At 29.2% G+C, this 70,328-nt stretch overlaps 9 protein-coding genes across 10 annotated transcripts in view; 3 read left to right on the plus strand and 6 right to left on the minus strand.

The window, feature by feature from the left end:
• Positions 1–495: 495 nt before the first annotated feature.
• LOC149882140 (uncharacterized) lies at positions 496–882 on the minus strand. Its single transcript, XM_090065896.1, has one exon. The coding sequence runs from the start codon at positions 880–882 to the stop codon at positions 496–498; it is 387 nt and encodes a 128-aa protein (XP_089922022.1).
• Positions 883–4,745: 3,863 nt separating this feature from the next.
• Positions 4,746–5,895, minus strand: LOC149882141 (NPC intracellular cholesterol transporter 2-like). Its single transcript, XM_090066271.1, has 3 exons — positions 5,635–5,895; positions 5,181–5,455; positions 4,746–4,868 (listed from the first exon to the last, which is right to left on the minus strand). The coding sequence occupies exons 1-3, from the start codon at positions 5,711–5,713 to the stop codon at positions 4,785–4,787; spliced, it is 438 nt and encodes a 145-aa protein (XP_089922397.1). The 5' UTR covers positions 5,714–5,895; the 3' UTR covers positions 4,746–4,784.
• A 7,196-nt stretch (positions 5,896–13,091) lies between these two features.
• LOC145191063 (serine/threonine-protein kinase mig-15-like) lies at positions 13,092–32,703 on the minus strand. Its single transcript, XM_090066272.1, has 27 exons — positions 32,589–32,703; positions 29,429–29,680; positions 29,081–29,129; positions 28,202–28,263; positions 22,626–22,716; positions 22,431–22,503; positions 22,104–22,161; positions 21,910–21,964; positions 21,607–21,688; positions 21,261–21,342; positions 20,563–20,812; positions 20,026–20,090; positions 19,717–19,883; positions 19,561–19,616; positions 18,689–18,825; positions 18,236–18,433; positions 18,076–18,139; positions 16,366–16,431; positions 16,012–16,089; positions 15,793–15,860; positions 15,425–15,491; positions 15,077–15,177; positions 14,752–14,845; positions 14,507–14,641; positions 13,887–13,967; positions 13,644–13,783; positions 13,092–13,546 (listed from the first exon to the last, which is right to left on the minus strand). Exons 1-27 carry the CDS (start codon positions 32,625–32,627, stop codon positions 13,466–13,468), a joined length of 2,691 nt encoding a protein of 896 aa, XP_089922398.1. The 5' UTR covers positions 32,628–32,703; the 3' UTR covers positions 13,092–13,465.
• Positions 32,704–35,642: 2,939 nt separating this feature from the next.
• Positions 35,643–42,782, plus strand: LOC145191582 (NPC intracellular cholesterol transporter 2-like). Of its 2 annotated transcripts, none has more exons than XM_090066274.1 (4): positions 35,643–35,777; positions 41,380–41,489; positions 42,045–42,319; positions 42,571–42,782. In XM_090066274.1, exons 2-4 carry the CDS (start codon positions 41,399–41,401, stop codon positions 42,652–42,654), a joined length of 450 nt encoding a protein of 149 aa, XP_089922400.1. In that variant the 5' UTR covers positions 35,643–35,777; positions 41,380–41,398; the 3' UTR covers positions 42,655–42,782. The 2 variants fall into 2 exon arrangements, with proteins under 2 accessions (XP_089922400.1, XP_089922399.1); XM_090066273.1 differs by lacking the exon at positions 35,643–35,777 and adding an exon at positions 39,734–40,861.
• Positions 42,783–47,653: 4,871 nt separating this feature from the next.
• LOC149882142 (uncharacterized) lies at positions 47,654–51,436 on the minus strand. The gene is made up of 2 exons (XM_090067242.1): positions 50,421–51,436; positions 47,654–49,418 (listed from the first exon to the last, which is right to left on the minus strand). The coding sequence occupies exons 1-2, from the start codon at positions 51,311–51,313 to the stop codon at positions 49,061–49,063; spliced, it is 1,251 nt and encodes a 416-aa protein (XP_089923368.1). The 5' UTR covers positions 51,314–51,436; the 3' UTR covers positions 47,654–49,060.
• A 3,157-nt stretch (positions 51,437–54,593) lies between these two features.
• On the minus strand, positions 54,594–55,618 carry LOC149882143 (NPC intracellular cholesterol transporter 2 homolog a-like). Its single transcript, XM_090066935.1, has 4 exons — positions 55,462–55,618; positions 55,099–55,364; positions 54,764–54,888; positions 54,594–54,733 (listed from the first exon to the last, which is right to left on the minus strand). Exons 1-3 carry the CDS (start codon positions 55,550–55,552, stop codon positions 54,802–54,804), a joined length of 444 nt encoding a protein of 147 aa, XP_089923061.1. The 5' UTR covers positions 55,553–55,618; the 3' UTR covers positions 54,594–54,733; positions 54,764–54,801.
• A 2,627-nt stretch (positions 55,619–58,245) lies between these two features.
• LOC145191373 (uncharacterized) lies at positions 58,246–61,815 on the plus strand. Its single transcript, XM_090066934.1, has 3 exons — positions 58,246–58,515; positions 60,077–60,577; positions 60,712–61,815. Exons 2-3 carry the CDS (start codon positions 60,095–60,097, stop codon positions 61,735–61,737), a joined length of 1,509 nt encoding a protein of 502 aa, XP_089923060.1. The 5' UTR covers positions 58,246–58,515; positions 60,077–60,094; the 3' UTR covers positions 61,738–61,815.
• A 2,951-nt stretch (positions 61,816–64,766) lies between these two features.
• On the minus strand, positions 64,767–66,754 carry LOC145191222 (DNA-directed RNA polymerases I, II, and III subunit RPABC3-like). The gene is made up of 3 exons (XM_090066281.1): positions 66,572–66,754; positions 65,958–66,222; positions 64,767–65,774 (listed from the first exon to the last, which is right to left on the minus strand). Exons 1-3 carry the CDS (start codon positions 66,642–66,644, stop codon positions 65,657–65,659), a joined length of 456 nt encoding a protein of 151 aa, XP_089922407.1. The 5' UTR covers positions 66,645–66,754; the 3' UTR covers positions 64,767–65,656.
• A 2,343-nt stretch (positions 66,755–69,097) lies between these two features.
• The window catches only part of LOC145191390 (double zinc ribbon and ankyrin repeat-containing protein 1-like), a 3,013-nt gene continuing 1,782 nt past the window's right edge, over positions 69,098–70,328 (plus strand). The window contains exon 1 of the mRNA XM_080068475.2: positions 69,098–70,328. This exon is cut by the window's right edge and continues 1,782 nt beyond it. Coding sequence (XP_079924601.2) covers positions 69,532–70,328 — 797 coding nt within the window. The 5' untranslated portion in view covers positions 69,098–69,531.

Below are 70,328 nucleotides of genomic sequence, written 5' to 3' on the forward strand. Positions count from 1 at the left end.
CGGGAGTTTTAGTGAATTTGCGGTCCAGTACAGTCCATACATTTTCGATTGGATTAAGGTCAGGTGATCTAGCTGGCCACTGAAATACCTTAATGTTGTTTTCTTGAAACTAAATAGTCACCGTTTTTGTCTTGTGACAAGGAGCGTTGTCTTGTTGAAACTGTCACCCCGACTCATTGCTAAAAATGATGTCTCTAGTCGGGATTAAATAATTTTCAAGCGTTTCGATATATTTATGTTGATCCATACGACCATCGTATAAGTAGCAGAGACCTGGGCCGTCATAAGTGATGCAATCCCATATGCCAACCGAACCTCCACCACCTTGTAATTGCGGCACAAAGAAGCGACTACGAAACATCTCATTATAGTGTCTTCGGATAATCACTCTGTTCTTTCGGTCAATAACTGTAAAGTTGGATTCGTCACTAAATATTATTCTCCTTAGTTCATAATCAGTCATTTTCAAAATAGCTCTACAAAATTTGATACGTTTTAACAGATCAGTTGGTTTAAGCAGTGGTTTTCTGGCAGCAACGTAGCAACAAAGTTTTCTATCAATCTTCTATTTACAGTTTGTCTTGAGATATGTTTTTTTAGAGCCAAGTTCACTTCTTGTGCAATCTGTTTGGCTGAGTATTTAGGGTTTTTTCTTGCAATTCTATAGATACTATTATTATCGGTGATACTTGTTATTCTTGTACGTCCAGATCGGTTTTTGTGTGCAGTTGTACCAGTTTTTTCAAATTTCTGAATTGTTCTGAGTACACATGAACGAGATATAGACTTAAGAGTTCGAGCTATTTTAGAACTGTTGAAACCACCAAGATGTAGTCCTACAATATGCTGTTTTATTTCAGAGCTAATTGATTTTGTTCCCATCTTATTGGTCAATTTATGGACAAAATTTAAGCGAAAAATACCAAGTTTATTTCAATTAAGGTAATACATACTATCTATATCTTAGAAACTTTTGTTCAGTTATTATGTAAAAATGGATAGTAAAATTTACTTATTATTAAAAATTTGACGTCAAAAAGTAAAGAGCAGCAGTTAAAAGACAATAGAAGTGCAAGTGTGCTAAACTTATGAGCGGCTTTTTTACACCGCTTTAATTAGTGGTCTCTGTTTAAGTTAAAAGTAGATGGTTAAAATAACGTAATTTTTTTTTTTTTTTTTCTATATAAGGTTTGTTTTAATTAACTGTAAATAAAAAAAATAGAAAAGGCATAAGAAGTTTACCGTTTAAAATTCAATTAAAAGAAGAAAACTGAAACTTAAGTCTAACGTGTGCTAAATTTTTGAGCAGTATTGTATATATATATGTGTGTATGTATATATAATTTCACATGCGCAATTCTCTTGGGGCTGAGAACGCGTGATTCATTGTGGTATGTCATATTTTAGTAAAGGTAAAATATGATTGCATGTTTAGTCGAGTTGAAAAGTGCTATCATTAGCAGATACCGTTAAGTGTCGCAAAAGCAGATTTAAAACGATCTCGGAAGAATTAGAGTCTTTGTGGATCAGAAAATTAAATTTCCCTGTCATAAAATTGAAGTATCTGGTAAGAAGAGTGGAAAATTTAATATCTGAACATTGACACCTTTACAAAGCGCCCTCGTCAGAAAGATGAAAAAGTAACTTTTTCTGGTATATTTGACATCACCTGTACAAATGGAGAGTGGCTTAGCAGGGAAGATAAGCAGCTGTATGAAAAGCAAGTCTGAAGTAGTGGAAAGGTGGGGTAAACCACGTCGAAGAGCGTACCAGTACATCCTTGTAAAACAATAAAGGAGTCCAGTCAGTCCACTATGTCATTCTCTGATTCCTCGGCAAAATCTCTATTGTCTAGCAACTCAGAAAACAACTCAGACACTAACGACGACGAATCCTACGAGCCTCCTGAAAAAAAAAAATTGTCTTTCCGCATCGTTCAACAACAGTAGAAATTAACTTAGTCAGGAATGTTAACATTAGCACCAGGAAGGTTTCTGCCCTGGGTATAAAAGATCTTCTGGATTATTTTGAATTGTGGGCAAAAATGATTGTCACTGATACAACGGCTGTGAATACTGGGAGGAAAAATGGAGTTGTAGTCATTCAACAGCGTCAGCAGAAATTGCTGAACTTACCTCTTGCACAATATGTTGGCTGCCAACATTATTTGGACCTCATTTTAAAACATGTCATGGATGAAACCTTAAGAGGTGCTACTCGTTCTCCAGACATTACGTACAATTTCGTCGATAATATAGTAAGGCAATATGATTCTCTAAAAACAGAATTTGTGCAGAGATCAAGATTGAATCTCCCTACAATTACATGGAGAGATGACATGTTGTTTCTTTTGGAACTGGGATATGCCTTTCGCTATTTCTTCAACAATGGAGCATTCCCGTGCATTAAATTTCGTGAACTGCCAAATTTGAGCAATGTACGCTGGAATTCACGTGGAATCTATGCTATCCTGGCCTTTGTTTTATTGCTTCAAACGAGATATCGGTTGCAGCAGATTTGTTTGTTTATGAATGGAATTTGGCTGGACATTTGGTTTTCAGATCACCATTCTCAATAGTCTTGTGACCAAAAAAAAACCGTAACTAAATTTAGTAGACTAACTTTTTAGTCTAACTAAAATTAGTCGACTACATTTTTAGTATAACTAAAGTTAGTCGACTGACATTTTAGCGTAACTAATATTAGTCTGACTTTGTATTCTAACTGAATTTAGTCAACTAACTTTTTAGCTTAACTAAATTTAGTCGACTAAATTTTTAATTTGCGTAAAATGTATTGTTAATGTTACCCAAAAAATATTTTTTTAAATCTTGTTATGCGTTAGTTGTGAAGTGGTTTGAGCGCCATGTTTAAAATTACAAATTGCTGTAAGTTACAATTTCCATCTGCAGGGCATCTGTTTCAAGGTTTGATTTTCAGAGTTTGTCAGGTTTTTGGAGAAAGGTTTGCGATATATACACTTGGAATTTTGCAATAAAGCTTATCTAATTAGTCTCCCGTTATTATTAAGTACTTATTTTAAATTTCAATGAAAAGCGGTTCAGATCTGGATTTTTTCAATTTCTAATTAAAGTGAATTATAAATTATAAAAAACATGTGAAATCAATTTACAGTCACAACAATAAGATTGAAACAGTTAGGCAATTAATGTTTTTTATTATATCTATATTGTGTAATTGAATATATATCTTGTTTAACTCTTAATTTTGTTTTTCTTTTAAAAATTATTATTAAAATGCTAATAACTAATTATATTTTCGATATAAAATATTAGCTGTTTTTGACGGAGTTGTTCTGCTAATAAACCAATTTTAATTTAATTCAATAAAATAAAATCCAAGCCATACTAGGTACAAACAAAACAATTTTATTACCTAACTGTCACAAATTATATTAAGTACAAAACAATAAATTTTGATGAATGTCTTTAAACTGATTTATTTGTCAAAATTCATATTATGTTCATATAATTTCATGGTATAGGTTACTCAGTTTTTTTTAGCATTAAATCTTGTTTTAGTCAACTAACTTTAGTTAGACTAAAAAGTTAGTCGACTAATTATAGTTAGATTAAAAAGTTAGTTGATTAATTTTAGTTAGACTAAAACTAACCTTGACTCCCACCCCTAATTTTCAAGAAAATTTCTATACTAAGTTAGCAGAAAATGTTCAAAATTATGTAAATGCTAAAAAGTATTTTGATACCCAGTGGAGTATAGAACCCTCGATAATTGCCAGCCAGCGCAGCAATATTTGTGCTGAGTGGGCCGTCACATTTTCTGAAAAAAAAAAGTCAAAAAGTTACCACCCTAATCTACAGTATTTTAACCCTTTCCAGCCCAAATTATTTATATTCGATGAAAAAATTTTTGACGAAATTTCAAAATATTCAGTTAAAAACAAATGAAATTCAAAAATTTTTAAACGAATTTGCAGAGAGCCATCTATGATAGACTAGTAAAACTATATTTTTTGTTTAAAGCGGGAAACTTGCATAGGTGCGAAATTTAAGATACTTTGCATGACTTATCGCCATAATATGGCCATATTATGGCAACGATGTGCTGCAAAGAGTTAAAGGGAGTTAATCGAATGACACAGTTGCGCGATATCTTCAAAGGTTAAAACAATACTATTGAAAGCATGCAACTTTTTACAGCAAATTTTTTAATTGAATTTTATAACTTGTATGTATGAGTGTAAACTATTTTACCTCGATTTACTTTAAAAGGCTGCTGTAGGATTTTTTATTTTATTCGTTTGCCGATCAGGCGAAACTTTTGGTTTCTTTTTCAGTAAACAACGGTAGTAGTTGTTAGCAATATCATGTTAACTTCTTTACCGTATAAGAAAGCCGAAGTAGCAAATGTTTATTGCAATAACTGATTTGAAAAGAATTTAGTGAAAAGTGTACAGCAGGCATAGATTTTTGTTACAAACACTCCATCTCAGGTGCTAGCTCCCATTATGTCATTGCTTTTAGTTGTGCACAGATGAAAAAAGTGAAAACCTATATATTTTTTGAAGATTTAGAGGCTCCTTAAAATGCTTGCTTTTTAAAGGAAAAGTAGAAAACAAAGAAACTCAACTTCCTTAATGCTATTTACAGAGATAATTTTCTACGAAAATCATCCCAGTAAGTAATAAGTCTTCATTATTAGCGTGACGTTGCTGAAACATTGTTTGTATTAGAACTGTTAGTAAATTCAAGATCAAAAAGATATAACGCAAGTATTTTATAATTAATCCAGCTATTACAACATTATGTGAGCTTCACTGGGAATATTATGCAAACAACGTCCTTTCCGTTTTCGTCTACTAACTCCCAACTGACAGGAACAGAGATCTAAATTAATAATTGTTATTATTACTATTTTTATCATAATCAAATTAAAGATAAAACCAGAAATAACAATTTATGGATTCATTTGTTTGTTTTTTTCAAGAGTTTGGTACCACCTGTTTCGAGTTTCATTGCAATATGCAAATATGCAAAGGTTAAATTCAGTAAATGCGTTTTCATCGAACGCTGTTAAAAAGACCGTTGTAGAATTATGTTGAATTAAAACTGATACGTCAAGATAAAATAATTAACGAGATGAAGTAATTTGATATGAAAACAACGAAAGGTTGCGTGGTAAATTTTAAAAGCGTTTACCTTTGGGTAAGCCGATGAAATAGGCAATTCGTATTTAAAAACGTATTCTTGACCGGCTTTGATCGGACATGATAGACCTTCGCTCGTGCACCCATCTGGTTTGCTTAAAGGAAATGGAATCCAAAGCGGACCAATCTTTCCTTTAACTTTGGAAGTTAATGTTTGTGCATCTGTGACTGCTTTAAATTTAATCTCAATGCCAGCGCTTTTTCCTCGTTCAAATGAACAAGGGAGTTGATCGCAAGGGGATATTGCGACATCACCAACACTTGCACCTGAATTTAAAAAAGCAAAGACTGAAAAAAAGTCGAATTTTTTAAAAAATTACTTGAAAAAGTATACTTCATTTCATGTGATGCGTGTATAAATATCTATTTTTCAATATTTACTTAACCCTGCCGTTTACTATATAAATGCTTTATCATAAAATATTTATTGCCAAATTTCCGCTTACTCATTTCACATGCTTTGTACTTTATAATCATACAATGAGACACCGCAATAAAACTAAGCATCACAACCAGAGTCTTCATCCTTGTTGATAAAATTTTTTGTGATTCTAAAACTCAAAAAAAAGAAATTAATAAAATCTTTCAGAACTTAATGAATGCGAAGGTAAATATATTTGTAATAACCACAACGTATATTTCGTCGATCGCTACCCTAGGAGAAGATAGTTGATGTATGTGGCTTGATTTACAAACACAACTAAAGTAGAAATATTAATCCCTTAATGAGTTTATAAGTAACAGTGACTTTTCTTTTATTATTGAAAAAGCCAATCAGAATTATTTTTGATGTTTCAAAGCTCAAGTGTGTTTACACAATGTTGTGTCAAACAACGCAATGTTAAAAAAACACCTTCTGGCGAAATGAGGTCATACAACGTAATGACGTACTCTGAGCTTAGTTACGTTTGAAGCAACCCTATATGGTCTTACAGCAAACTGTGTGTGATTTATTTGATAGCGGAGGTATATACTATTTGATTAGCTTTAGATCTATTTTTAGAATGTCGTCCAATTTTTAATCAAGTATTTGAATATTGCAAGCTGTATTTTAAAGGGTGGAGCGACTTCCGTTTTGATGTTTGATTATAAAAGATAATTATTATTAATTTCATTATTTTTTTTATAAATACAAGATTTTATTTTCGCTCGAAGATCTAGCTTAGTAATTAATTTTACTGCGTTAATCGATTTAAGTAATTTCACTGCCTTTTTTGATTGAGTTAATTTTATAATTTATTTTAATTTTTTTTTATTTTTGATGAAAGACTGGCATTTAATAGCTTCGAAGAATTTTTCGTTTAATATAGAAAAAGTTTGCCATTTGATAGAAATCAAAATTTCTCGAAAAATAAAACTTTTGGGTATTAATAGCCAAATTTATACGCAAACATTTTTTTTTTTTTTTTTACTAGAACCAATAACATTAGTTTGAGAATAATATTTTTTTAAAGATTTTTAAAAGAATTTGTTCAGCAAACAAACAGCTTTGATTTAGGGTAAGATAATTTTTTTTTTTTTCAAAAACAAAATACCAAAATTTTATTTGGGATAATTGTTTTTATAAAAAGAAAAAACTGAAGAAATAATCAGGAAAATTTGCTATGAAAAAAAAAATTGAAGAATTGAAAACTATTTCCACATAAATTGCTTCTCAACGCTTTTCTCCAACTACTGCACCGGGGGGCAACTTCACTGCTCTTAGTTAATAAAGCGAGAGTTTTACCATAAAATATTATTCCCTGCATCAACTGCTTCGAATATTGCATTTTCACTTTTGAGCAGAGAATAATTTTAAGGCATGACAATCTTTATTACAATACCCTTTTTCCAAATGACAGGACTTATTTTATTTTTTCATGAGACATAATTTTTCTGTTTTCTGTTATTTTTTGATATCTTATTTCTTGCTTTTGAGCTAAAGAATATTAATATTATTAAAGAATATAATATTTAATAAATATTTTCCACTTTAAGAAAAATGTTTAAAAAAATTGCTGTTGAAAAAGGTTTAACGCAAATACGTTTAAAACCAAAAGATAACTTTTTTTGTATCAACATCAAGTTGAGAAAAAACTTTACAAAAAGAAAAAAAAAAAAAGTTCGTAAAAAAGTTCGTAAGGTTAACGGAGACTTTTAAGAAAAAACCTGGTGAAATGTAAAAAATTAATCAAGTCAAATGTAATGATAAGCTGATTACATATCTCTACATTAAAAAATTTTATATTAAACTTAAAAGAAAAAAAATTCGAAATCTGTCTAATTCGAAATCTAATTCGAAAAAATTACCTTCTTTGTTAAAAAAATGATTTTCTTGATTTCTTGTCTTTGGGGAAATGTTCATTAAAAAAGATATTTTCTCTTAAAACTCCATTTTATGGTCAAGGGACCATAAAATGGGGTTTTAACAGCGAGTTTTTTGCCATCGTGGGTTTCTTAGAAGTTTTAATTTTTTTATAGGATATCTGAATAACTTCAAGACATCAATAAGCATTGTTACTCTCTAGTTCTCTGATTTGTTGTTAAAGGATTTTTCGGCTTTTGATTGTTATGTAATGTATTTAACTTTATTTTTCATGAGTCAAGTTGCTATAAACCAATAAAAATGTTTTTCATGTTTTCGGAGCTAAAAAACCTGAAACTCTTCAGAAAGACCTGTAAATTTTCAAAACATTAAAACTAAATAAAAACAAGCATATTTTAACTTTTAGCTTAGATAAGGAAGAGAATTCAAAAAATTAAGCAAGTATTTTAAAAAAAAAAACCTTCTGTGATGCACGTTTCACAGCTTATGAATTTTCTATTGATAAAGTAGAGAGAATGTAGTGAAATCTATGAAGTTATTTTTTTACAATCATTTTTTTGATTTCAAAAACTATTTAACCTTTCTGCAAGTGTTGTGTTTAAAGAAGAATTTATTTAAGTACCAGGCCTTTTTTGCTATGCGGTCTTAACAATGAGCAATAAGAGGCGTTATAACTTTACAGGATGATGCTAATGAAAGAATACCTACAAAAAAATAAAATGAAAGAATACCTACAAAAGAATAAAAAAATAGTCTTCTACAAGGGACAAGACTAAAATTCTGTGGACGCACGTTGTGCTTTTTTTTTTCTTTTTTTTTTTTTTTTTTGAATTCGTTATGGAAACAAAACCGTTTTTTCGTTTTCGCAACGAATTTAAATTTAAAGGTGTTTTCAAGGTTTAAAAATCAAAAAATGCTTAAAATGAAATTAAGGTCATTTCATGATGATGCGTTTATAACTTTATAGAAATTTATTTTTTTGGAACATTTTTTTGAACACTTATTTTGTACAACTCACTTGAAGTAAGAAAAAGATATCAGCTACCTTTGATCTACACGACATACGTATAGAGCTGAACAAAAAACTCCTTCAAGATTAAAAACAACTTACTCTAGTGATTCATTGATAGGAGATCAAAGCCACATTCAACCTCCTTTTGGTGAAGTTTGTTAGCAGACCATTCAAAACAAACGAACAAAAATGTTTTCCGCTGAATGGTTATTTTTTAATTAACTATCAAGAGTTAAAAGTAAAAAATTCTTCTCAATTTTTTTCTCTGGTTTATTATCAGGAAAATTACCATTAAACTAATTTCATCTTAAATTGCTACATTATGCAACAAAATCATTCATACTCTTTTTTAGAATATGTTGTAGTAACAAAACAAAAGCCAAATTGATTTAAATAATTTTAACAGATACTAAAACAAAAATTTACTAAAACAACTATTCATAATATAAACTATAATATTTGCGAAACTAAATCTTGTTTCTAAAAAAAATGAAATCTTATTAAAAATCGAGAAGCGTCAAAAGTTTTCGTTTCTTCCAAAACATTTTTAAGTAAACCCGAGTTTTTTTGTTTTATGGTTAACTCATGTTTAGTATGAAGTCCTTGGGCATCGATTACTGTTTGCAACCAACGAGGAACACTACGACTTAGGTTTTGTAGATTGTTTTGAGGAATATTACGTCAAGCTGCCTCCAAAGTTAAAAAAAAAAAATTTGTTTGTTGGTATTGGGCTCGTTCCTATTGTGAAGGCGGGGTTTTATAATAAATAAATGTTTTTAATGTTCTGTTCCTTAGGTGATATATATGTGTGATGTAAGTGGAACGACTAAGATATGGTAAGGTGCGCGGTAGGAGGCATCAGACCTTTCAATACAATTAACAACACATATAGTAAGAATAATAATATTATCTTAATCAAAATGCAAACAAAATTAAAAACACTTACTACTGGTTTTTTTTTCTCTTACTTATTTTTCTTAATAAATATTCTCAATTGTTTCTCAATCAATATATATTCTCTTAATATTAACTTATACAAATAACAATACATTAATACAAATAATAACGCATATTCAAAGTCATTCAAATATCTTTTCTTACCAACTCTTTTTATAAGATTTCCTTTAAAATTTCCATAAAATCTTCTCATGAAATTCTCTTTAAATCTTCAAAATTCTTTTCTCATAAAATTCTCTTTAAATCGTTTAAAACTCTTTTCTCATAAAATCCTTTTTAAAATCTCTTAAAATTCTTTTCTCTTAAAATTTTCTCATAAAGAGAATTACTCAAAATCTCTTAAGATTCTTTCTTAATACATCTTCTAAAACTCTCTTTAAGATACTTCATTAAAGTTTCCTCAAAAAACTCATTCTCAAAAAATTCCGTAAGGTTTTCTCAACCGTTACTTTTCTATCTGTTCTCCATTGTTATTTTTGAAATCTCCAGCAGACAATCGATTTCTTTTTCTTCAAGTTCGTTTATCACTTTTGTTTCAACTTCTGAGTCATGGTATTCTTTAAAACAGGTAATACTAGTTTTCTTTTTGTTAGTCTTTGTCTGAGAATGGCTACAGAACTTTCGAGAACTTTGCTAATTAAACTCATATCATTGTATTTCTTGTCGTGTTTGCGAAAACAGTTTTAAACATTAATGGTGGACTTATTCATTTTTCATGTCATTGAACATGTGTGTGCACCTGGTGTTTTGGTTGACTCGTCCTTTTCTTCGTTCGAATGTTATTTGTTTGTGTCGGGTAAAAAATTAAAGATAATGTTTATAGTTTTCTTATTTTCCCTCCTCTACAATTAATTTTGTTATCCAAATAATACCAAAAGTTTTGAATTGGATTGATACCCAGGCTTTAAGAAGGCCAATCCAACAATTCTATTTCATTTTCGTCGAAATATATTTTGGTAGTCTTACTGGTATGTTTTGTAAAGTTCATATAACATTAATTGGAACCTTTTCAGTAAGTATTCAAATCTCATCACAAGTTTTGTTCGTACTTTCAGATAAGTAAGATTCATCAATGGTTGATATGATGACTGGAACATAGAAGAAAATATTTGAATAATCCTTCTCACTTTTATTTCAAATGTGATTCATATATTTTGCTAAAATGTCGTAATAAAGCTTTAATATATCTTTTTTTGTTGTTTGTCCGTGTTATTGAATGGAGTTTACAACATATTTGAAATAATTAGGGAATCCTTGCGGGCATTTTTTGAACTGAGGATTAATTTTTGCGATTTCTAGTAAGGTAAATGGAAAATTTTGTAGGTACATAATAAACTTGGAGTTGAAAATGTTTTTTCTTTCTGTAATTTTTTTTTTTTTATATATTGCTGTTTCAATATACTATCTATCTTGTATAGAATAGATGCTTATGTTGTATTTTAACTAAATCAATAACTTTTTTGTATTAAAATCAAAATAGTCGGTAGCGTACAACATACAGAAAGAAAAAATATTTAACGATTTTTAACTCCAAAACAAAAAGAATTTTTAAAAGTATACCATCAACAATACATCATGAAAAGCAGATCAGTTAACTGATGGCAAATCTATTGTTTGTAAAAACTTCAGTACATCTATGAGGCATATACTTGATAAGTTTGTCAATTTGAACTTGCTTTGTTTGTGATGAGGCAAAGAGAAATTCCTGATACGTCTCTTCAGCATTTCAGAGCCATGCAACATTTCAGAGCCGTGCAACATTTCAGAGCCATGCAACATTTCAGAGCCGTGCAACATTTCAGAGCCATGCAAACTTTATCATCAAGTTGTTTCCATAAACTATCAATATGATTTAGGGTATGAGATTGCGCTGGCCGTTTCATTATGCTGATTTTATTTTTATCAAACCATGGTTCGATGAGTTTTGATGTGTGTATGGGATCATTGTCCTGTTGGGACGTCCACTGTAGAGGCCATATTTTCATCTACAAAAGTTTATGATTCTCCAGAAACATTTGATTGTCCAGAATTGAGTTATATGTATCTGTTCAATATTTCACGGTTCCAGCAGTGTATACATGTTTCAACCGTTTGCCAACTGGTCTTCTTACATTTTGTGTACCATCTGACACTTTCAAGTTCAACTTCCATTCATCCAACTATATTATTCGTCTTCACTGTTCTACCGTCCGATTTCTGTACGCCTTTGCGAACTCCAAACACGCTTTTCGGTTCTTTGCCAATACGAATGGTAATTTTGCTGCACGATAATTAAGCAATCTCCATCATCCAAACATTACCTTCTGTATTTTCTGAAATACCGAGTTCCAATTTGGGAATTACAAATCTAGCACTAGCAAATGGATTCTTTTTCACGTACCTAAAAACTTTACGATTATTACAAGGAGTAATTTTCATGGGTCGTCCTTCTAAATGATCATTTTCAACAGTTCCTTTGATTTTGTATTTATTAACTAATAGAATTATGGCCGCTTTTGGCATTTTATACTTTTTACGATTCATTTTCTGTTGTTTCAGGGTTAGAACCATTAATATTTTTTGTTTGAAAACATTTTTAAATTTATTGTGTCATTCTGTCATCTATTAGCATTAGTTTTACTTTAATTTTCTTCCAAACTACATTCGTAGTGTTTTACGTAACATAAAAGAGAAATTATAAAACTAATTACGTTCTCCCTAACTGAAATTTAGATTCAAAATGAACAATTTATAATCAAGTTGCTGTTCTACAACTCATTGGTAATAAATTAAAATAAAAGTTTGTTTTGAAGTGTTATTTTTTTTATACTATTTGGTACTCGTGCAAAAACAGCTAAGAGAGAGTCAGTCAAGTGAGAACAAAACAGCATGTTCCTCATTTATTTGCAAGCAAAAAAGGTCTTTCTGTTAGAACTTTCTTAATTCAATTATTTCTGTTTCCTAAAAGTTCTCTTTGTTTTGAAATATTACCATCATACTGTTTACTGTTTTGTATTAATACAAAATAAAAACAGTAAAAAGAGTCATACAAGTGAGAACAAAACAAGAATATATGCCATATTCGTTAGCAAATAGAATATCAAGGAAACGTTTCTGAGTTAAACTGTTTTATAATTACTTTAAATGTTTCTGTTTCCTGGAAAAAGCATTTTACTCTAGAGTTCCCTTAGTTTTGGAGGACAGTGTACTTGTCTAACCTTTTTTTTCTACAATGGGTTTTCAGTGAAGCTAAAAAAGTAGCTGAAAAAAAAAATTTATTGCTAAAATAAAAAACATTTTTAAAAAATGATTCGGTAGGCGAACGTCTTAATCTCAACATCTGTTCGGTCCTAAAGCTTTTTTTTTTACCCTGGAACCAACTTAAAAAAGAAAAGTATCAATAATTGGTAATTTAGGAGCAACGAGCGTGTCTCAGCTCATGCTAGGCCAGAAAGTAGAGTTGGTGTCTAGATTTCATAGCGATTAACTTAGTAATTTTTCTTCTGGAATGTGTGACGTCAGTTTTGTTTAGATCCTACTCTTTCTGTCATTTTGATAAAAGAAAACATTGAAATATTAAACATTTGTAAAAGAAAACACACATTTAAAAATAGGGATGGAGAAGGTTTCAAGCTTTGTACAACTACATATATTTAAATGTATTTTTTTTTTAATTAAAAAAAAAAGAAAAAGACGAAAACTAAAAAACAAACAAATAAAATACGTTTTTTACACATATACATGAATATATAAAAAAAACAAGTGTTCAGAGGAAACAAAGAGGAAGAAACTTGATCGAGAGAAATTATAGAGGATTTTAAGCGAAACAGAATTTCATCGAGCATAAGGTATCAATTAAAAACGCATTTCAATAATTGGGAATGAGCAAACAATAAAAATACCTTAAAAAAACTTAATTGAGAGACAGAATAACTATGAATGATAATTATGTTTATGCAGAATTTAAAATTTCCATGTATAAAAGACGATCTATACAGTGAACCTTGATCTATAGTAGTGGACATTATTTAAAATTCTTAAAAGTGCTGCTCAAAGTCATATGATAAACCTGTCCACCAGATGCTCCAGTTGATGCAAAAAACACCTGGAAAAAATTTAAATTCTCAAATACAAAGAGAAAAAAAAAAGAAAGATACAAACAGCTTTAAAGTGCATCAAAATCTACAAAAAAAAACAACAACCTTTTCGTTGCGTTCGCATAAGAAGCGAAATTGTTGTGCGCGTTTGTGTGTAAAAACTCCGTCTAAAAGCCCTGTCTCTAGACTTCTCACTTCGATTGCCTTCTCACCCCAGCCCATGATCTGCCCGCTACCAACATGAGCTATATAGAAAAAGAAGAATCTTGATGACATAGATTTCAAGAGGGTTTGCTAAAGCAATTCCAAAGATGCTCAAGCTACTTGATTAAATTACAAACAACTAACCAACTGAGTATGGAGGTTCACCCCATCTTATAGTAGCGTCTTTTACCTGGCGACCAGATGTACTGAAGTAAGCGCCCTCATCTGAAAAATAGGAAAATATTTCGTAAAACTAATTTAATTGTAAAGCATTTAAGATATAGTAAATGATATGAGATACTGAAGAAAATTAGAGATTCTCTCTAATATAACTAAGGTATTAACAAGAAATCTCTAAGGATCTTTAAAAATCTTTTAGTATTTAAGTCCACATTTTTGCGTTTTTCAAGCGTTAACCTCTTGCAATTTAGGAACTTCATCGATTAAATCGTTTATTTTTCTCAAACATTCAACGAAGCTATGCACAAGCCTCAACCATTCTATAATTTTTTCAATAATTCATCTTATCATAATGATGCTTGATGTCAAATCTGAGACGTTTCTCTATGATAACACGTAAAGCCCATATCTTTCAAAAAATATAATTTTTGTAGTTTAAAGTTTGTTATATCACAATTTATAAAATAAGGCTAAATATGATTCAAACTTAAAAAGCTCAAATTTAAGAACTACGAAAAAATATGTAAAAAAAAAAAGGAAAATCGCCACGATGCAATAAACTTGATTAAATAACATATTAATACCGTTATAGCATAGGAGAATAACGCGTCCGTTACTACTTGGTAATGGTACAATTGCGTGAGCGTTTATTGGATTGCCGTTTAATGGTACATGAATATCATACACTGAGGCTGAATCCAAATCCACACCATAAAATCCTGAAAAAAAAACTAAGCACTACATTCACTACATTAAATTACATAGCGCATAAATGCAAATCATAAATATATTGTATTGCAAGAGTTTTCAATTGTGGAAGCCACGTTACCTAATTCTGAGGCATATATAACCCTTAGTTTGCTGCTGTCTGCTTGTATCGCCATGTTCACCATAAGTGGCCGGTGAGTTAAATTACGAAACGACTATAAAATGAAAATAAAAAGTAATTTAGTCGAACGAACAGTTTAAATTGTATTTCGTCATATCATTAGCCATTTGAAAATAAAAAATTGCTAGATTTTCTTTTTATAAATTAGGAGATATTTATTATCAATTGTTAGATTTTTTTATTATAAGTTAGTTAAATAAAAAAAAGTAATTTTACAAATAATGTCTTTTACATAACTAATAAAACTTGTAAAAGAAAAAGTAACCTTAAATGCCATAAACTTGTGATACGGTTTCGGAGCCCATGCGTATACTTCAATTGCGTGACCAACCGCAATCGCTAAGAACTTGATGCGGTGAAAGTTGACTAAAATACAAATAGAACACCTTAAAGGTATTTTTAAATTGTTTATAAGAGCGCTATCTTCAATTGCAACCAAGTTAGTGTAGAAATTATAAAACATCGAGTACTTTGATGTAAAAATTAAAATAAATAACAAGCAGCAGGACACAAAATTCTTTTATAAAAAAAAAAAAAAACTCAAAAACTTAATCAAAATTTAATCAAAATTTAGATAAATTTATAAACCATAAAAAATATTGCAGCAGCTTACCGAGTTTATAGTGACTGCATCCTTCAAACTCACCAACTGTTGCATGAAATTGTTTGTTTTTATCAGCCTAAATATATATGATGTTGAATTATATTTTTTTAACATATTTATTTAAAGTATCTTTAAAAAGCAGTTAACAACAAAAAAAAGCAAATAAATAAAAAGAAAGATCTTACTTATGCATATTTTATGAGACAATAAAACTGCGCTTTTTAATCACAATATTCAAGTTTAGAAATGTAACATTCAAAATAGCATTAACTCCCCACCTCATATCTTGGATATATGCATGTTTTTTTTTATATTGTTTTAGATAACAATTCTTTAATACCCTTTTTCATGAGATGAGAGATAAAATAACGACTCACTTCATCTCCCTTTACTATTTTATTCTTCAGCCTTGATAGATAATATATACGTAGCTTGTTATACTTCCCTGTACAAAGAAAATGTGAAATTGTTTAGAAAATCAAGAAGATACGTAACATGTTAAACTACATTCTATTTGTTACCATTTTTTATCAGAACAAAAAATGATTAAAAAAATAAGATTTTTGTGAATAGTAACAACAAAATTAAAAACTCACCACTAACTGAAACTAAAACATTTAAGGTCTCTAAAACATCAATTTGTTGGAACCTTCGCCGCGTTATTAATGGGAACACTAAACAAATATGCAGACTTATTTAAAATTGCTTTGCAATCAAAAACAGGGTTTGTTATTAATGGAGAAATGTCTGCTTGGTTTGCAAACAAATAATTTTTAGGCTAACATTTCACAGGATTGACCTGATATACATTAACCTAACACACAAACATATCACTGGATTGACTTAGTATAAGTTACCCTAACACACAAATTAAATTATTGTAACAAGTATAACAATCATAATCCATTAAAAGCTGAAAAATACAAGAATCACATATCATAGAAGCATACCTTTACCATTACCACTTCTATCTAGTAAATATAATCCATTTTCAGTTCCAATCAAGAGGTTCACCCCTAAAATGAAAGAATTTTATTTTCTATGCTGCAAGACTAAAAAAATAACCATAAAAAAAAAACAAGTTTAGCTACAAAACTGAATAAAAAAAGAAATAATTTGGAGGACTGATTTTCTTATGCAAAGTTAACTTTTAAGACAACTTTTTTATTTTGTATACTTTGATCTGATTATGTTTTAGTTCCCTAATGAGCACATTTAGCATGACTCTGTTGTTTTTTTCCTCCACTAAGTCATAAATGGGGGAAAAGGACTGTCTTCTGTGTAGTTAACTACCAAACATGGTTTAGTGTCCTACCTTTCTCCTGAAATTCATGATAATGATTCTCTTGACTGTTTCATCAGGGATGAACAACACAATGCAAACCTATTAAAGGTACTTGTTCAGAAACAGTCACAAAGTCAGGATTGTACTCCCTTTTTTCTGTAGTCTAAAGTAGTTTATAGACTTCACTAGTAAAACCAGTATCCAGAACTTGAATATACCCAAAAAAAAACACCAATTTCTATTTATTTAATCATACTCCTTAGAAGTAGTTCATTTGTGTGAATCATACAAATGACTAAGAGGCATTTATGGAATAATAAATTTTAACTAGGACAATAGCACCAATGTCAGGGTTTATCACAGTGGAATCAACCCCTAATACAAGACTCAATCCATTAGATAGTTCAGTATTTCTGGTAATCTTTGTTTGCTTGTAAGCTTTAATTCTACAAATCTGGAGATTAGAACAGCTCCTTTCTTGACAGATATAGATTGTTTGGATAAACATTGATATGTCCAACTTAAGGTCTAACATTTACTTGTTTCCAGACTTGCATCTATCATATGCTACTCTTAAAACTCTTTCCCAAAGATTTTTAAATTCGTTTTGCCTTTTTAATCACAGGATGCTTAAACATAGCATTACAATATGAAAATTCTAATTACTAAAGGTTCTAGATATTTAGTAAAACATCCTTGGTTTTATACATGTTTTTTGGAAATCTCCTACTGTCTCAGTTAGATTATCTTTAGATAAGGATATTTTTTTTAACTGATTTGTGAGCAGGGGGTTAATTGAGAATAATATCTTAGGTCCAATCAGTCAATTTATCATGAAATATTTTTCTAATCAGTGACTTAAAATGACAAATGAAAAAATTGACTGTATAATCTTCAGTTTAGTTTATACAAGTGCTCATAGTATAAACTTTCACTTTGACCAAAATTGTACTTAGTACTGTAAAAAACACTTTTACAATGCACCTAAAAAAAAAATGAGATAAATGACTTATTTCCTGACTACAATTGACTTCCATTTAAGACTAAAATGAAATAAAAATACATTTTTAGTCATGTGAGAAATTACAACAATCAATATTGTTTTTTTAAAATTGTTAATAAAAAAAAAAAATGTTAATTTTTTAAAAAGTGAAAAACAAAAAGATCCATAATTACAAAAAAGAAAGTTGCTTTAAAATTAAACTTTACATAAGAAAACCACCCTTATGAAATAAAAATATATAATTTAACTTTAGTAAGGCAATTCACTGACCTCTAATATATATAGTAATTAAAAAACTCTGAAAATATCAAAGTAAATAAAAGTTAATAATTAAAAACTAGTATTAATGAAATGATTAAAAAAATCTTTTACCCCATAATGCACCACATAGAATATCGGACCGAAACTTATGACGATATTTGCGAATTTCAGGAAGCTATAAGAAAAATGTATAAAATGCTCAACGAAAGAGTTTGATATCAATTGATAAGAACAATACAAGAAACTTTAAAATTTGAAACACCACACTTACATCGTTATTTTCTTTATTTTGCATTGTCCTTTCAGGTGTGACATTTACATTACATTCAGAAGCAATAGTTCGTCTACTGCTGTTACTGACATTGCTAGCTACACTATGCTTTTTAGACATCCGATCATCTGCATCAGTTACTGCAGACATGTTTCCTATAGATAACGCACCAATAGAGGAAGCTATGGAGTCTCGAACCTAATAACAATTGAAATAGATTCAATTTAACAGAACTTAAATAATAACAGGATTTTAGTTCCTACAGGACATAAACATTATTATTATTTTTTTTTAATACAGTTCTTAATGCATTTTTATTACTTCATTTCTATATTTTTACTTTGCAAGCAACTAGAAAAAAATTTATGCGATCACACATTCTGCAACTGAATTTCACTCACACTTGCTGAAATCTTTTTTTATATATATAGCTTTATTTTACAGAATTCTTACATGTGGTGAATGATGGTGTTGCTGATGTGGAAGCACATCTGGGAGATTCTGGCGACTAGGTAATATCTCTAAACTCAACTGGGATGACTCTGAACCATCATCTTGTAAACCAGAGTATATGTTAGTTGAATTATGAGCTAAACAAGGTAAAAACTAATTACTAAAACAAATAAATCACTTTATAATTTTAACTTCTTCACACATATTTAAAAACACTTATCCAATAGACCAGAGTCGGAAATATTAAAGCTGAATCTGAAATGTGATTGGCTTAAAAATTATTCTTACAACTTCATAAAATATTAAGTTACTGCTCAATATTGATGAATTTGATACCTAATTACTGACAAGAATTCAGGGAATTTAATAAAGGGAGAACATCCATAATATATTAAAAAAAACAACTACAGATTTCCAGATATGATTATGTTATTCAGAAAATTATGATTTAATACGCCAATAAAATGATACCTGCCTGGCTACAGTACTTGCATAAAGAGCACATATCAAATGGTTCTGAACAAGTTTATGATGGCAAAAAGATAGTTGTCAGTTAAACTAAACTATGCTATTAGGTTTTAACTTATCTTTGTTTACAATAAGTTAATAAAGTTTATCTGAAAAATTTATTTTAAACTTCTTATTTAACTTTTGGATATTTTAAACTGCTTGATATCTTCACCTGTCAGAATAATAATCTGGTATTTAGAGGAAATTTTTTTATAGAGGTTAGTTGTCTTTATACTAATGCTTAAACCATATGTAAACAATCTCAGCTTTATACATAAAATTAAATGATATTATACTTATAATCAGATGATTCAAAGTTGAAAAAGATGGTTTTATAGTTAAACAAAAGGATGAATTTTAACCTTGTAAATCATCAACCAATCTATTCAATGTCTCAAAATGTTCATAAGGCGGCAAGCTAAAACAATAAACTAGAAATTTATAAATGATCTGGAAAGTATAAAAATTTACCAATCAAATAAATTTGTCCTTTTCAAAGAAAAAAGTAAATGTCTGACTTTTTTTTTTGGTGTTTTGGATTCTGTAGTGTTGCATTGTCATAATCATCATCACTATCATCTTCTGTGTTATTACCACTGTTTAAAGAGGCCAACTCTGGTGTCGCATTAAAAGGATGCTGATTAAGAGCAGGAGATGGGGTTAAGCGAGGAGGAGTCTCTTCACCCTTAATTTTTATTTTTGAATACATTAAAAATCATAACCAAATAAAGTATTCTTTGTTTATTATTGCAAAAAACTCTGAACAACTGATAATAATCATCATTATGTTAGATCTAAGAATTATTCAAAAAGCAAAATTGATTTACATATGATCTGCGAATAGTGTTTTGGCCAGCGTCTTCTTCGAACACATTTTTACCAAACTCTTTTTCTGAATTATTAGAACAAAAAATCTACATTTTTATTTACACAAAATCTAAAAAAGTATACATAGTTTAATAAAAAATTTTTTTTTGCACTTAAGAAAACTAAAGACAGTTTGACAAATGTTTACTCTTTAAATATTCTAGGTTAACACCTTTTAATGACATAAATTTGATTTAATAATGATTTACATAAAAATGTAGAAAAAACTTCAGCTTTCTATATAAAATAAAAGTCATACTATAGGTATATGCATGAATTAAGTGAATATAGATAATTAAAGAGATTACATTAGGGTTATTTTATTATCACATTGGAACAGTAAAAAAGTTGAACTAATAAAATTATGAGCACTACAAACACAAATTCATATACAAAAGTATGCTTTCAAATGTATATCATAACAGGAATGTAAATAGTTGCATAACTATAACTATGGAAATAAGTAAACAACAGATGACATAAATAATTATACTAACCAACAGGTGAAGGCTCCCCTCCTTGCATCATTGTGAGATTTCTTCGCAAAGTTGCTCCAGGGGCAACTCCGACCAGAGTATCACCTTGTTGTTCTTCTTCTATAACAGCTGCTAAGTCAAATGCATTGGATTCTCCAAAGTCATCCTCTATATCACTCATACCTTTACGTCGACGAGCTCTGTCAATGAAGTCTTTTATTTCAATTCTAATCTTTCGATCTTGAGAACGAGATCCTCGAATAAAGTCATGCTAAAGGAATTGTTTTTAAAATACACTTTTTTGTTGTAAAATCAATCCTTATATTTGCGAAAAGAAATTTTTTTTTTTTGCTAAACATGTATTTAACTAAAAAATGTCAATACACCTTGACCATAATTAGGTGTTCTATTCTATTGTAACTTTGTATTGAATATTTAAGTCTTTTGAAAATTAGAAATGCAATCTTTTTTTCTTGAGGTCTTAGGAACATTAAGAAGCAAAAATAGCAAAAAATTGATGAACAAGCTGGGAATACTTGCATCCTGAGATCTTTTGGAAAGCCAGAAAAACTTGTAAAAAATACTCTACTTATGTTACATGAACTTTACATTTTTACAAAAATCTTTACAAAAATACATGTCCTTTTAGATGTTCAGTTAGCATGACAACTATACTGTTAATATTAATTTTCCTACCAAAATGTACTAATAATGTATACCTGTAGTAATTGCTCAGCAGTAGGCCGCTGCAAATAATCTTTAATCAAACACACTGTAACAAAATCACGAAATTTTTTTGTCCTAAAAAATATTTACACATCTATAAACTTACAAATATTTTAGAAATAGTGGAATCTATAACAACAATAATTGATTTATTTCATTTGGGTTTCTTTGTGTGCATAAAAATAACATTAGTCAGTCAATTTACATCAATTTTTTAATAAAATATACTGGTATGATTCATAGTATAACATTTATAATTTAAAAATTAGTGAAAAGTGAAAAAATAAAGAAATATTAAAAAGTGTTTATATTTAAAAAACTGTATAAAATTAAACAAACCATAATTTTCTTGATTTAAGACGAGGAGGTTCACTGCGGGGTATGAGAAATAATGCACGCATTGGGTGCATATCGCATAAAGCTTAAATAAATTAAAAAATAGAAAAGGAAAATAACTCAATATACTGATTACAACAAATAAAATCACTACATATTAATTACAGCATAATTTTTTGTAAAATAATTTAGTAATAAATACAATATATGGCTACTACTGGTATAGAATTTTCTTATTTGATACATTATATTGTTAATAAATAAAAACCAAATTACTGAGAACCTAATAAACTTGAAACCACTTACGGGGTTGTGATTCTGCCATTTCTATTGCAGTAATTCCAATACTCCACATATCGCACTAAACACAATAAAAATTTAGTAATAAAGTAATGTAGTATTAGCCTAAAAATTTACTTCGTAGCAATAAATTGATGACGTAGTTAAAGCGTAAAAGTCTATGTAATTTTTGTTAACAATATTAAAAACAAATAACATACTCTGTTATCATAGGTGGCATCTGGTTGCTCATCACAGACTATAACTTCAGGTGCCATCCTTGTAAATTAAACAAGTATTTGGCAGATAAATATACCAATGGCTTTTTAACCATAAAGTTTACAATATTCCTTAAATATATATCCAACAAACTAGAGATACCACTTGTAAACTATTTTTTTAAAAAGATTTGTCTTTAGTGAATCTTTTTAAATTCTTTAGCATGATACAAAGCAAAACCATTTATCATAAAAATGATTTAAAAAAAAGGAGATTAAATTATTTATTAAAAATATCAAGTATACTAAATTAATTTTAAAATTCTGTACCAATATGGAGTACCAATAAATGTGTGTCTTCGTCCAACAGTACGATCTAATTGTGCACTGACCCCAAAATCAACTTTAAAAAAATAATCAAAATTTTAATTAGAAAAAAAAAAGAGCTCAAATACCTATTAATAATATTAAATTATAGTAAAACCGTATAAAAATGACACAACTCATAATTTTCAATATACAAACCTAATTTAACCTCAGCATTCTCTGTAAGAAGTATGTTTTGTCCTTTGATATCTCTATGAATTACATGGTTGTGATGAAGATGATTGACTCCCTAAAAGCATTTTTATTTTTAACATAATTCAACATAAAAATTATATATACCAGTAATTCCTAAAACATTTTATAATTAAAAAAAAACATAACATAAAGCAAATTTTTATAATGACAGCTGAAATAACAATTACTTTTTATTATTTACTTTTAAATAAAAAAAAAAAAAAAAAAAAAAAAAAAAGCAGAAGACAGAACCCTGGTATAGCAGTTGGTAACCATTCCTCAAAGACATTTTATACACTCTTAAAATTACAAAAATATAATTGTGATGCATAGTAATTTACTTTGAGTTGTGTAACCTTTAAAGTGTGCTCCTTAAAATTATTCTAATAGCTTAAAATAAATATGGAAGTACATGAGATTCATAATTGAAAAAAAAAAAATGTAACTCAAATAGTCTGTTTGTGACAGAGATTAGATTGCCACATAGCATCAGGAGAAGTTGATTACAATGCCATGTCATTGACAAAAAATCAATACATAAGAAGCCATACAAATGTAAAAACAATTTCAGGTTCCTTAGTTCATGTATAAAGAGGAGACAAAAAAAGCAGACTTTATTATAAGCACTATTTACAAATGGTCACTACTTTTTTTAAACTTTAAAGCTTAGGTAGAATGTTATTCAAACCTCTTTGAAGAATTCTAAACAAGAGAATATTTTTGTACACTGAATTCCTGCAAAATCAAATACCAATTTTAATTTGGTAGTAAGCAAAAGGTGTCAATTACAAAATGATCTTGAAATCATAAAGTTTTTGTTTTAAACCAATATTCATTCTCCCTGGTTGAAAGGGATGCTTTCAAGGATTTATGGCCCTTTTATAACATCAGTAATGGTCAAAAACTCATTTTACATGTGAAATATTAACTTATTGAACTCTTTTGTATACAAAGTTATACAAAAATTGTATAATTTAATCTTTTTAAGTACTAATTGAATAATGCTGTGTTGGACAAAAAATCTTTAAAAAAAATTCTCTAGTTGGACAAAAAATCTTTAAAAAAAAATTCCCATAGTTAGACAAAAAATCTTTAAAAAAATTTCTCTAACTCTATTCAAACTAAGCTGTCAAAGTTCAAATATTCTTTTCTTTAGGAATGAAAACTGAGTACATAAAACCATCTGGCATTACTATTAGATCTTGATGTTGAATTGTTTAGTAATAAATGTTTAGTAATAAATATAGTAATGATAGTAATAAATGTTTAGTATTGTTTCAGTTGTATGTGTACCACAACTGTACATAATGCACACAAAACAAAAAGACTAAATGGAGGTTTCATTTAAAAAGTGTTGAACCACTTTTATTTGAAGGATATATGATATACTGTGTTTATCATCTCATTATTAGCAATAGGAAATGATTAAAAGTAGCATGTAATTATGTGTCTGAAAAATATGTTCTATAAGGACAAAGGCAAACATTCAAACCAAAGGCAAGCCAAACATCCTTATACAAATTGTGAAGCTGCATGAGAAATATAGAGCAAAGTATAATGAATTGCAAACAAAAGTTGAAACAGGATTTAAAGAAAGTTTGAATGGCTTTTCTGTTATCACTTATACAAATTCCTTGCAAATTTTGTAAGTAGAAGAGTCGAAGAGAAAAAGGCAATGCTACATACATAAAGGCAATGCTACATACAATGGGTAAAGGCTGATCAGTTAATTACCTTACTTGTGCGCTCAAGTTTTTATATTGCTTTTTTTTTTTACTTTGTTGTGGTTCTTAGTTGGCACCTCATTAGTTATTGCTAATTGAAGAAATGGAAACTTGAGATGTTAAGTTTGTGTGCATTTAATTTTAAGCAGTATGCAAATAAGTGAAAAAAACTTTATTTTTGTTAATAGAGAGTAAAGTCATACATACAAAATTTTAGATGACTGTGACATTTCAAATGGTTTACTTGCTTATTAACAAAAAATCATGCTACATTTGAATCTATGTACAATGGGTATTGCTATGTAAAGAAATATCTTAAAAAGGAATGTAATAACCAGCAATGTTCCATTTGAGTTAATTGAATTTCCATCTATCTAATTTTTTGTCATTTTGAAATTAAAAAAAAAAAAAGTCAAAATCTTTTTTTTTTGACTCTCAACTATGACTCTTCCAAAACCTTTGCACTTTTACAGTTTCTTGACAATTTAATACAATTTTCTTGCATTAAAAAGAAAAACCTTTTGACTTCCAAATCTCAGCAAAAGCTTAAAAACTACAAAGATAAAGATATGCAGTTGCCTTAAAAAGTCTCTGTAGCCATTTGTTTTGCCTCAAAAATGAGCTGGTGTCTCTGGCATTCTTTGATAATGGAGTTGGACTTGATTTGAAACAACAAATGGTCAAAATAGAATTCAAGTTGATTTTTAGAACATAGGTTCACTAAAAAAGACCTTGGCAACTTTCATCACAACAAAAGGTGTAATATTCTTTGAAAAAATATTAATTTCAGTGTCATTCTTTATTTGTATCCAACAAAATGGAATGAAATTGAAAACTAGAAGATAGCAAAACAGTAGATTGGCTACATGAATGTTGTTAAAACAGAGAAAAAGCAGTTGCTTTGATCCAATCTTACAACACAAGTCTCACAAAGAATAAAAGAACAATTGCAGCATATCTTAAAAATTGTAGAGAAGCATAGAAATCAGTTTCTAGAGCAAACCAAACATGTAATGATAGACAAGGCCTTGAGTTTTTGTATATATGATAGTTACTGGTGAAGTTTGTGTGGACTAAGCCTAATGAAAACACCTTGTTAAAAAAATGCTCCAAACCCAGTTACATCTTGGTTGGTGTGGAAATTATGCATTCTCTGCAAACTCTTCTAAACTTCAATCATCTGGCAGCAGCGTAAAATACTATTTAATTTTACTGAATTTTTGTGTATGAGTTTCCTTTGTGATTTGCAACAATATTACAGGGTATGTGTTGCAAAAATACAAATATAAAAATTTGCCTTATGAGTTTGGGGCAGTCTAATACTGATGTATGCCTTAAATGATGAATGAAATGTTTTGAGACTAAAAAAAACATTATGTAAGAAGGCTCACTAAGCCTATTTCTGAGGTTAGCAAGATTTTCACAATACTTTTTCCTTACTTAAATATTGGTCTCACTACTCCTGATTTTTTTATGAAAAGAACACATTTTTTAACCATTTTTGCTTTTTTGTGATTTCTTTTAATATGATAACAGATTTACTGACAAAAAATAACCAAATCATAAATTTTTTTATTGTAACAACAAGATAATAAAAGTATAACAAGACATTCTCATACTACTGTTGATACTTTAATACTATTTTGCACTGAGTCTAAGTTTGGTTGAAATGACATCTCCTGACAGTTTTTGGAGTTTATCAATCTTGTCAATTGTGACAAGTTTTAGGCGGTGAGCTTCAACTTTGTCATAATTTTACTGAATAATTAAATAACAGTTAATAAATGATAACAATCAGTTTAATCAAAAAATAAAAAACAATAATTTTCAACTGGATTTCTTAGATCATTCTTCATTTTGTTAACTTGTTTTAAGTTATTAGTTATCAAGTGATGATAAGTTAGTTAAACTATTAATTTTAACAAAGTGGAAAAAAAATCAAATCTACCAATTTCAAGTCACAATCACAGAGTAGCTGTACTTTGAAATCAAATTGAAAATAAGATTGAGGTTTTATTATTATTTATTTACCACAACAAAATTCCTTGATAATTAGTAATATTTACAAACAAGATTTCACCAGTTATGGAAGACACCATTCACAACAATCATTAAATATAATATCCATCAAACTGTTGATTGAAGATAGTAAATCATTTTAATATTGAAAATGATACTGAAATGTTCTTAGATTATGTATCTTTATTTATTTGATAAATCACTCCAAGACTACTCTCATTTTAAAGCATATCAAGACTCATTACTTATTTAAATCATAATCTTGTTAGCTTAAGTCTCATTCATAATTTGATAATAGAGGACAAGGTTAATTCTGTCTTATATAGTCTTATTTCATCTTGTCTTTCTAAAAAGTAGCGTAATGGTACAATTTTTTTCCAAATTCTAAACCTTAGCATAAACAATTTTTTTCAAGAGTGAAACACATTAAATCAAATATTTAACCAAGATAACTAATAAAAAGCCAGACATATTTCATCTTTAAAAGCAATTTTTAACTATACCATTCAGCAAATATATCAAATGTTGTTGATTTGTAATTTTGCAAAAAGATCACTGTATTTTAATACATAAAATTTTAGCTAACTACCCCAAGCAGTGGCAACTGTTGTGATACTTGGATAGTTTGATTTTTGCCTACAACTCAGAAGAAAAATGACCCCAGACAAGAAAAGGTTTCCTATGCCTATATTTACATTAACGAAGAAAAATAATCGCTAGAATTAAACAAACTGTTGATTTAAGCTTGAACTGAGCTAAGCTAAATGCCTTTTATTGCAACTCAGCCTTTTGAAACTCAACAATATGTTTTTTAAAAATTGTTTATGAATATTAAATTTCAATGATTTGTGAATATTAATGAAAATTTAATTTCAGCTCCTATTGTGAATATCATCACTCTAGTCAAGACTTGCTGGAGGTCCAATACAATTCTAGTGTCTTCAAATCTGTAAAAATCACTCAGATATCAGTATTGTCATACCATTCAGAGAAAGTTCATATTATTCTTAATAAGATTGTGCAAACTCTTATTAACCTTATGTTAGCTGATCTCAATTTCTAGGGTACCAACCTTCCACCTAATAGATTGTAAACTTGCATGTTTGCTGAAGAAGGATTCTGAAATTGGTCTAATTAATTCAATTAGTTTTTTGTCATCATATTATATTAAAAAATTTAAAAAAACTTGATCTCTGGGTTGGCTTTTTTTTTTATAAGAATATTTTATTGTGTGAGATTGTAAAAAAAAAAACAATAAGGAATGATTATAAATTACAAATTTTTATATCAGTCTTTTACAGTAAATTGAATTTTGCAAAGTTTATTAAAATAGAACTCTTTATATATTTAAAACAGCAATTGTTAAAATGTAACATGTTTATATTCATGCAAACTTTGTTATTTTTTAAAAATAAGTTTAATTGATTTAATTGAATAGAAACTTTGTGTAGTGACTTGAAAGATTAAAACAAAATAATGCAACGCATGTGAGGTATCAAAAAGTTCTTTATGGAATCTTAACTTTGTATGATTAAATATGTAATATATTTTAAATTCGATTTATTTCAAATGATTGACATAGAAGTATGTACTTTATTCATTATTATTCATTAACCGATATACTAAATGTAGATGCTTAATAAAAAATGATCGGCAAAATCTAAGACTTTACTAAAGTTCTTGTTACAAGTAGCAGATTACTAATTTAAGATACTTATTTATAAAAATGTTTGTTATAAAAATGTTTCTTATAAAATGTTTTGTTGCTATAAAATGTTTGTTATAAAAGCTTCTTACATTCAAAACCTCTCTGCATATATATCCTATCCAGTCTTCTTTTAGAGACCTTGCTTTTGTAGCTATGAAAAATATGTAATAATGAAACACAGTTAGACAAATAAAAAGTAAAACAAAACAGTTTAGAAAATCAACATATTATCATGCAAATTATCAGATATATAAAACATTGACAGATGACAGCTGATGATAATGATAAAGATGCACCACTACTGTTACACTATAACACTATCCATAACAAGTGTTTCTATGACTAGTATCTATAGGTGTAAGTCTTACATGCTAAGATATTATATAGAGAGATATCAATTAAAGCTAAAAAGCAGAATTTTTTAAATTTAGGATTTGAATCTTGTAATTTAAAAATTCTGAAAGTTCACTTATTGGTAAAATTAAATGCTGAAACTATTGTCAAAACAGGCTAGTTTTTTGTATCTTCTCTAGAAAGGGAGCAATCAATAAGACATGTTAAAATCTAGAGATACATTTTAAGGAGATTTCAGAGGAAAATATTTGGTAATGAATTTTAGTTAACAGACTTAGTAATGAATTTTAGTTAACAGACTTAGCAAGTAAAGTTTCAAAATTAAGCCAGTTAAAAGAGCTCCACTTTCTCTAACTTTAGTATTTAAATTGTTCATAAAAATTCCTATAAAATTTCACCTAGAGATATCTATGCAAAGTACAGACCAAAATGCTTAAGCAGGAGTCATACACAAAAAGATCTCCTAATCTCAATTTGTTACCAGTCTAAAGCATGATGACTTAATTGTGTTTTGTTTAGTTGGTTTACGTTCTTTGCTGAAACTCTGACTATAGGTAAAAATTGAAAAAAAAAAAAAATTCTATAAATTTAAAAAGGAGCAGTAGGAAGGATACCTTTAACAAGATCTGTCACTGATCCAGCTCCACAAAACTCCATAACTAACTATAAAGTAATCAAAATGATAAAGATAATTTTGCTTGTTTTAATAGCAGACATAATGGTGCTGAAGAAAAACTAAATGTCATAAGAGAATATACACCACTTTGCAGCACAAGAAGTGATAAATTAACACTTTTTAAATCTTTATCAAATAATTAAAAAAACAAAAAATAAGTTCTCAGCTTTTCAAAACAAATTTAATACATAACATGTAACACTATACTTAATGTGTATCTTATTTAAATAGTTTATTTAAATTTAAGTATAAAATTAATTCTTTGAATTAATAAAAATAAATATACCCATAGTTGATCTTCTTGTGCATTCGGTGACCCTTTTTTAATAAAAGCACCATAATACCGTGCAATATTAACATGATTTGAATATTTTCGTAAAACATTGATTTCAAGTTTTATATCTTCCTCTTCTTCTTCATTAACACTCATTATTTTTATGGCTGCTAACTGCCCTGTTCTTCGATGACGGCCTTTGTGGACTTGTCCATATGTACCATTTCCAACTACTTCAATTAAATCAAAATATGCAGCAGGTTCCTATAAAGGAATTAAAAGCTTCTTTTTAAATGAAATATATGAACCTTTTTGTTCAAGTAAATGCTGGTGCAATTTTAAAGATAAGTGTTATAGATTATATATTGTTAATAGACCTGGTTTCCTCAAACAATGCCAAACATAATCTTAAACATAAGTTACCTAAAGACCAGAGAAGATTTCCTAAGAGATTATGGTGTAAATAGCAAATGTCACATATTTGCATTTATAAAAATGCTTTGCTTACTCTTTGAACATTCAGTGGATCTCAAAACATTAACAATTCAGAAATTGAAGAAACTGAAGCACCACAAAATGAGGTGACTTTGACCAAGATTGGTGACTTCATCCATGGACAGTATGTTTTGTATTTTTACCAAATATTCATTTAAAAAACTTTTGGTCATACAGCATAGATGGACCCTACGGATCAAAAAGCTATCGATTTTAAAAAATCTAAAACATAAGTCAACACCTATGGACAGAGTCATCTCATTTTATGGTACTAGATTTTGATTAACTGCAAGTAAGGAATACCGTGTTATACCAAAACTGCATTGGTAACTGAACAGGAGCCAAATATAAACACTATAACTTAATCAGTTTTAAGTAACCACACAAGTCTAAAAACTTTGAATATTCAAATTGCTACAGAAATATTTGTTTTTAAAATGTTGATATATGAAGACTAACTCCAAAAGAAACAAATTTAAAATCTATAAAATTTTTTAACAATGTTTTTCATATCAGACATAATAGTTATTTTTTCATAAAACCTTTCTGTTGTTAAATGCATTTATAATATCAATACCTAAATAATTCATGATACCCATATAAAAATTAACCAAAGGTTTTAAAGAAAGAAATAATGTTTCCCATAATATTAACTCACTAAAAATTCTATAAAATAAAAGCCTTAATAAATCAATTCAAATTGTTTCCATGTAACTACTAAATATTAAAAATGCCAAACAATTCTAAACATTTAAAAATGATTTATACTCTTAATGGTTTTACTTTATGTACATTCAGATATAAGTCCCAAAATCTATTTTAAAGTCCTAAATCTGTTTTCCAAATTTGTTTGAAATTTGGGATAAATAGGAATAAGTAAGTATATATTACTAAAATAATTGGAATAAAAATGTGTTTTTATACATGCAATTTCTTCAGATATCTGTGCTTGCTGAGAATAGGGAAATGAATGTTGAAATTAAATAAAGAAGTGTCTACTTATATAAATGATTAAATAATTTGATATAAATATTATCTGCTATTATTTATAAGTCCATATCAGTGAAAACTATATAATTATAAGCCCATGTCAGTAACTATGCTAAATCAAGTAGAAAGTTACAAGGAAAACAAATATAGCTTGTTTCTTTTGCTTGAAAAACCAGAAAAAAATCTTGTTAAGCTTTTACAAGCTTCTTTATTGAAAAGGATTCAAATTATCACAAAACATCAAATTGATTTTAAAATCCCAAGGGTTTTTACCTACTGGATTATGTGAGCAGTCCCTGTCTAGTGTAAGATAGCACCAAAAAAAAACAGCAATTTCTATATTGTATAACTTCTTAACTATCAAAGTCTGACTTATCAGAATAAGTAAATGTGATTTATAAAATTGCCAGGTTGATACATAATTTACAACGCATACTTTTCTCTATTAAAAACAATTAATACTTTTGTTACTAAAAGAATATATTCACAACACTATTTAATAGTTGGCAAGAGTCTTGCACACAACTGCACCAAAGCTTCCTGTTAAATATTTTAGCAATTATCATGCTGAAGGATTCCATCACTACTGAGAGAATTCCAGCTTCTGCCATTTCAAGTAAAAAAGCATTGCTGGAAGAACAACTTTAGTAAGCCAAATGAACTAAAAGCTATTCTTCTTAAAGATTTCCCAGGCAAGATTTAAAATATTCCAGACTGTTTTTCAGGCTTAAAATTAACAACTTGTTATTAGTCCTCAGGCTCCTCTTTAAATCAAAACAGGACAAAAAATTTATTTTGTCTTGTGATTTAAAGCTAGTAAATAATAATTTTGGTCTCCAGCGCACATAAATGCATATGGTGTTAAATGAAGAATTTAATACACTGATAAGAGGCAACATTTCACAACACACTGATAAGAGGCAAAGGTTCACAACACACTGTTAAGAGGCAAAGGTTCTATCATATAAAACACCATTCCATAGCTGCCACATGGCTGGAAATAAGTGTAGAAAGTTTCAGAAAAACATAAACATTCTCAAAAGAATAATTCAGAATCATTCATTTTATCAAGATATTGAGAAAACTTGATGCTGTTGTGAATAGATACTTTGGCAATATCCTTTATAAAAGTTATGTGGACTGAAAAAAATTCTGAAAAAACTATTGGATTTTTTTTCATGAAACATTTATCCAGTGCCACAATTCTTCCCTTGGAATTTATTTTCTAAACAAGCTATGGAGGCCCTACATTATCTCATCACCATCTCATGCTGATTTACAAGAGATACAAAAGGATAAGTAACCATCTAGAACATGGTGAGAAACTACAAATATGTTTGAGAGACATTAATAACAAAAGTTTGGATTAAGCAGAGTTTTGGCAGTCCATAAGAAAACACTCATGAACAATCTTTTAATCATTCAAATGAATTTTTTGAAACTATTTTACTTTCTGCACTTTTCAATAAATTGGAAGTTAAACATTTAAATGATAAACCATTTAAATTTTTTATTTTAAAAAATCTTACTTTTATAAACACATTTATTAAAATTATATAATTGAATGATTGTCAGAAAATGTTTTTGCTTAAAAAATAGAACATAAGAAATTTTATTATGAAAGGTTTTTTTGATAAATTTAAATTGTATAAATTTATCAGATTTATCAAAAAAATATATAATTTACCCTAAGATTAGAAAGATCAATATCTTCAAGCGAGCCCATATTGAAATTTTACATGATAAAGTCCATCTGTTTTTTGTTATTACCATTCATGTTTGTATCTAAAAAAATAAGTCTTTAACAATGTATGTATGTATGTATGTATGTATGTATGTATGTATGTATGTATGTATGTATGTATGTGTGTGTGTGTGTGTGTGTGTGTGTGTGTGTGTGTGTGTGTGTGTGTGTGTGTGTTTATATATATATATATATATATATATATATATATATATATATATATATATATATATATATATATATATATATATATATATATATATATATATATATATGTGTTTTGAATAAAAGAAAAACAAACAACAATAAATACAGATTAGTAGTGGTAAAAACCACTTTAAAATATAACAATTTACTATTACACAAAACTAAGCTTCGTGGGATATCTTTTTCTAAACATTTTAAATTTAAATTGAATTAATTTCCTTCTTTAGGATAATAAGTCTTACTTTTTTTTCACTAAACTTGCAGCAAAATTTTAAATCACTTGGAATGATGATTCTAATATTTACACAACAAATCTCTTTTAAACAAATAATAGTTATTTGAACAATAATTTTGTTAGCTTGCTTTACTTAAGTTTGATTGGTATCAGCTACATTTCAAGTTTTTTTTCCCTCAAAACGAAAGAATTATTTAACAAATTTTGGTAAGGTAATTATTAAAAGATATAAAATCGACAAAACAAAAAGTCATATTAACGTCAAATAAAGAATACCAGTATAGTACAGTAAACTAGAATGATAAGGAGCATCAGTTCAATTTATATTGAACAGCTGCTCGATACTATACTACCCTAATTAATCTTTTAGCGTAATTGCTAATAATTTTCTTCACAAATTTGACGAACTTTTTAAAATACTCCGAGTTTGACGTGATCATTTCAATACAAACAAGATTCTGAAAGTGCTTCAGCAAGTGTTTACCGGACGCGTTTCCTCTAAAACGTCTCTTAATTTGTGCTCCTTTAAATTTTACATTTAAAATAGAAAATAAAAACTTCATTCTTTCGCAATTTGAAAATAAGCTTTTTTTAAAAAAAAATTTTTTTTATTACTATACCTTACTAAATATTTTTCTGATTTTATTCTTTCATGAAAGAAAAATTCCGGGTGGAGGGGGAGGAATGAGAAGGGAATGGGAGGATGTTTAGCGAGCAATATGTTGGCAACCATGGTGGGTACTTTTTTAAATTTGAAATTTATAGTTTATAAATTATGCACTTATATTAAAAGTTAAAGTGGAGGAGGTAAGAGTTGAGTGAGCTACATAAAGAAATTTGTTTGTAATTGTTTATCCGAAATCCTCAATACTACAAGTTTTAACAAACTAAACGTAATAGTATTTCAGGCCCCTCTAAATATACTAACCAAGTCAATCGATAAAAATTAATACCCATGTTTGTAAAAATGACAGAAAACACAGGTGACTGCAAAAAGTAATTTATTAATACATGTACAAAAAATAAATCACTTATAAAAAAAAGATATTTTAAAAAAGATGCTAACGATAAAGTGCACTGGTAAAATAATAAATTTTTTTTCATATATATCAAAAAATTATAAGATTAAAAGTTAAGAATGAAATAAACCGTAACAGTTTAGTTATAAATGATGAAGTGACTTTAGCAGTATATCCTTGGATCTAAGAATCTCTTTTTAGGGTGTTCGGGAACGTATTCGAAGAAAGCATATACTGGTATGCTATAGTTATAATTGCAAATTTCATTATTTATTTCTGCTTGATTGTTAAGTTGCTTTAAGTGACTGATTTTTAGGCAATTTGTATCTAAAATTGAATTTTTGGTTACTTTATTATAAAACTGGATTTTTCTAAATTTAAGCATTGCAAAATCTTGTGGTATGTTCTATTGTCATCATTAAGGCTACAAACTCTGAAATTGTCATTATTTACCGCTTTACTTCTTTTAAATTTTACTTTTTTAAATCGCTTTCATTGAAGTTTGCTTCCTCAATCATATTTTCGACAATCAGAGCAAAGCAAAAGCCCATGTTATATTATTTCAAGAAATTGCGCAAAAATAAATTTTAACTTATTTACTATTATATTTTAACTTATATACTATTTTACTTATGAATGTAAACATGCCACGTCGCAAATCTGGCTTTTTTAAACGCATAAAGAGTTCTGTTTTAATAAACTTCGGAAAATTAGATTTACTTTAAATAACTTTTACAAAAAATTTTATTTTAATCGTTATTAATCGTAAAGAATTGAAAATTCAAAGTCCGGTGTCTAGAAATCGAAACCTGAAATATCCGAAATGCGGAATCCTAATTAACCTCAAGTATTAGTTGCCAACTTGGAGCAATACGGAGTTTCATTACGTTTTTTTTGTTTGTTTTTTTTTTTATCAGAAATCAACTAAACGGGCTAGTACTAGAAAGTTTTTTATTTTAAGGATGCTTTTTTACAACTCTAGTACTAAAAGTTTCTTAAGATTTTTTTAAGTTTCAGATTATCAAACGAGAAAAAAAGTAAATAAGATACAATTTGAAAACATGTTAACAATTAACATAAAATGTTTTACAGTTAGTCAACTAAAATTATTTGAATTCCATCAATATCATTCAATGTAATATAATCCTCAAATTTGTCCCTTAACAGAACACAAATTAGTAAATATTCCTCGAACTCTTAATGAAATAATTTTCTTATCGTAAAGTAACTTAGTACTAACAGTGTCTTAAGATTTTGGGGCTTCTAATACTAGTTTCTTATAAAAAACGTTTCTTATTAAAATAAATAGATAAAAAAAAACGTTTAAATATTTTTGGTTTCACGACTTTATTAGGTTGCGCATATTATTAGACTCTTTATATTAAATGGTTCGATCTCATCCGTGAGCAGTGAAGCAAAGTCATGTGAACGGTAAGAATAATATCAAGGTTGAAGTATTTTTATTTTAGTTGGTGATTTGGCTACGTGAAGTATTTTTATTCGGTTAATATTTGTCAAAATAATAGAGCGTTAAGTTTAGATTAAAAGTTTTCTGTGTATACCGAATCGTTTAGAAAATGTGAGTAATATGCGAAACTCTTTACAGTAAACTTGAGCCATTATATTTAATTATTGAACGAATAATTAAAGATGAAAAATTAAAGTGTTAACGTAAGTTACATATATTAATTTGTATCTTTAACTAATTGTATAACTTAGTTTATTATCTTAGTTCATATTTAAAAATAAGCAATGAGTAAATAAGTCTTTAGAGTTGGTTTTTATACTCTTTTTTTAATGCTTTTGGATGCTTATTATTGTTTAATATATCATTTACAATTCACACTGTTCTTAAATTCGAAGAATATTACAAAAAATCGAATGTATTCGAAGGTTAGCTTGATATTTTCCGCGTAATTTCTCTCTTCGTAACTATACCGACACCGAAGAAATACTATTGGTTAACTTTGTTTACTTTATTATCAGCTATACATAATATAAAAAAAAGATTGGAATAATTAGTATCATACCGAACGCAATCAAAAACAAAGACCAGAATATTTCCTAAAAAAAGAGACCAGAGAAATATTGCTGGGTTATAGAAATATTTTACCATGAAAAAAACTATGCAAGACGACTGAAAAACTTCCAACCTATTACACAAGGATGTGAAGTGCAGCATCGACGTAGCACACGAGGTTGCACACAAATTTAATTTTAACAATTGCTAAAAACAATAGTTTCTTGTTTTATTATATTATGTTCTATTTTAATTCTATTTTAACCCTGCATATATAATGGCAGCCTTAACAACACGCGGCTTTTTATCGGAACTGGCTACAGATTTTAAAAGAATATTGTTTTTTTTAAAATCAGAATATTTTTTTATTCAAATTTAGCACATGGCGTTTACACGTTTCTCAAAAGCTAGTTTGTTAATGACGCTAAATAATGCTACTTCGCACCGATAAAAATAGCGATGAGTATTGATTCAGTAGTTTTTATTACAATCGATTGTTTGCATTTGGATTATTTTGGATTTATGTTAAATTCTCATCGTAAATTCTCGTCGAAGTGCTGGACTGAATTTTTTGTAAAAAATGAAAAAGCTTTTGAGTAGAAAATGCTCAGAATTTACTTACACTTGCTAAAATTGTTGCGAATGCCCTGATAAATGTCACAGATATAATGATCCTTTTAATTATCAGTACACAACTTATCATGCCGACTGCTCTCATCTTAGGCACTGATCCTAAATTTCACCTCTGATTTAATTTCGCAGGCAACTTGGTCACAAAAATTACCAAAACGTCAGTTTTTTATGACGATTTAAACGTCAGTTTTGAATGACGATTCACTATATTTCTCTCATTTTGATTGGAACAATCATAGCCATTGATGCTTTTCATCTATTTAACCAGTCACGAAGACCTTGTTAGCATGAGTACAGAAAACGTCAAATGTCCAAGCCTGATCCTGATTGCTGAAATTCATATTAAAAAAAAAAAAAAAAAGTTAAACTTCGATCAGTTGCTGTGCTCTTCTACGTGATGATTTTGTAAATAAACCACAAACGTAGTAGAAATATCAGGACGATTTTTTAGCTCTTAATAAATTCTTAAAAAATCAACAAGTTTATAATATATATGTTACTATAATGCTGAAAACATACAAGTAGTAGTTGGCTCTGTTGGTTTACACATCTTTAAATAATATTTGAAAACAGAATCAACTGATAAACATAATAGTGTTAGCTTGGACATTTTTCAATATCGATGCCCAATGTAATGAATGTGGAAAAATCCTTTTAAACAAATTGGGATACACCTTAGGTTTAAGGGCCATTCATGTTACAAATTTAAATGCTTATGAGAAATTGATTAACGAAGAGAACATTTTACATGATATTTAAATAGAAAATAAATTTGACATGTTGATAATTTTTATCGCTTTATATATTTTCAGAAGTGCTGTGCGACGCCCGATTAAAGTCGTTATTTTCAAGACTCCTTAAAGATGTCTTTAAAAGTTTTTTTTGTAACAAAATAATATAAGGCAGCGTAGGGATCCAGACTTTTTTAAAAAAATCGAGATTGAAAGCTCGAAAGATGGTTATGACTTAAAGACTTTCAAAGTCCTATTTTAAAAAAGCCACATGTTGTGACTACTCCAGAATCTCCGAGAAGTAAAAGAACCAAAACTAAAGTAGTGATTTTAGTCAAACGCATCCATGGCCAAAACTTTACATGCAAAAAGTTACTTCGATGAATTTGATTAAAAAATAAGCTGTCCAACAAAACTTACCATTTAAAATTGCTGAAAGTCATGACTTCCATGAAATCATTCAATATGTGACAAAGGGAAGATGTAATCCTATTTCTTCATTCAAATTGTCTCACTCATTAATGTCAAGGATGAATGAAGCAATATCAGAGGCTATGATGAGTTATGGTGTGTTGACCATCAAGTTAACTTGGTTGTCACACAATCACTGGAGGAAATTCCCGAAGTGACGAATTTTTATGTGAGAAGCTGAAAAGTTTAGTTAGAACTTTAACCATTCTGCAAAAGCTACAAGTTCTACAGCCTATTTCAGTGTTTTTATGATTTGTTAGTTCAGAAAAACGTTTTACCAAAACTAGTTGCACTAAAACTTTGCACTCAGTAGGGAAAGTTGCGAAGGCTTCAATAACTCTTTTTGGAAATTCTAGTGGTTATTGATGTGACAACCCAAATACTTAATATCTATTTTCTGAGGCTAAGTGTGAAGTGGAATGTGAGTTTTTTCAAAGAATTTTTTAAGAACGGAAAAATTCTTGTTTATTCGGATATTTTCTCAAGATTTCAATCTCGATTTCTTTAAAAGTCGGGATCCCAACGCTGTCTAATAAAAGTTTGTTATAAGAAAAGTTTTTGAAGACTTCTTTAAGGAGTCTTAAAAATAACGGCTTTTAACGGGCGTCGCATAGCACCTCAAAACATATAAAAAGACGACAAAAATTATCAAATCATTAAATGTTAACATGCTATACAGCAAAATAAGGGCTTTTGGGCCAGTAACATTTAAAGAGTATTTTATCTTTTGTATCATCACAGATGGCTTGGATTTGAATCTAGGTCATTTACTAAACAAACTGCTCTAAAGAGCGTTCTCAGCCTATCAATCATATCGAAAATTACATTAGTTATCTCAAAAAATGTTTCTTAATATGCTCGGCCCATTATGGTAATGCTGTCATTTTTAGTATTTCCAAACTATGTTCTGACATCAACTTACACGTGTTTTAAATTTGAATAGGTTTACTTAAAAATATTTGGAAGAGGCGCATTATACAAACAACCTTAACTACATCGACTTCTTCCTTGATGCATGTCCAGACTCATTAAACTAGCTGTTTGTGGCAATATTTGTTCTAAAAAAAAAGCAAATAAGCTAATAGACCACACATCATGCTCTTGATAAACCACACGTTATGCTCTTTTATTTCATCTATCTTAAAGCTATTCTAGGCGCTCTGCGACGTCCGATAAAAGTCGTTTTTTTTCAAGACTCCTTGAGGACGTTTTTAAAAACTTTTTTTATAACTAATCTATATTAGTCAGAGTCCAGACTTTTGAAAGGATCGAGATCGAAAGCTCGAAATATCATCCCAATAAACAAGAATTTTTCTGTTCTTAAAAAATGTTTGAAAAAAAACCGAAAAACGAGAGTATATGTGGAAAAACGAGGGTATACGGAGAAAAAAAATCATATTTACTTCACATTAAACACGTTCTCCTTACTTACTATATAACTTATTTGTTAGAGGTAAAAACTTTTTTTTAAAAAATATTTCGCTTCACTCACAAAACGTCTAAATACCCTCATAATATAAAACGGAGTTAAAGTCTTTTATTTTAAATCATCATATATGAATAAATGTTTATAGTTTTTTTTTCGTAACCTATTTAGTTGTCCCTTAGGAACGCGCTTCAAGGCATTTCATATGACTGTTGAAGAGTCGGTAATAAAAAAAAAAAAAAAACAGTTTCCAAAAATAACTATATCGTTCCACTAATTTTTGTGTATTTTGATTGGTTTTCGATGTTTTGTTTAAAAACGTGCCTCGAAAGTCCATTTGTATGGTTTAATGATTTCTTAGTTTAAAAATGATTGTCACTATACGAGTTTTATAGTTGCTAGTTTTTTTAGTCGTGTTGTTTAAACAACTGTCTTGAATTTTATTGAATTTTTTTTATCACGTTTTGGGCTATTTTGTTTTTTTAATATTTTTACGTTAATTATACTGTACAACAAAGTTTTTGCTTCTTGAACACTTTTAGGTGTTTCTTATAAATTTTTGGGTGCTGATCACGAATATCATCAAAATTTACGTGTCACGTACAGTTTTTAAGAAATCTTCAGTTTTATCATAGTTTTTGCTTACATTTAAGTTAGTTCCAAGACAGAAAAATGTTGCTCACAAACCGCTTTTCGAGCCTGCAAGAAGAAAGCACTGAACAAGGAAGGCGAAGGTTTTCGCTATTTAAGACAGGTGTTTCCAATGATATATATTAACTAGATGTCTAACTTCACAAAATTCCGTAAGAGAAAGTGAAGCAAGTTTTTCAAGTTTTTAATGCCGGTAGCCGTTTTATTCAAACTGACAATAGTTCCATTTACTTTGCTTTGATTTATGATTGCGTCATTTCAGGCTGGCAAAACAAACCTGGCCGGTAAAAAATTTGCTTCACGATGGAAGCGCGAGTTAGATATCTAGTTAATATATATCGTTGGATATTTCCAAGAATAAGTGACGCGAAGATCAAAGAAGGCATTTTTTTTGGTCCCCAGATCAGACATGTTATGAGTGACAAGCGGTTTAAAGAGCTGTTAGTTGGCCAGGAAAAAATTGCCTGGACAGCCTTCGAAGACGTTGTGGATAATTTTCGGGGCAATTACAGAGCATCAAACTACGTTGAAGTCGTAGACAAACTTCTCCGCACCAGAAAATGAAGTGCAACATGTCTTCTACTTGGATTTCTTCCCCATGAATCTCGGACACTCAGTGACGAACACGGTTAGCGGTTATACCAGGAAATTTCCACAATTGAGAAACGATACCAGGGCAACTGGAATCCGTCAATGCTTGCTGGCCACTGTTGGACACCGCAACATGAGTCACCAGAAGTTGAATACAAAAGAAAATCAGGAGCAAAACTTTTTTAATTCTGTTGAACTTGGGCTCATGCGGAACATAAAGGTGATTAAATAGGTAAACATATAAATGTCAATTTCTTAGAGTACCTACGTGATGTAGTAAAACAAAAGCTAAATTTGTGCATACCCTTAAAAGTACCTGTCACAATCACCTAAAACTTTTCAGAAAGCAAGGCTTTTAAAAAAATTTGTTGTGCAGTATTACTTTTATATTATTGTTATGTTATTACCATTATTATTTTTATTATGTGTTTTAAGTTGTTGCCATATATTTAATGTATTTCCAATTGTGTATTCAAATTATACAAAGCACACAAGATAACTTTTGTCTTTATTTACTTTTTCATTCTGGTTTTATACTTTAAATATACTTCCTATTTATTTCAATAATAGTTATTTATATATTGCATTGAGTTATTCACTCACGCATACACACACGTACACAAACGCACACACACACAGATTGTAATTATTTATATTTATACCTATTGCAATTATAATTACATTTATGAGTAAATAAAAACACAATATTAATTAGTTAATGCAGTTAATATCTAAACTTTATATTTTAAGGAAAAATTGTAGTTGTACCATGAATTCCCAACTTCTGACTTTGTTTGCTCTTGTTGCTGCCTCTCAATGTATGATCATAAAATACATTAAGTGCCCATCTCCATCCTCAAGTAAGTATGTCATTTGTTTTGGTAGTGTAAAGGTTAGCTTTAGCAATGTAAATTTTGTAAGAAAAAAAAGTCACAAGTATACTGCAAATGTCATGCTAACATGTAGGCATAAATATCTAAAAAATTGTAAGAGGAAAATATTGCAGTGAAAGAAATTATCAAACTAGGTTATTGGTTTAATTAAAAGTTATTACTCAGATAATAATTTGTTAAATAATTTTTAAATATCATGTAAAATGATTATAATAAGCTTAATAAGCTTAATAATTATTAAATATCTTAATAACTACAATAAACAGATATTTAAAATGATAACCTAGAATATCATAAATAAAAAAACTTTTTTTTTTTTTAGATTATTCTAGTTTATTTTTTTTTGCAAGAAACTTTAATTTTTTCTCCATTAGACGTTGTTTCTTTCCAAAGATTGTTTTTTTTTCTTCTTTTACTAATTTCTAATACTGATTGCAATGTTTGGATGATTTTTGCGGTGGAAGCTGTGATTTTTCTTTTTCTTTATGATGCTAAAGTGAAACTATACTATAATTTATCTAGCTGCAATTGTTGGCGACGTTGTAATAACACCATGTGATCAGCTTCCGTGTACATTTAAGCGAGGTGGGAGTGCTGGTATTGAGATTCATTTCAAAGCGGTCAAAGATCATGCCAAACTTACCTCCATTGTTAAGGGAAAAATTGGTCCGCTCTGGGTTCCATTCCCTTTATCCCAACCAGACGGTTGCAACAATGAAGGAATTAATTGTCCTGTAAAAGCCAACAATGATTACACTTTTAAATATGATCTACCCATTTCTTCAACTTATCCAGCGGTTAGTATATCTGTTTTGTTTTTTTTTTCTCACATTTAAGGTCAGGGCCATAAAAAGGAGTTAATTCTTTTAAAATAAACATGCATTTACATTTTGTTGAATTCTTTGCAGTAACATGTTTTAATCATATAAATAGTGTATTTTACATTTTTTGTCAACAAATAAAATTGGTGGTAATGCACTTTAGCACCACCCCCTCCACCTTTTTTAAATTTTATTTATTTTTAAATGTGATTTTTTATTGTTTTTAGATTTCAGTGATTGTCAGCTGGGAGTTACAAGACGAAAATGGAAACGATTTGGTTTGCATAGAGTTCCCAGTAAAACTTGCATAAACTTTTAAACAAAAAAAATGTCTTTGTTTTTTTTTTTTGTTTTTTTTCGTTTAAATGTTTATTTCATTAAAGTTTTGACTTACGTAAAATTATAACTTTTGTTAAATATAAGCAGTCCAATTTTATGACGCATGCGTAAATGAATTGGCAGCGAGTCTTGAGAATCCTCTGATAGTTTTAAGTTAATATTAGGGAACCTCTCTGCTGTTAGAATTGTTCCCCAGCTTGAGATCTCATTATTGATTAAACAGAAAATCTAAGAATTTAAATAATTCACGTCATTTTCCACCTTGGAATGAGGTTACCAGATTCAAAGACACATTTTTCAATACCAAGGTGTTACTTGGTAGTGTCATTTGAATAACGTTTTTGTGACAAATTACAATAAATTTAAACACTTTTTTTTCAGTAAGTTTTTTTCAACTTTCTACTTCCAAATTTTAAATTTAAAAAAAATGAAAAATAAAAAGAAAAAAAATCCTTTACATTATACGAACAATAACTCTGCTAAGCAAATATACAAAACAGCAACGCCAAAGTTTACTTACAAAATGGTACCATTTACTTTGATGAAACATAAAATTGATCGTTAATTTTAACAGATAATCATTTTTGAAAAGTGCAAAAATGCTAAAACGACTCCCAAACTCACAATCGTTGTTTAGATTGTTGCTCGTGACGTTTTCTCACCCAACTTTTATGTCTCTTGAAGAAAAGACCAACAATCACCTGCTATAATAATGATAATATTAATGATATTATTATTTATTATTATTAATATTAATGTTATTATTTTTATTATTATTGTTTCTTTATTATGATTATTGTTATTTTATTATTACTATTATTATTATCATTACTATTATTATTATTGTTATTATTATTAATACTATTATTATAATAATAATTTTTATTATTGTATTATTATTATTATTACTATTATTATCATTATTATTATTCTAGTTCTTATCATTCTTATTATTATTATAGCATGTGATTGCTGGTCTTTTCTTCAAGAGACAGAAGTTGGGGAAGACGTGTTTCTTGAGCCTAGCTCTAGGCTTGGGCTTGAAACCCTTCCTAACCACATTGGGGAAAGTGTGCTTGCTCACCGCTTTTAAGCCATTTTCCTCGTTGATTTTACCCACTCCTAGGTATCTTTTTTACTTAACCAGTCATTTGGAAACGTGAAAGTGTAAGCAACGCTTAAATTCTTGTTAAATATCTTTGGAATAACTTTTAGCGCGTTCCACTTTTTCTAAGTTTTTTGTGCTAAATCTTATTTTAAACGTTTTTTAAATAGCAATAAAAAATTACGCACGTAAAAATCTTTTCCGAAATTTGCGCTCACAAAAATCTTTCCGAAATTTGCGCTAGCCTGATGAATGAAAACCGAAAATTGGAGCAAGCTTGAGGATTAAGTTGCGCACTTAATGTTTTCCAGAAACTTTTGCGAATATAATCGGTGAACAAGGAGAACGAATCAAGACAATTGAATAAACAAAAGTCTTTAAATGATGATTATTGCTTTGAAAATGTCCATCGTTGTATAGTCTCATAAACGCAAAAGTTCTAAAGAAATTTCATGATTTAATGATGCGCAGCCAACTTTCCATGTATTGGAAAAAAACAAACGTGATGTGAGAATTGGAAGCGATAACATTTTTGAATTAGAAATACATATCGTTATTCTTTTTCTTGTTAGGGTCGGTTTTTCCAACGCTCGAAAAAATTCCAATTCAGCTCTAAATTATCAGCTTCTTATTTAATCTAGAAATCTTTCAGGCGTGATTGGGTACGCACGGAAAATAGAAATCAACATTCGAAGAAATGGGAGTGGATGTGTACGGAGTATACTAAGGTTTGTATTTAACTTCACCTTTTTACAAGCGCACGATTGGTGTACTAACAACTGAGCTTTCTAAACAGTCTAGATGCACTAACAACTGAGCGTTCTAAATAATCTAGATAAATAATCAGATTGAAAAGTCTAGTTGAATTATTTATTAATAATAAAACTACATTATAGTAAAAATGTTTCATGCACATATGGCGATTTAAATTACTGCAACAACCCTTCAGGAATGTCATTCGGGTGATCATAGGGGAATTGAGACAAAGTTGCTGTTTCGCCAAGCAACACAGAACAGTTGACAGTTTTGCCACCAGTTGCTAGAAACCATTCATCATTTATTACACCAGCATTAACATTACGGTGTGGATTCGAATCGCAACTGAATTTAGCTACTTGACATGCTTTCCATTTACCTTTACCCAAATAAGCCCAATAATTTTTAAAGTCTGCATGTCGATTATCGTGAAAACTGTCAAAGTCCCGTCGAAAGTCTTCGACAAAACTACCCACATCTTCAAGTGCAGCCACTTTTATTGGTGTTGAAAACTTTACCAGATGAAGCCATTGTTTTTCGTACGGATCAAAAAAATATCCGCTAAACGAAACACGCTCTGGTAAATGACAAGAATATTTTACAATAAATCGATAAGGCACGTCTATTTGCCAGTCAAAGTCTAAAAAGCTCTGACCTCCCGTACCTTCTCCACCGAATTGCCCTACTCGTACGCTTTGATGTTTATGTTCTAAGTGCACTTGCAATTCTGGCGCAACACTATTCGGATCATCAGTATTGCTTGAGTCCCACACAGAGAAAATTATCGTTTTTTCTCCAGGTTCAACTAATTCTTGAAGACCAAAATAGCCACCTCTAAAACCAACGGCCATAAAGAAGCTGCCTGGACTAGATTTTCTAACAGTCATTTCACCATAAACAAGACTACACGCAGGCAATTCGTATGTGAGATGTACTGAGGGGGCCATTTTCAACCCTTTCAAGTATTCTAGAGTCATCTGCTCAAGTAAATGATCACATTGCTCTGTAATTATGGCGAACCGTGCGGCAGAAAAACAATTACCCTGAGTTGTTTTTGCAATTAGTTTCAAGTACTGACACTTGACAGGTGTTCCGAACAAAATTGGTCTAAAAAGTTCTTCTTTATCCGGCCAAGAATCATTAAAGGTGCGCTCGAATGAGCCGGAGTTTATTGACTCAAAGTAATCTGAAGAATAACTTGTAAAAATTTCCCAGTCAACAATACGACCTTCAGCATTATAAGGAGGTGGTTGATAATATAAACCATAGACGGTTTTTTGCTCTAAAAGATTAAAAACTAATTCGTAACTTTGAGCAGTACTTTCAGTATTAGTGCGCCAAAATGTTCGCCAATCAGAATCGAAAAGGTTCTCGAACGGATTCTGAGGATCATCATCATCAGGTCGTATCACCAACATATCTGAAGACAGAAACTCAATACCAGGAGAACTTTCGGCAAACATATTTTTGAGTTATACAAACTATCACAGAGATGAAAGCAGTTTTGCTTTACTTATCTATTCCTATCGATGCGTAGCTTACTGCCAACAAAAAACAACACCAGAAATACTAAATCGTAATATATAAGGACGATATTGAAGCAAGGTCAATATTTATAATGATTAAAGCGTTTATAATCTTCTCTATTTATAAATACAATCTGGATTTTTCTTTTTGCATTGAAAACTAATTGTCTCAATCATGATCTAAAAAATAGTTTACATCGCAGACATTTCAAATGACATTTTTATAAGCAGTAACTAAATGCTGCTATACAGTGCTAATACATAAGTAAAATTGTGAAGAAAAAAAGACACAAGAAAAAGAAAATCGAGCTCTTAAGCTAAAAATGTTTATTGTTCCATATAGTTTTTTAAGCATATCTATTTATATAAGCATTTTTTCTATTTAACTAATTTAGTTTTTAAATATATACTATTTTCAGTACTTAATACTTACAGTTATCTTCAGTATATTCGTTGACTTATCTTCCTAAAAAATCAATATCTATTCTCTTATCTAATACAGATTTATAGTGTTGATCACGAAGTTCTTTATCTCGTCCCTTATTTAGAGCAAGGAAATTTCTGGAAGTACTTAGAGACAATCCAAAGAATATATTTATTGCATAAACGAAATACTTTATAGTCAAACGTTAACAATAGGAAGTTTTAACAAGCTCTTGATTGCTGTTAATCATGTCATGTTTTTATTTGATTTACAATTACATAGAACCATTCAAAAAACCAATGGAGACGTTGGTTTCATTGGTGTTTTCATAATCAGTGTGAAAAGAGGCTGCTTAGGATCCTCTGTTGTTATGTATAAAGCTATTTAGACTACAGTTGGTAGCTACATCAGTAGCAGAAGTTACCTAGCAGTAGGTAACAGCAGAGCATTGTTCATAAGCTGGCCTAATATAAAACAAAACAACACAATACAGAAATACATGCAAATAATGTTTTGTCGAAGACTTTCGATGGGACTTTGACAGTTTTCACGATAATCGACATGCAGACTTTAAAAATTATTGGGCTTATTTGGGTAAAGGTAAATGGAAAGCATGTCAAGTAGCTAAATTTAGTTGCGATTCGAATCCACACCGTAATGTTAATGCTGGTGTAATAAATGATGAATAATTTCTAGCAACTGGTGGCAAAACTGTCAACTGTTCTGTGTTGCTTGGCGAAACAGCAACTTTGTCTCAATTCCCCTATGATCACCCGAATGACATTCCTGAAGGGTTGTTGCAGTAATTTAAATCGCCATATGTGCATGAAACATTTTTACTATAATGTAGTTTTATTATTAATAAATAATTCAACTAGACTTTTCAATCTGATTATTTATCTAGATTATTTAGAACGCTCAGTTGTTAGTGCATCTAGACTGTTTAGAAAGCTCAGTTGTTAGTACACCAATCGTGCGCTTGTAAAAAGGTGAAGTTAAATACAAACCTTAGTATACTCCATACACATCCACTCCCATTTCTTCGAATGTTGATTTCTATTTTCCGTGCGTACCCAATCACGCCTGAAAGATTTCTAGATAAAATAAGAAACTGTGTTATGTTAAATTGGCTTTAGCTTCTCTAGTTTATATCATAATCACAAAAACACAAGCTCTGACTTTACATTTACAAGATTAGATGATTCTAATGGATTGATAAAACAACTTTTATCGGTTTCCAAATTAAGTTTATTTTGATCAAAAAGCGATTTTTTGTTTAAAGATATTACCCTCACAAAGCTTTAGTTGCTCAACTACGTAATTGGTTTAAAATGAAGTTTGTAAGTTTTTTTTCTTTTTTATTTCCAAAAACAAAAAGCTTGGTCTGGAGACAAAACCTTTAAAACTGTTTGCTTTGGTATTTTAAAACCCTAAAATTCTAGGTTCGGTCAAAACATTTTGCGTTCGGTCCGGAACCTTATCAAAAATGAACTGTGATCATATACGGAGGCTGTTGACTCTACGATTTGTTAAAAGCAAGAAAGGAGAAAATAAAGCTGTGTTGTTCATTGCTTTGTAGTTGTCGCTGAAGGTTTTATAAATAAAGAGTTGAAACAATTTAAATGCTTCGGAAACGCACAGAGTACGGTAAATATAATGATTTTATTTACTCGTGCTTTTAATGTAACTGACGCTGCTCCGTAATTTGTAATTTTGGGACCTTAACATTAACAACGCATCTATTTGAGTGGTGATAACTGCATCAAATGGGTTATGATAATAACAAGTAATATAAAAATCCCAGGTAAGCGTTCGTGAGACATTTTACGTTTTTCACACTTTTTATTAAGTTTTTTATTTCTTTTTCGTAGACTAAAACTTGCTTTCTAGAAAGAAGTTATTTCGAATCAAATACTCTATTGTTTTAAAACAAAAACATAATGCTTTATTACTTTGTTTTACCAAACAACCTCCTCTTTTTTTCTATGAATGCCTGTATATCCTAAAAATTCTTTCAAGCATTATTAAACGCGGTCTTAACACTTAAAATGCCTAGCTTTGCTAAACTACTCGAAAAGTGCATGAAATCTGTTTCATCTGCATGAAGAAAGGTGATCAATAGTTTTCATTATGTTATAAAATGAAAAGGCATCAATTCATTCAAAATGATGTGAGCTTTAAAGATGACAGAGTTCCACTGGAAGGCTGCAACGTTTCCCCTTTCTATATATTAAAAGATAGATGAAATACCATGTACCCAGCCTTTACAACTTCAGTTAGGCTTTTCACACATAAACCAACCACTTGTTATTTCCTATACCTTTTTTGTAATGTTTATGTTTTGTAATTCTAAGATTGCTCCAAATACCGCAAGTTTCAATTAAATCTAGTCAAGAAGACGGCTTGTTCTGGAATCACTACTCTTAAATTGTTAGGCAGAGAAATTTGATAAGGTTTAATTTTGTTAAGCAATCAAAAATATTAAAAATGATGAAAATGATTTTATATCATATTCATTATATATTATTGTCAAAAATAAAAATAACCTTCAAAATACACTCATCTCATTAGCAAGTGAATCTTCCGACATGAAAATCATCTTCATCCATTAATCTGTAAAATTTTGCTCTGCATAATTTTCCAATTAAGAAAAACAACACATAAATAAGCTGCAACAGCCCCAATAACAGCCAAGTATATAATATGAACAAAGCTGGGTTAATCGAATTTAAGTGAAGAATAATTCTATTGTAAAACAAAGATGACGGAATGTAGTTTTCAGGAATATTTTCAGCCGGAAAGAAAATTGAAGAAAAGGAAATAATGATAGCGTTCTCAACAAACATGTGAACTGAAAAAAATAATGTACACCCGGTGCTAGTAGGTATCCAGATGTTATGCCAGCGTCGCAATATAAAAACGAATCTACGAGAGACAAATGAGAATAAAAAACAAACAAGCATTAACAACTTAATTTTTAGTTGTATATAGTTTTAGATATAAAATAAGGTTTTATAAAAAATATGATCGATAGTTAAAAGAGACTAATTAAATAGAAGTGATCCTTTTTTGTTTTGTTTTGTTAAACTTTTTAAGCTAAATAAATTTAGCCTGGATTGAATTAACTTACATTTTGTCTAAAAATAACTCATCATATAAAAGCATTTTATAAAAAAAGACTTTTTATATCTAATTTAAAAGATAAAAGTAGTTTAGTTTCATTATATGGATATTGTATAACCCATTAAACATGTTTGTTAAACATTATTTGGAAATCCAATATTATTACTTTGAAATCCTGTCGAAACATGTAGCCAATTAAACGTCAGTAAATACTTAAAATCCCTATTCACTAAAACTTTCATGGATTGCTGATTTTTTAAACTCCTCATTTAACCTTTTGAAGTAAACTATGTGTTCATTTCTCGTACGCAGAGTTTACTCCAAAACGTAGTTTTATTTTTTTGAGCTTTTTTTCACCAGGTCTTTTTTAATTCTTCATTTTCTTAGAGAAGCAAGAATCTAATCTAATTGGTCTTGATTTGTAAAAAAAAAAATCCTCTCTGAACGGCCCTAAATCAAATTTTTGTTTATTTTGAAATAAAATCGTTTTAACCTCTATCAGCCAACGTTAACTAAGTTACCTGAATAATGCTACAGGTGAAAAGTTTATAAGCACTATATGTGAGCCTTTTTTGAATAAATATACGTATTTTTATTATGAATACTGGAATATTCATTTTGGAGTCCAATTCAAGAAAATATCTCTTTATTAGCTTTAATGAGTCTTAAGTATTTGGAATTTCTTCTTGAAATAATAAGCAATATCTATAACTTTATTAAGAACCTAAATAATATCAACTATGTTAAAGCATCATCACATGTTTTATAAAGAATTGTGAAATAATCTGTAAAACATTACGTTACCTATTGTAATTTCGTTTATTGTCGCCACCGCATTTACCACAAAAACAACAGTGGAAGAACCTCATCATCAAGGCCACGGTTATCAAGTGCAATGTAACAACAAATAACGGCATCCACCTCCATAAACTTGTTGAAAGTACTAATGTGTTAATTCTTGTAAAAAATAAAAGAAAAGACAAGAAAAAAATTATTCCTTTTGTGGATGGTTCAGCTTGAAATCGAGAAGAAAATGAAAAGGTTGCACCGCATATGGAACCCAGCATACTAATAAATTGCAATACTGTAACTACACGTTTGACCTGAGTTACTATATACATTTGAACAATGAACTGCGGTAGAGCTCCAATAAAGGTTTCGGTTAGGGCAACGTCCACTTTCAAGTCGTTTATAGAAACTTCTTCAGAAGTCTGTTGATTACTACTGCTTCCATTCTCATCGTAGGCTTTCACACCTATACCGTTGTTTCTGTCATTTGAAGCTTTGTTTAATGTATCTTTTTCTTTTCCGCTACTCGGCGTTGTGCTGTCAGGAGAGGATTTTTGTGAGTCAACTTTATTCCAAATATTAGCGACTTGGTAACTGCCGATTGATATTAATAAAGCCAATCTAGCTTGTAAGAGAATGCAACTTCCTATACAAAACCATTTTGGCAGGTATTTCCTTAAAACAATGCATTTCTTGCGATTTGCGAGAACTTTTATACCGTTCAATATTGCTGGAAAAACCGCAAAAAGTAGTGTTAGAAATCCAAAAGCGTAATCTCTTTTATCTTGTGCTTTGAGAAAGTAAGTTATGCCCAGTAAATAATCAGAATAAACATCAAACACATGAAGAAACATCGATACGATTGTTAAAAGCAAATCTTTTGGCTGTGGTTTTGAGTCAGGATTCATGTTACAAAAAATGATTTTGGAGTTCGATTAGGACTTCATTCTCATATACGTTAGCCCTCATAGTTTTACAAAATTAACATCTTTTTGTTTGTTGTTAAATATACCTTAAGCGTGGTTTCTATATCGACGTATTGCGATAATAAAAAAATAAGCAGAGATTGGATTCGTATTTCAGTGGAATGCAAATGTTTAAAGAGTACCAATTTTGGGATGTATAGTTTATTACAAATAAAAAAATTGTTTGAACTTTTCTGTTAATGAATCTTCATATCTAACTTTATTTAATTTTTTATATATATATATATACATTTTTTTTTTTTCAACTTTTCATTTTTAAACCTTTGCTTAATTTCCTTTTAATTCTAAAAATTTAGGTAACGACCTGATAAAGAAGATTATAAAAGACTTGGTAAAGACCTGTTGCTAGATGTTAATTTGTCTGAGATTCTTTAGAAAATAACTCAAAAGAAATGACACTCAACTTTTTGAAAGAAAAACTTTCAAATTTTCTTCGTAGCTGTGATGTACCTAATTTTTTTTTTTTCCTAAATGGCCATTAGTATTTTAAAAATCAAGTTCAGTTAGACTAAGGTGAATCTTAGATAAAGTTTTAAATATGCAGTCGCTTCGAACGATATCCAGTTTATAAGAGAAATCTTGATTGTATTTATTCTGGCGAACTTTTAAAGAGTAAAATTTTAACAATGAATTTCTATGGAATTATTTCATAGATTTCGAAACATGAACTACAACTTTTTTCAACACTTACCTCCGTAGTTACCTTTTTCCATTTCATCTTTAGGTAAGCTACTCTATTCTTTGCAAATATATTTATTTTGAAACATGAACGTTAAACTTTATTTACATCAAAAGTTTTGAAGATTGTAAGACGTAGAGTAAAATGGGGTCAAATGGAATAGTTAAGAATTTTAATTAATCTTTTTTTAAGGGGAAAAGGTTTTTAATTTTTTTTTTTTTAAAGTTTTAGAGAAATTTGAGCTGTATTTAAATATATATAAATCAAATAAAAAAAGTTTTTAGTTTTTTAAGAAACTTTATTTAATTGAAAAAAAAGTTATTTCATTCTACCCCACATTCGGGGAGAATGAAATACGCGAACCTATGCGTAATTAAAACAACACTTAAATGAAAAATAAAAAAAAAGCAACCAATAATAACAATTTAAAAAACAACCAAATAAAAAAAGCTTTATTTTTGTGATGATGTTGAGTTGTTGAGAGGTTGTGCTGAGTTGTCATTTTTGCGGCACTTTTTGGTGCAATAAAACTCAGCGCCTTTTACATATCGCTTTGGTACGCATGCTTGACAAAGCCAAAGCTTGCATTTTGAATTTTCACACTGTTACCATTCCATATTTTGACTTGTTGAAGCTTCGCCTAAAACTTTACAACACTTTTTACACTTGACTTGGTTTGCAGCTGTTGTTGGTGTTGGAGTCGTTGTTGTTGCTTGGTTTATTTGTTACTCGTCATTAAAGCTAAGCTTGCATAGTTTTTTAGCTTGCTTTGCTGCTTTTTTGCTTTCAATCTCTCGAGTATTTCAGATTTATTGAGACACTCCCCTTCGAACCTTGGTACGTCTACATTTTTTCGTTTTTTTGTGTCAACGTGTTGAATGCGAAACATTTGTCTGGACCACTTAAGCACCAATCTCTGTACAGAAGTTTTTTTGATTTTTTGGAGCAAAAAATCAAAAAAACTTCTTGAGGCATATTTTATATTAGAATAGATTTAATAATAATCAATTTAAAATTTATACAAAAAATTTATAGAGATTGATTGGTCACTTGAGGTTTAATTAATAAAAGCCCCATTTAACAAGTGATCAATTCGCGTATTTCATTCAACCCCACAGTTCTCCGTTTCCGTTTTTTTAACTCATAACTTTTTTCCCTGAATAGCAAATATAATTTTGAAAAAAGATTCTTGACCAGCGTAAAATTTTTACCAGAATACTTATTAAGTTCGATGATATCAAATTTAATTTCCGAGAGTTTTATGCCCATTTTTCAAAAAAAGAAAAAAAATATCATTACGCATTCGAAAACTTAACAAATTATAAAAAAAACTTTTCTTTTATAATTAAAATTTGATATCATCTTATTCTGAAAAAAATCCTCTAAAACATGATCAAAAAATATTTGCAAAAAGTTTATTCAATAATTAATTAAGAACAAAAGAATAAGCATAATCATAACTATTTCATTCTTCCCTGTTTTACTATATATATGATGTCAAGAGATCTTGACATCATATATACTGTTATGAATGTATGATGTCAAGATGTCTTGACATCATATATAGTATAGATTTATATATGACGCCAAGATATTTTATCATAATGGCTATGAAGTCATTTCTCTTGGCTTCAAATCTCTTATAGTCAACGGAAAGTGCATCGCAATTTTGTTAGCAAGTATTAAACAAATTACACTATAAATAATTTATACAAGTTCGGTAACTCGTCGTATCTTTAAAACAATTAGATTCAAAAATGGTGTTGAAATCAAGCAGTGCTCTTTATCTCCTTGTTCTGGTATCTGTAAGTATTTGTTCAATGGTTACCATTTAGTATTTTCCTTAAGATGAAACTTTGGGTTTAGAATATCCGTACTTAAATTTTTTTTCGCTTTGAACATGGACTGCATGATAGTGAGTAAAATATCTTTTGCTTGCAAAAAACTTGCTGTTGCTTGATTTGAAAGGGTAAATAGTTTTTTTACCACACGTATGAAATTAACCTGCACTAGGATTACATAAATAATCTCAAATCAGTAACAAAATTGAATAAACAATGAAAACGAGATATTTATTAGATGTGTAGGAGAATGTGGCTCAGTAAATTACTATCAGAATGGTTCCAAAAGATGATGGTTTGGTGATGAGAAATTTTTGAAAAGAAATTGTTTGAATTTATTTTGTTTTATTTGAAAAAAACAAAAACATAACAAACATGTGAACCACGGAGCCATTTTTTAGTTAATGTATTTTTTTAAACAACGTCTTGTAGAGCTAAAGATTTTTCCTTTATAAAAACCCAGCAATATTTCAAATAAAAGCTAAATTCTAGTTAGGGAAAGAACTGTGTGTGTGTGATTATACGACCCAAACAACAATATTTGTAAAAACTGGGATTCCCTGCTTTCTCTTGCAATCTTATATATAATTCATTCAACCGGTTTATTTCTCAACTAAGCTTTGCAACTTAATAGATTTCTAAAAAACTCAAAGTAACATAAGAATTCAACTAGACAACAAAATTTCTTTAAGCTAAATCTAATAAATCTTACTATATGTATTATATCCACCTACAGGTAAATACGTTACTATTAACATGTTTTAAAGATGACGCAAGTATTTAACATTCACATTTATAAAATTTGAAACTGTTCATATTCTCATATATATATATATATATATATATATATATATATATATATATATATATATATATATTACAACTGTTTATTATTGAAGCGACAATGGTAATATTACACAAACCAAATCTTCTTCATTCTCCTTGTCTTGAATTCGCCATCTGACCGGTAGCGAAATCTAAAATATTTCTCAAAAGTTTACTTATATTGCAACGACAGTTAAATGCTGGACAGAAATACCAGAAAATGCATGAAGTTCTTTCAATATAAATCTTCCTCTTCTCTAATATAGTTCTGATATTAAACTTTAAAGAAAAATGCTATGAAAACAAAGTTCACTCAAAGCGAAAAAAGAACTTTCAATAAAAACGGTATGGTGCATAAATACCTTTGGGTAGAATTTTGAAATATGCAAATTGTATTTGTACACATACTCTTGACCTTCGTTCACGGGACAGATTATTCCACTATCTTTGCACGCATCTGTATTGCCATGGGTAGGGTATGGGAGCCAAAAAACAATTTTGCCATGGATTATCGATCTAAGTTCCGTAATTCTTTTGTGAGCTTTAAACTTAATCTCAATGGAGGCATTAGTACCGCGTTGCAGCTCACAAGGTTCTTTATTACAAGGTGCTATGTAAACAACAGCGTCTACGTACAAAAAGAAAATAATAAAAGCTCTTACAACACCGTTTTTTTTTAATTTCATTTAGAAAAATAATAAAATAAAAAGTGATATAATAGTTACTCTCATTAGGTCCGCAATTTTTGAATCTTATCTCACGTTTGCATTCTAAGGTAGCAACGAGGCAAAATAATATTACCAGTTGAACTTTCATGTTAGCCTGAAGACTAAAGAATGCTTATTATATATGTGTATATATACAAATATATACATACATTCATTTATGTGTGTATATGTATATATACATATATGCGTATATATATACATATATATTTGCATGAATATATATACATATGAAGACTACAGGGAAGATCCACAGTTGTTCACTCTTTCTACTTTTGTGAAAAATGGAACTTTGTGTTTGAAGATTTCAATACAATGGTGGTTTTTCGTTTGTATATTGTCAGAAGTGACAGGTAAATACCAGTCACTTCTGACAATATACAAACGAAAATTGCGAAGAATTTATGACATTGAACAACTGCGGTTTTTTCACTCAAGTCTTCATACGTCAGCTTCCAATATAGCTTTTTATGATAATATTTATAAGTATAAATTGTCTTTTTTGCGGTATTACTGGTAAATAAAGCATAAATTGTCTTTATTTTGGCTAACTAAAAATAATAAAAGAAATCTGTAACAAACAAGTTTCAATATTATATTCTTTCCTTTTTTTTTTTGTCAAATCTCAATATCATTCCAAGATTTGAGCAGCGAAATGATTTTTAACTTTTATAAGTGTCAGAGCAAAAACCTTCATCCAAGAAACATATTGACACGAGCATCAGTGAAACTTGGCTTGCTGACTGCTTATAAATGGAATTGCGTGTATACACAGACTTTATTTTCTTATTGTCTTTTATTTTCTTATTATCTTACTATATTTTCATTGAGCATTCCTGAGCTTTACTTATTTACCAAAGCAAATCAAAACTCTTGTTCAAAAAAACAAAACTATTGTTCATAATCAAAAATCTTTTTTATTGACGAGGAACAAACAGTAAAGAAACCGAATGATGTAATACTACTCAAATAACTGGTCTCCAACGATAACTCTGGTAAAAAAATGAATTTCGTGTTTAAGTTTTTCTTGCTGAATAAGCACAATTTTGATCAACATTGATTTAGATCAATCAGGTCAGTGTTTTGATATACTGCCACGCGCACTTATCCTGAATAAGTTTTATGTTTATGTTATGATGTAAACAGTAGGAGAGAACAGCCCTATGTAGCTTTATTAAAATGAAATGTTTGACATGATATCTGTGCGTGACAATTTTTTATAAGTTGTATATACTATTTACTTTAGTATAAATATTGCTATTACCCGTGTTGTGATGAACTTTCTTGGTTCATCACAACACTAACAAAAAAAGCCTCGGATACAACATGAGCATCAGAATACACAACTTGTTCTCTCACTTGAATAGTTTACCTGAGAATCTTGTGTGAATTAGTGACAACCAGGAGAAGAGACGCCATCAAGACACTTCAGCAACAACAGGAACGTTTCTCTTTAGAAACAAGCAGCAATCAAGCATTATGACTGTTTGATTCTGAAGATAGACGTTCCTACTGCTGAAATGAGACGTTTCTACTGCTAAAAATAAAAACTCTGTGTTTAAAACCTGTTCAGTGATTTTCTGATGAAATTGTAAGATAAATCAACTTATAACGTCAAAAATGTTATTGACTTTATTTTTAAAAAGTTGATTTTCTAAAGTTGAGCACAAAAATATGACCTAATACTTTATTTTTAGGCCTGCGCAGTTAGTAAAATAATGTAAAACAGAATTTATGTAAAGCAGGGTCATTAACTAATAAATTTATGAAAGACTAGTAAAATTAAATTTGTTTTTTTGACAAACTATGCTTTTAAATTTAAATAGAGATCCGCTAGCCTTTACAAAAAAAAACCCCTCAGAAATATTAAGTTAGTGGATGGTTCATATACTGTCTACATTCGCTGAATTTTCATAAGGAGGCAAAAAATTTAAGAACCGTATTTTTGTTATATTTGAATTTTGTAAAGTAACATGACATTTTTTTAAACTTATTGTTGTATACTTTTATTAAATCTACAATTTTATTATCAAAAATCATAAAAAAAAGAAATCCTAATTACTACTTTTGAAAATCATAATTTTCCTTAAAAAATCTTTATTCATCTCATTTTTCATTTTCATATCTCTCAAACACCCATCATACAAAGCTCATATAGTCTCTCAAACACCCATCATACAAAGCTCATATAGTCTATCATTAGATAGACAATATGGGTCTTAATGTTTTAAGCACTATGTATTAAGTATTAAATCATTAATGCATTGCAAGACCTTTCAACTGTCTTTTGTTCAAATTTTATACATCAATTTATGTTTGCAAGGTTAAAGTATGCTTGTAGCATTTGAGAAGCATTTAAAATTTCAAAAGTAAACCCAACTTTGACCACAAGCTGAATTAACTTTTTAGATTAAAACTAAAGTTGATCTATTTTTTTTCTTGCTTATTTGCATGAAGTGATTTTGTCTCATCTCAAAATATTCTTTAACACTTTTTCTGCTTTATTTCAATTCTATTTGTACATCTGGCTTAATTTGATGATAAATTCGCTAATCAGTTGCGATTTAGTTAGTCAAATCAATTTGAGGAAATTTTTTTTCTAATCATAACTTTTCCCTTCTAATGGAAACCGGTCTTTATTGATATTTCAATGAAGCTTAAGTTTATCTTCTTTTATTTTGCAATATTTACTAAAAATCATGAAAAATTTATTTCAGCAAACAATTTCTGTAAATTTACTTCCTAAACTTTGACAAAAAAAACCTTTCATATAGAAATTCTTTCAGAAGATTAACATTTTCTGCTTAAAATGAGGAAGTAAATGTTTTAAGATGAATATATTTTTATTATTCGGCAATAAATTGATACCTTTTCTGACTAAAACAGTGATGCGATCAAAAGGGTTTGTTTTTGTTAAAACACTTTTAATTTGCAAGTCCCATACCTCTTTTTCAAATATTATTCTAAAGTTAGCTTTAAGATTTCACTAAAAAGCCAGTATCGCTTCACACGGCAACAGACATGAACCAATCAAATCTTAAAGATATATGTAATGTAAGCTTTTATATTTTTGTACCTCACTTTACGTTTTGTCTACTTAGATATTAGTTTTATAATTCTGTATAGACTTAAGGTAAAACGAATGAAACAGGAATATAATTTTAAGTTATTATATATATCTTAAGAATAAGCTCGGATTAAAAACTCTGCTTCTAACTTTTGATAAACATTTGATAAAGATTTCTAGTATGTTAAGTGGTAGAAATTATTTTCCTAAATAAAAAATTCTCTGGTTAAAGCTATGGAGATGAATGCAATAAACTCTGCATAAAAAAGTACAACAAAAAAATGTTGAAATTTGTTGACCGTCCGATTTGATGTTTACTAAAGGTGTATTTATTGATTTAAGTTTTAATGTTTTAGTATCAACAGCAATTAATAGGTTTTTAACATTGTAGATTAAGTAACTCTGCGCACAGAATTTTGTAAATCAAAAAATTGGATTATCTGCAATGAGCAATTAACCTAATAATTTAATCGCGATGTTCTTACATCAATTTTACTTTTAAATAATTTTTCAAAAAATTTTTTCGTTTTTACTTTCAAATAATTTCGGTTGGTTAAATAAAAGGAATTTTTTTTTAAAAATATATATATATATATATATATATATATATATATATATATATATATATATATATATATATATATATATATATATATATATATATATATATATATATATATATATATATATTGGAAAAAGGAATCTGCTAACAAGTCTTACTTAAATTTACTGATATTTACATCACAATTTTAAATCATTTAGCTTTGGCTTAGTAAACCATAAAACCCTTAAGGAATATTCTATTTAAAAAGATAAACAATTACTTTAATATAGTTACATTAAAGTAATAAAATGATTTTTCAGACCGATAGATTAATAAAAATATCAAGAAAGTTGAATAAAAATTTAAAAAAGAAGTTTCAATGAATTTAACAGAAGAATTAATGCAAAGTTTTACAAAAATACAAGACCTGTTTATTTAATCACCCTGACTGAGGGAAGAAAAAATAATACTGTTGTTTTCAGTTCATCGAGTTGTAGGAAAAATTCTGGTAAAAATGGCATGATTAGAACAAAACTTATTATGCGCGTTCATTTAAGAGTTTTTTTGTCATTAAAAATGTTGCTAATAGATTCTGACATTACATTCTTTCGACGTCACTTTTTCACATTGTTTTTGACGTTAATTTTAACTTTAGTTTTAACGCTAATAACTTAAATATTTGTTTAATTGCAATATTAAAAACCATAAAGCTTTAAAAAATGTTTTAAAAATAAATTTAGTTTTCTTCATGCGAACTATGATTTTTTTCCTTTTTTTGTTTAATAATTCTAACAAAGCAATTTTAGTAATTTTGATAGTGGACTGTTTTTATACTTAATTAAAAAGTTCTTAACAATTTCAAGATTTCCTAACTTAATATTTAAAATCAAAAAAACTTTAATAATTACGTTACAAATATACACTACTTTTTAAATACCTTTTATCATAATATATTTATTGTTAAATATTTTTTTTACAGTGGAACTTGTACTTCTTTCTTTTAGTAAACAATATTGAATTCAATGGATGTAAAAATACGCTACATTACTTTGGAACTTGCCACGCGTGAGAACTTGATGTCATTTGCACAAATTATTGATGATGATTTTCAAAATGCTGGTAGGGTTGGATTGAAAATACCATTTTATGATACCGTGCTCGAAGGCAAAAACTTCGAAGATGTAACTTGGAAAGATCAAGCCTGTGTGCGTCAGGCTCAAATTAAGTGGAGAGAAGATAACTCTGTAAAATGGTTGGAACGGCACATGGAAATGACCCAAGCATTTTTAATTGTTGGAAAAAACCCAGGACTATTTGTGCTCGGTGAGCCAACACACAACAGAAAAGATTTGGATGAAACGCAACGTACTTTACCAGATTGGGAAAAAATCAAATCTTTTATTGTGCCGGCTGGTATGGGTTTAATTCTTCATAAAGGAACATGGCATGACTTTCCCGTATCTTGCGGTCCACCTGTTACTTCTTTCATCATTAACACAGAAGAGGTATGGTTTTATTTTGTAATGTTCAGCTTTTCAATCAGAAATCTTCAACTTGGAGAATAATTCAAGCTCAAAATCTATGATTGAAAAAATGAAATTAAAGCTCTGATAAGTTTTGTAATTAAACTTTGTTTTAGGTGGTAAAAGCACTTTCTAGTATGAAAGAAGCGCAACCAATGAATCATGGAGATTGCTTAAAATTGCGTTTATCCGACCACTACAATTACACCATAAAATTTCCTGATCCTAGACCGTTTGTAAATAACCTTGGGCTTGTTCCTGCTCCTGCCGCACACAAAGATATGGGTGAAAATGGATACGGAAAAGGAATGTATCGCAGAGAAGTTCAAAAGGGTTGGGGAAACGGTGCGAAAGTGTATGTTATTCCTGTAGTTAACGTTGAAGTTTTCACACCGGGATGCGGAGGACCATGCATTCAACCGCACTTAAAATCTATTCCCGAATTAGCCAATTCTGGGTGGCGAGACTATGGAAACAGAAATGGTCTTCAAAGACTGTCAAATATGTTTAAATCGCTACAAATTTCGGCTACTGCTGTAATCAATAGTGAAGCTGCTCTGGATCCACAAGTGGCAGAAGTTCTTAAATTTTCCGGCTGGGAACTCGGAGCACATGGAATTAATAACTCTCAGGGAAATTCAAAAATGAATCGCCTCGAAGAAGTTTCAACGTTTAATAAATGCCTCGAAGATTTAACAGCAGTATTTAATGTGAGACCAACGACATGGCTAACTCCTGGATTCTCAGTGACTGAACGAACCCCTGAAATTGCAGCTCTTTCTGGAATAAAAGTCTTACTTGATTTTGTTGATGATGACGTACCTTACGTGCTGCAACATTGTGATAATGAGAAATGTGAAGTGATCTGTTTGCCTTACTGCATGGAAACAAACGATTTTTCTCTGGTTTTGACTAAGAACTATGACTCGCGTCAATATGCTCAAACAATTGAGGATCATGTCAGGCAGTTGGTTAAAGAAACTGACAAAGGAGAGAAGGTTGTCTGCCTTGGTATGCACACTTTTGTAGCAGGAACACCTGCTAGAGTCTATGCGCTAGAAGAAATGTTTAAGCGGCTTTTACTTTGTGAAGGAGTGCGTTTTGCGTCTGCATCTCAGGTGTATCAGTTGATAAAAAAGTAAATAAAACACTTAACAAATATTAACCCATCTGAACAATTTGAATAGCCTTTTTAACATAATAACGTAATTTGATTACAACTACTTTCGTTATCTTTATATCATTTCGAAGTTCATTTGACTCATTTATTTCTGTCGTTTTTGTATGGTTATTCCTCTGCCGTTTTTAACATAGCTAGATTTTTTAATGCGCTGTTCCAAATAATACAATTATTTAGACCAATGTGTAAAAAAAAGATGATAAACTTTGATGTTGGCAAACTTTTAAAGTCTAAAATAACTTCAGTTTTTTTTAAACAAATAAAATCAGGTGGTATGAGAACAAAAAAGGTTGTAAAATCAAAATGGAAACCGTTTCCATAAATATTTCCATGAATAGCATCTTTTACTTTATGAAACATTCAGTGTACAAACCGATTAACCTTTTTGAAAATGTCAAACCGCTTAGTATTGTCATAACTTTTTACATTTATAATAAAACTTTTCTAGATAATAAAAATCAGCATTATTAATTGACAAAAAATGTAAGAAACAATGTAACTTTTCAATATTAAATCGCATTTCTCAATTTTTTTTTATGGAGTTTTTTAAATGCCGACTTTATAAATTGAAGATTTTGAGGATTTGGGAAGCGAGGGGCTAGATGAAGTCCTCCAGCTATGATTGATTTACATTTAGGGGAGAACCTTAATGAATGGGACGATTATTGAATGGGACAAACTCAGATTCTTATACAAACATCGATTTAAGGATATTCAAATTCCTGTAACAAAGAGTGATAGAAATAAGAACTCAACTGACCGACTCATCCATCCTATTGCTCTATGACCGTAATGACAATGGATGTTATTGTATTTTCGAATGTAAAAAGTAATTTTTAAAAATGTTTTTTTTTTTCTGATTTTGCAGCAATTTTCGAAGTTATGGAAAATAAAATTCCATGCTTAAATAGATAGCAGTCTCTAGTACTACAGTGAGTAGAATATTCAAGCTTTATTAATGGTGTTTTTGGTGTGACTAATCATTTTTGGATAAAGTGATGCGCATATTGAATGGGACAAAGTACTACCTATTGAATGAATTTAATAAAGTATTATTTACAGCTCAGCAGAGGGATGCTGCTGTCCCTTACTATTATCCCCATGGGTAATTGGTATTATTTGCACACTTTTATACTGCAATATTTTACTTAAATAAAAATAACTAAATATAATATTCTAAAATGAGAAAGTTCTATTTTGATTGAAATTTAATTAGAGTTAAAATATTTAAAGTTAAAAATATTTTTTGTGTGGTCTTTATGTAAGTATCTATATATTTAACTACATTTACAGTTAATAAACTAATTTGAAAAATGATTGAATTAAATACGTTTATTTTTAATTTTATGTTTGTCCCATTCAATGAGACATACTTAATGAATGGGACAAATACCATGCTCCAATAAGACTTTCTTTTTACCAATAGCCAAATGCAAATCCAATTTTTTTGTTTTACTATATCACTGAGCAAGAGTCGGTGTTTATCAAACACATTTAAATATATATATTAAACAATTTTATCTACGTTAAAAAAGCATTTTGCAAAAACTGTCCCATTCATTGAGGTTTTCCCCTACATTGAAGTTTTGCTGCGTTTTGAAGTAGCAACAGAAGACTTCAGGATTGTATTTCAAATTTTTGTGTGATTGAAAATGATTTGAAATGGTAACCAAAAATGTAAATATCTTAATTACAGTGTATAAATAATAATGCACAGGTTCATATATAAGCAGATATCTACTTGGCTGGATTGAGATCCAGCCAAGTAGATATCTGCTTATATATGAACCTGTGCATTATTATTTATACACGTTTTCACATTTAGAACTTTCTAATTTTAACCTACCATTCTGCAGTAAGGCTTAAAAACTTTACAGTCGTAAGCCCTACAGCGCCATGTAGTTGGTCAATGTTTATCAAGGCGAAAAATAAAAAGCACCAAAAATCACCTGAAATTTTATTGAGTATTTGAACGATAGTTTTTTAGATTCTCTAGAATTTTGATGGATCAATTTAGTTCAGTTAAAAACTGATGTAAATACGAAATTTTTGATCGAAAAGATGATTCGAGATAAATTGGTGTTTAAACTTTAAATTGGTATTTTATGCCCATTATGAAGTATTTCGAATTTTATTATCGCTATTTTCTATTTTATTTGTTGAATTAAGTAATCGCAGTATATATAACATATAATCGCATTGGGGTTCCATATATGGCTTATATTTGCTTACACAGTATGGTTACACAATTTAGAAAAAACTTCAAACCGCTTTTCCCGATAAAATCCTTTGAAGGGATGAAAGTAGGGGAGACCAGGGCTAGCTGGCTACAGTTTTAGTTTTTCAGCTTTGTGCATTTCTGGTTGAATTTTTTTGGAAAATATGAAACTGCAGTTGAAACGAGTTTGATTTTGGCAAACAAGTTTAAATGTTAAACATCATTAAAGAAATTATTGCCAAAAATAGAATAGAATGTACCAGCTCACCTCGTCCCGGTGTAAGTTACCTATACACTCGGGGTGAGTCGACACACCATATAAAAAAGACAAGTTTAAGAACATTAAGTATTTATTTCTTGTGCATCTTTTTTATAAAAATTGTTGATAATTTTCATTAAACAACGTTTTTCCCCATAACTTTTTTTTGCTCTTAAACCAATGTAATATTAAGAAGTAAAGAGCAAATATCAATCAACTTCATTGTTACATTATGAGAATAGTAACAATCGTACTACTAATTGTCATTACATTTGTCACAACTGAACAATGTGTTTCCATATATGCAGGACTCGTAAGCCCAAAGATGAACTCAGACCTTCCTACACAAACCAAACAGAATCATTCCTCACCATCGAAGTTATGGATCAGAATTTTTACCATTAGGTATATGCTTCTCTTACAAGTTGGTTTTTTACTCATCTCAGTTTCAAAAAATAAAAAAAATTAAACTGTTTTTCTTATTCATATCTTATTTTTTCTTCTTTGCAGATTCTTTTTCTTTTTTTAAAAAACTCTATTTGGTGAATCTATTATTAATAATGTGCTTCCTTTTTTCTTGTCCTTTTAAAATAAAACTTTCCAGAATTTCAATTAGAGGTGTTTACAAAGCATTATGGGATTTTAGCATTTTATTGGTGAATTTGAGTCAAATAAATTTAAACTAAAATAATTTATCTAAATTTTGTAACGGAGCCGGTTACGCTATTTTTTTTTTATTCCAAAAGCATTCGAAACTTCCTAATAATTTTCACTAATCAAAATGTAAAAATGGTAAACAGTTTTAAATGGTACAGCATTACTAATTAGCCCTTTTTACCCTAATAATTTGTCAAACTTCATTTTAAAGTGATTTCTGTAAGTTTTTTTGTATATTGTTTATAAGGTTAGTGTTTTTGTTCACAAATCTCAATCTTTTTAACTGAAACTCGTATTTTACTAGTCGTGTATTGCTTCTTATGCTAATTATTTAATTGACAATTATATATTAGATCTAGTTACTTGTAATTATCAAAATTTTAACAGTTATAAATAAAAAAAGGAGAAATAAACACATTAAAAAATACTACCCATCAAATTCTACTTCATATCTTTGGAATCAAGCAGTATTTCATATCCAAATGTCATGGAAAAACATCAATTATTTAAAAAATTACTTTTTGAAAATATTGAATGCGTAAGATTCTGATTGAATTTAGTCATATATTAACATTGTAATGATCTAAGTCACTACAAGAGTCTTGCGTTAATTAATTTTGTCAGTACAATGACAGTATGGCATGACTGATAAGAGAGGACTTTCTATGCTTGTTTTTAAACTTGAATTCACTTGAACTCATAGAGGCTTTAATTCAATGCTTTTATCCCAGAGTGGAACATTTTTTTTTAAAAGGCAATTTTTTTCATGAGCAAATAAACATGTTGATCTATCTCCATCCCATGTAGATTATTTGCATCCCCTTGCAATCTCATTAACAAGCCACCATAAGACACATAAGCAGATCTAAAAATACAAACAAATGTATTGTAGGAAAAGTTAAAAAAAGAAATGAAAAAAGTTGCATATGAATGAATTAATTTTAACATTATATATTTATATTATTTACACAAATTTATATTACTTATACAGCATATTTATATTTTTTACACAAATTTTTCTTTCAAAGAGTTATTGGAATTCACTCACAGTCTGTTTGTGAAGTGATCACTGCCAACATTTTCATCATCTATGCGATAAACTTTCCCATACATTACATATTCAAATTGATCAGCTCTGGATGGTTCATTGTCAGCCAAATTAAACTCACCATCATCTGGAGTCCCATCTTCCTTAAGAGTAGTTACAAGAACTAGACGAAACTTTTCTCCAAGATCAACAGGATAGATCTGTGTGTTAACATCCAATATCAGATCCATCTTAAAACTTTCACTTTCACAGTGAAGCCTTGATACTGAAAAAAATAATTTCAAAATTACTTACATATAGCAGTAAATACTTAAGTTAGATATTTCTAATAACAACATCAAAGAAAATAATAAAATATTAATAGAGTTTTTCAAAAAATATTTTAATATGATTATTTCAATTTGAAAATGGGTATTTAAATTTGAAATAATTCATATTCAAAAATTTAAATATGAAAGCAAAATTCTATTTTCTTTTAAGTATTTTTTTTTTTTTTTTTTTTTTTTATATGATTCTGTTGAAAGAAAAAAAACAAGCCTTGTTGCAAAAAAATCAAGCTGGGTTATAAACAATTTAAAAACTACTCAAATACAGTCTGAATTATGCCTTTATACCTCGATCAAACTTCTTTCCTCCTGGATCAATATCTTTAATATCAAATATATCTTCAAAAACAACACCAGCCATTTTTTAATGATAAAAAGAAGAGCAAAAGTTGTAAGAACAAAAATGCAAACTGTCTTCAAGAAGGAAAGTTTATCCGTCCTTAAGGTTAGAAAGCAAGTTTGGAGCGCCGTTTATTTCTAAAATTTATGATTTTATTTAAACTTACGGGACTCGAATTAACAGTCAAAAAAAACTTCCGCGTGAAATAATAATAGCTGTGACAAATTTCCACTTTTTAGATATTTTATTTTTTAAGTTCAAAATAAAAGATACGCTTTACTAAATGCATCATAATAATATAAAATTCCCTAAAAAATCAAAACTAGATGGTAAGAAATAGCTTATATTTTTGGTTTTACTATCTTGTAATGAAGGAAAGGCCTTTTTAAACTGCTTTTTCCCCTGTATCATGGGCTCTGCTTGTTTATCTATAGAGTTTTTACAGTTTTTCAATCAGTCCTTTACATTTTTAGTGAAAAACGGAACATTCTTTTTTGATTGTATAAAGACCAACTTATTCAGTAGTAAAACTTTTGTTGGACAGAGAGATCTTTTTTATTTTATCTTGTAATTTTGTAGTTTTTTTAGGTTGTCCGGTGCGTTTTTTACTTTTATAAAGGCTTGTTTCTTTAAATCTTTGATGGTTCTTTTGCACAAACCATCTTTAAATCTCCTTTTTTTAGAAATATGTATTTTAGAATAACTTTCAGATTACATAAAATTCCTTTCTCGTTCACCAAAACTGAGTTCTTTTTCTTTTGTAGAGACGGACAAAGTTTCAGCTGAAAAATGTCATACTTTTTTTATCCTCTCTTAAAATTAAATTTAACTTTGAGAATGGATAGAAAGCTCTCGGAATTTTAACTAGAACTTTTGGTGTAACTAAAGTTTCGAGAGCTTTAGAAAATATAGACATGTCTTCCCAAAGCTTGTCTGTTTTACTCCATTGAATATTTCAAGTTTTGAATAATTCTTCTACAAGGCAAAAGTTGTTTCCATTAAGTTCTCCTCAATGAATTGGTGTCCTTTAGGTGCTAGATTTTCATGACCAGTTGGCATCTTTCAAATAACAAAAATTGCTTTGACTAAGGATGGTTACTAAATCATCAAGTGCAGCCCCGTGATTGGCAAAATATCGAGAAACTTTGATTTACCAGGAAGATCTGGCAGAAGGAGGTTTGCACAATTTTTGTAACTTGTTTTGATTTCTTAACATGATCACTGATACTTTATGATTTTGGATCTAATCATCTTAAGTATCCTTAAACTTCCTGGTTTCCAAAATCATTTTTAGAGGTTTTGCACCAAGGACAGGGAAGAAAAATATTTGCAAGTTTCATGTTCACTGCTGGAGTGAAAGCAATGCTTTCAAGACAAATTAACTCAAAAAATTTGCTTCGTGTTTTCATGTTGTTTTTTTTTTTTTAAAGGCTTGAGAACATGCACCTTTTAGATGAAAACTTATTTTTCCTTTTTTACCTTCTTTTTGGATTGTGATAAAAGACTTTCACACCTAATATTTATCTGAAACTCTAGATTTTCGTGTAAACGTAAAGTGTAAAAAAATCGGAAAAAAAATTAAAAACCTTTTTTAATTGTTAACCAACAAAATTACTTCATATCAATACTGAAATGGAAAAACTAAAATGGAAAAAATACAAATTACCTCCAGGTTTATTAATTTGAAGGTTGAAATTGAACTTTGATTTAGGTAATGTTTTAAAAATACTAACAACTTTTTTGCAAGATTTTAACAATGTAGATTTAAATAATTTTAAAAAATAGAAATTTATTTATGAAAACAGAGTAAACAAATAATGGTTTGGCTTTTATAAATTACTAAAATAGCTATAATTTTCTCAGATGTCGCTATTTTAAAAATTATTAGAATATTTTTTTGACCCTATTGGTAATTCGATGCCTAAGTGAAAAGTTGTTTTGAAATTTTGCAATGAATTCTCATTTTGTTTCATGTGAGAACTACTCACATTCGACTTTCTAAAAAAATCTATGGTCTTAAAATATACTCTAAAAGTCTTATGCGCACTCAAAATTAAGTTTAATACGAAAAATCCGTTAAATATAAACATAAGACAGCCGTTGCGTATTAATCTTGGAGTATAAAGTAAAAAAGTTCTTTTCTACTAATGTATTGTGGAAATAATTTGGACATAAGCAAGTTTATCTTAGTGTTCGTGCGAGCATAAACGAGCATAAGCTGTCGTACCTTTACAATTAGGGACTAACCAAATTCACGGCAAAAAAAAAAAGAAGAAAAAAACCACAAAAAGCACAACAACAAAATGCCACTATCTTATTAAGACTTCCTAATAAGAATGTGCCATTTTTTTGATATGCTTTTAGTGGATTTTGTAGACTGTCTTTAAGAACTTTTTTTTTTTTTTTTTTGCCGTGATAACGTCATTTAAGAGCTTGGCCATAATATGGCCAAGCTCTTAAATGACGTTATATCGGAAAACTTTTCGTTATGAAGAAAGTTTATTTATATATCTATGACACATTACATGGATACAGAAACAAATATGGTTACTTCGTTCCATATTAGGGTTTTTTGATAGTTAAATATGAAGTATCAAATAAAGCTAGATTTTTAAAGGAAATTCTGAGTTTAAGTTTATTATGAAGTATTATAGTAATTTCTAATTAAGTAACCACATAAGTTTCCAATTTTTGTACTCAATCGAGAAAAACAACAAGATAATATGTACCTTAGTAAAGCTTTTGACGAAATCGATGTTGAATTAATTTGTATCTTTCTTTTTGGAGTTAAACTATATTGTACTTCTTGTGTATAGGTATAAAAAAGTAATAGAAAAGCTATTTTTATCCAAAAAAAATTGTCTTATCTTTCTGCTATGATTTTCATATCATTCATAACATATTGAAAATGGCTGCTGGGGTCATAGCTGTTCCTACTATTATTCCGTTGATAGCACCAAACAAATTAAGTTCTGGAACTCGAAAAGGTATAATCGAAACAAGTACACTAATTGAATTACATTCAAGTATGCCTGATTGTTTGTTGTTTTACACACTTGATGGAACAAAACCTGATCCATTTAAAAAGATTGGACTAGTAAATACATACCAATATCAAAAACCTTTTACTTTACCTCCTGGCAAGCAAACATTAAAAGCTATAGCAGTGTTAAAAGATGGCACTAGAGAGAGTTTGGTGAACACAAAAATTTTTCAAGTAGCTGCAGTTAAAGAAGATAGTGAAGAAGATGAGTTGTCTAAAACTTCATGGAAAGTACAGGATGATGAGAAAATTTCTAGTGACCCTTCACGACATTTATTCAAAAAAGTTATTAAACAAAATGTTGCGAGAAAAAACAAAAACACTGAAAGACATGTATCTGATGTTATACAAAAAGTTATGATATCTTCTGATATAGTATCTTCTCCAAAAGTAGAGGATGTTGATGATTTAATGCATTGCTTCCATTGTGGTAAATTAAGATCAGATCTATTTGCTCGATTTTGCACTGGATGTAGTTCTTTCTTGACTCCTATACCTGGAGATTTTAAAAAAAAGTTATTTCAAGTTTCAAAATTGTGCACAACATGTGGTGCTACTGGTCAGTGTGATGCAAACTATTGTAGTAACTTGAGTGAATCCTTAATGCAAAGAGATTTTGTTAAGTATTCTAAAAACTCTACTATTATTTGCAAATATTGTGG

The sequence above is a fragment of the Hydra viridissima genome, unplaced genomic scaffold (assembly GCF_058129835.1).
Source record: "Hydra viridissima isolate aposymbiotic clone 2 unplaced genomic scaffold, HvirCarnegie_v1 scaffold_11, whole genome shotgun sequence".
Classification (NCBI taxonomy): domain Eukaryota; kingdom Metazoa; phylum Cnidaria; class Hydrozoa; order Anthoathecata; family Hydridae; genus Hydra; species Hydra viridissima.

What these genes read in the sequence shown, in the direction of transcription:
- LOC149882143 (XM_090066935.1), bottom strand. Translation starts at nt 55,552, where the DNA reads ATGAAAGTTCAACTGGTAATATTATTTTGCCTCGTTGCTACCTTAGAA. An exon ending in AAATTGCGGACCTAATGAGA is followed by an intron (nt 55,365 to 55,461) that starts GTAACTATTATA and finishes TTTTGTACGTAG; the next exon opens with ACGCTGTTGTTTACATAGCA. An exon ending in TTTCAAAATTCTACCCAAAG is followed by an intron (nt 54,889 to 55,098) that starts GTATTTATGCAC and finishes GAAATATTTTAG; the next exon opens with ATTTCGCTACCGGTCAGATG.
- LOC145191222 (XM_090066281.1), bottom strand. Translation starts at nt 66,644, where the DNA reads ATGGCTGGTGTTGTTTTTGAAGATATATTTGATATTAAAGATATTGAT. An exon ending in AGGAAAGAAGTTTGATCGAG is followed by an intron (nt 66,223 to 66,571) that starts GTATAAAGGCAT and finishes TATTTTTTTCAG; the next exon opens with TATCAAGGCTTCACTGTGAA. An exon ending in GATCACTTCACAAACAGACT is followed by an intron (nt 65,775 to 65,957) that starts GTGAGTGAATTC and finishes TTGTATTTTTAG; the next exon opens with ATCTGCTTATGTGTCTTATG.
- LOC145191582 (XM_090066274.1), top strand. Translation starts at nt 41,399, where the DNA reads ATGAATTCCCAACTTCTGACTTTGTTTGCTCTTGTTGCTGCCTCTCAA. An exon ending in GTGCCCATCTCCATCCTCAA is followed by an intron (nt 41,490 to 42,044) that starts GTAAGTATGTCA and finishes TAATTTATCTAG; the next exon opens with CTGCAATTGTTGGCGACGTT. An exon ending in TTTCTTCAACTTATCCAGCG is followed by an intron (nt 42,320 to 42,570) that starts GTTAGTATATCT and finishes TATTGTTTTTAG; the next exon opens with ATTTCAGTGATTGTCAGCTG.
- LOC149882142 (XM_090067242.1), bottom strand. Translation starts at nt 51,313, where the DNA reads ATGAATCCTGACTCAAAACCACAGCCAAAAGATTTGCTTTTAACAATC. An exon ending in AATAAACGAAATTACAATAG is followed by an intron (nt 49,419 to 50,420) that starts GTAACGTAATGT and finishes TGTCTCTCGTAG; the next exon opens with ATTCGTTTTTATATTGCGAC.
- LOC145191063 (XM_090066272.1), bottom strand. Translation starts at nt 32,627, where the DNA reads ATGGGCTCGCTTGAAGATATTGATCTTTCTAATCTTAGG. An exon ending in CTGCTGAGCAATTACTACAG is followed by an intron (nt 20,813 to 21,260) that starts GTATACATTATT and finishes CAATTCCTTTAG; the next exon opens with CATGACTTTATTCGAGGATC. An exon ending in AACACCATCATTCACCACAT is followed by an intron (nt 18,434 to 18,688) that starts GTAAGAATTCTG and finishes AATTGTTATTAG; the next exon opens with GTTCGAGACTCCATAGCTTC.
- LOC149882141 (XM_090066271.1), bottom strand. Translation starts at nt 5,713, where the DNA reads ATGAAGACTCTGGTTGTGATGCTTAGTTTTATTGCGGTGTCTCATTGT. An exon ending in GTACAAAGCATGTGAAATGA is followed by an intron (nt 5,456 to 5,634) that starts GTAAGCGGAAAT and finishes TTTTAAATTCAG; the next exon opens with GTGCAAGTGTTGGTGATGTC. An exon ending in TTTCATCGGCTTACCCAAAG is followed by an intron (nt 4,869 to 5,180) that starts GTAAACGCTTTT and finishes TTATTAATTTAG; the next exon opens with ATCTCTGTTCCTGTCAGTTG.
- LOC145191373 (XM_090066934.1), top strand. Translation starts at nt 60,095, where the DNA reads ATGGATGTAAAAATACGCTACATTACTTTGGAACTTGCCACGCGTGAG. An exon ending in TCATCATTAACACAGAAGAG is followed by an intron (nt 60,578 to 60,711) that starts GTATGGTTTTAT and finishes ACTTTGTTTTAG; the next exon opens with GTGGTAAAAGCACTTTCTAG.
- LOC149882140 (XM_090065896.1), bottom strand. Translation starts at nt 882, where the DNA reads ATGGGAACAAAATCAATTAGCTCTGAAATAAAACAGCATATTGTAGGA.